Source organism: Centroberyx affinis, unplaced genomic scaffold (assembly GCF_046629955.1).
Source record: "Centroberyx affinis isolate AG114_WGS23_722 - 3 ecotype Tasmania unplaced genomic scaffold, CSIRO-AGI_Caff_v1 ptg002133l_1, whole genome shotgun sequence".
NCBI classification, from domain to species: domain Eukaryota; kingdom Metazoa; phylum Chordata; class Actinopteri; order Beryciformes; family Berycidae; genus Centroberyx; species Centroberyx affinis.
This window is the reverse complement of record NW_027280454.1, coordinates 1-55000: the sequence shown is the minus strand read 5'-3', so window position 1 is coordinate 55000 and position 55000 is coordinate 1. Positions and strand designations below refer to the sequence as shown.

Here is a 55000-nt window from a genome sequence, read left to right as displayed (position 1 = left end):
CTCTCTCTCTCTCTCTCTCTCTCTCTCTCTCTCTCTCTCTCTCACTCTCTATCTCCCTCTCTCAGGAGAATCATTGCAGACGTATCAAGATCCTGGGGGACTGTTACTACTGTGTGTCAGGCCTGACCCAACCCAAGGCAGACCACGCTCACTGCTGTGTGGAGATGGGCCTGGACATGATTGACACAATAGCGTGAGTCACTGTGCATGCACAGGAGCGCGCACACACACATACACACACACACACACACACACACACATACGTATCACCACACAAGGTTTCATTTTGTGTGCGTGGACATGTTGAGATGAAACCATGACCTTTAAACAAGTACAGCTAGAGTAAAAGGATTTGTTGTTACGAGACTGAGGGACTTTCAATTTGCTGATGCTGTTGTTTTACATTAAATAAGCTTATATTTAATTGTTTCCTATTTTTGTGAGATAATTAAAGTAGTCTAAATTATGAATTCATAACTCTAAGGACCCATTCTCTCTGCACCTCCCAGCTTTCCCACACACTGCCCTTCTACTGCATGCCCACCATTTATTTAAACATGCTAAGTCAAGGTCAAGGTACTTGTAATTCTGTTGGTCAAAGTGCAAGAAATAGACACTTAAAAAGCAATAAAAACGCATGCAACAATAAAAAATGTGCAAGGGCAGGATGTCACATTAAAAAATAACAGAATAGCTATTCTTTCGAGTCAAGTAATGCAATCTACAAAAAGATTGGCCCATGCTGATGCTGAACACACATCCAGTAGTACTACTTGATGTAGGAGGAGCACAGCAATCAGTAATACTGGATGTAATGTGAATAATATGTGGACAGAACCCAGCAATACAGGCGAGACAGAGGCAAGCCATTCCACTGAGCACAGACAGATTCTGAAAACTGTTTGTGAAAATTTTTTGACAAATTTGCCGCCAAATAACCCCCAACCCCACAGGCCCACCCCGCCCCAACACACACATACACACACACACACACACACACTCACAGAGCCTTTAACTCCTTCTCCTATGTGAGCTCTGGCCTGTCATGTTATTTTCCTGCTGTTCTGTCTGAGCGGATGGATGCCACTGTAGGAGTCCTTTATCTCTCAGGACAGGTGCTGCCATACACACTCATCCCTCCGTGTGTGACATCCCTCCTTCAGCCTGATGGGCGGGCCACATTCTCTCTCTCTCACACACACACACACACACACACACACACACACTCACTTTGACAACCTCCACGACTCTCTATTTCTTTCCGTCGCTCCATCCGTGCCTCCCTCTCCCTTTCTCGTCTGAAGTGGCTCACCTCCCACTGTTGACGAGGAGCTTTGTATAGTGATTTACTGGAGAGGAGAGGCTTTGGAAAAGTCCCACTTTATCTCCCCCGAGCCACAACACAGCTAAGAGAGGTGGTATACACACCCACACACGTGTGCACACACACACACGCTCACATGCACACAGACGCATGCATGCACACGCTCTGGGAGCTTGAGCAAGATGTTTTTTGTTTTGAATATACAATGCAGAGCTGCTCTCACTCCATCAAAACAAAGCCGTGAGATGTGAACTGTTTGGTCATGGTGAAACTATAATACAGCAGCGACAAGACAGATCTCAGGCTGAGAGCTATATTTAGCTGTCTATCTTGTCAGCCACAGCACTTCACATCACTGTTTCCTCCTACCACTGAATAGGCAGGTTGGGCCACCATGCCCGGCGGAGCTGCCACCTTGCCTCAAAGAATCTCATTTGTATTGGTCTCAGTGGAGAGCTTCTCTGTCACATAGTCTAAAAGCTATTTCTGAGGCCTTCCCTTCCCCCCCCCCAAAAAACCCCCCAGAGAAGCCACATTCACATGTTGGGTTTGTTTCAATTGTCTGAGCTGAATCCTGTATCACCCCCTGCAGGTCAGTGGTGGAGGCGACAGAGGTGGATCTGAATATGCGTGTTGGCCTGCACACAGGACGGGTGCTGTGCGGTGTGCTGGGCCTGAGGAAATGGCAGTATGACGTCTGGTCCAACGATGTCACACTGGCAAATGTGATGGAGGCTGGAGGGCTGCCTGGGTCAGTACTGCTGCTCACACCCACTGAGACATGAATCTGAGCGGTCAAAGTGGAAAAAGAACACACACACACACACACACACACACAATATCCCACATATAGAAATGGAATAGGGCGTCATCTTGTGTGCTCAGTGTAACACCAGATCACAGCATTAACAGAAGTTGCTTTATCTCATATTCAGTCTTGAAATCTTGCTCTCTTTAGAACAAGTGAAAAATCAGTGGGGTGAAGTAATTTCACTTGTGTCTGATGCAGTTTCATCTGTTTCAAGAATTGTCTTGGAACAACTGACAATCATCACTCCGCTTGTATAAAAACAATGTCACTTAATTAAAAACAAGTCTTGAAACAAGCTGATTTGCATTGTAAATGAGCTCACCTCATTGGCTTTCACTTGTTTAAAGTAAAATTATATTTTAAGACTCATTACAAGATCAAATAACATGTTTAAATAGATTTTGTACAGTAAAATTGCCAGTGTTAATTTAACTTTGAAAGTGCCAGTGCCACTGTTTATGAGTTCATTTTTACACTTTCAGAGTTAAATTAACACTGGCAATTTTACTGTGCAGTGAAGCATTTTAGGCAGATAGAATTGGCACAAGACCAGAAAAGACTAGCCATGGGCTATTAGGCTTTTAAAAACCATGAAGGAGACAATGATTTGAGACCTTTCTGCCTGACTTTTACCACTTGCTGTCTCTGCTATGTGTCCACTGCTCTGCTTGCTCTCCCAGCAAGGTGCACATCACAAGGACCACTCTGGAGTGTCTGAATGGAGACTATGAAGTGGAACCAGGCTTTGGCCACGAGAGACATGCCTTCCTTCAGAAACACCACATAGAGACCTTCTTCATTGTACCCTCTCACAGGCGCAAGGTACGCTGGCACTTTTTCTGACACTCTTTCTCTTCCCTTCGCTTGTTTGTTTGTGTCTTTCCTTCTTTCTTTCTCTCTCCTGCCTCTCGTCAGCATACTACTCCAGAGGTGACACATCTGTCGGTGCTGTAATAGTTAATCCTCTGAAGCGGGGAGGGAGGCAGGCCATGTGTTAAGCTGGCATACACATGTCTTGTATCACTATCTCACACCGACTGCACATGTGCACCAGAGTGTGTGTCACACTGCCGTGGCAAAGTCTACTCATAGCAGCTTAAATCCCCTGTTTCTGGGTTAGGGTTAGATGCATAATGCACTCACACAGGCAAACATGTATGTATGCACGCACACACACGTGTGCACACACACACACACACACACACATGCACATACTTGATACATCCAGGTTTGCTAACATTCCTCACACCATTTACTGTAAATATCCCACAAAAACCTGCTTTATTTCCATGACTGAGATGATTCTCCAAAGCACATAAAAATTCCTGCTCTGATCTTTTTAGTTATGTCATATCTCCTTTCCCTGCCATCCTTCCTGTCCCATCCGTTGCCCCATAATCCAACTTCTCCTCATTTTCTATCCAATATTCAAGAAGCTGATATCACTTTGGCTGATGCCTTTCTCCCTTCTCTTCCTTCTTGTGCCCTCTTCGTCCCTCTCTTCCCTCCCAGATCTTCCCGGGACTGATTCTGTCAGACATCAAGCCAGCCAAGAGGATGAAGTTCAAGACGGTGTGCTACCTGCTGGTGCAGCTCATGCACTGTAGGAAGATGTTCAAGGCCGAGATCCCCTTTTCCAATGTCATGACCTGCGAGGACGACGACAAGGTGTGTGACTTGTGTGTTGGAGTGTCCGTGTCTGTTTGCGTAATGAGGTGTGTGTTTTTTTGTGAACCTACGCCTAGCTGTTTGCATGCCTCTGCGTACCACCGTGTTGTACATAATAAATATTAATATTTCTGGGTTGCGTAGTAAAAATCCTTTTAATGGGTTTGTATGTCCATTGCTGATGGAGTGAAATCCTGCTTGGTTTCCTAATCTGCTGCACACACACACACACACACACACACATACATACACACACACCCACACACACACACACACACACAGAGCAACACTAATCTGGATTTCTAGATCTCTCAGCATAAGTACTACAGTATGCCTCTGTTACAACCACTTGTTTAAAAGTAGGTTAGTGCAATGGATATTAAAGGCAACTTTTGACCTAAACTGACTGCTCTTTAGCTGTGGTTGTGTGTGTGTGTGTGTGTGTGTTCCTCTACACAAATGCCAAATGATGGCTCTGTGTGTGCATATGACCATTAATTTGTGCTTGTGCATGTGTTTCTCATTATCTTTGTGTGTATTTGTTTTAAACCACGGTGACTCAGCGGTGAGTCAGAGTGTCGGTGGTTGGTCGGCTGGTCGGTCGGTTGGTGGTTGGTGATTGGTGGCGGCATCACAGGGTCTGGCCATCAGAAATAGCCTGCTAGCTGTAATCCGCCCAACTGTGTGAGCTTGGCCAGGCATTAGTACTTCATGATTCTGATGAGGTTGCGCTACGGCTGCTGGTAATCACCCACAGCCCGTTATCATCTCCTCTAATAGTATTAGCCACATTGTTACATGATTATCTAAACAGCCAAAATGCTGCCGTTGTGACACAGTGGAATTTTATAATAGAATTATGACAGCGTAAATTGTTTTAGTGCTTGTGATAACAATTTGCGTATTTGACCATAATAGTGTTATGACATAGAAGAGTTGCAATGATGACATTATAATTTTTTGTTGAACGTCTGTGATAGCCACAGAATTTGTATTATGACATCATCTGCTCTAATGAGACTGGCTGAGTCATTGAGCATGGGTTTTTATTTTATTCTTGTAGAAGTAGTAGTATTATCACTGTTTTGCTTTGGCAACAGATACTTAAGTATTTAATGGTAATTTAGTAGGTGTACATTTATAGAATACTTAACATCCTATTCTTATTGTTGCTTTCATAACCATGATAATAAAGAAATGCCTTTTTGCCAGTCACATGAGACTTAGAATTTAGGAGTCATGGGTATATTATGACAGGCCAATTTTAAACTGTCGACAACACACTTTTGTCATAATACCTCTGTTTGAAACCCTAGCTAAATTTTCATTGATATTTATCTATAATTGCTTCATGACATAACAAGAGCATTCCTGCCATGTGTTATATACAATCTCTAATGATCCAATTGTATATCAGGCTATTATTTCATGAAATAATGACTAATCAAATTTTATAATGAGAATTTGAATGCTTATCAGTGCTTCAGGCATGCTGCTCTATATGTTAAATATGTGTATAATTCCAGTTATTTTCAACCTGGGCCTTGCTTTCCTAGTTTTTTGCCAACATGATTGTTGATTGTGTTCAAAATTTCATCGCTTACTTCACTGTAGAGCTTGATGTAGCCCTCAGCTACAGGTAGCACTGCTCTCCAATACACACCCAGAGGGCCAATGCAAACTCTAACAGTTCAACCCAAAAACTGATTAAAACACGTCTTTTCAACACAATCATAGCCACACAGCAATGGAACCTGCCTACATCCGATGTTCCGATTATTCATTGAGAAACTTGAGAAACTTGAGTATATTGTGGCATTAGATTTGTTATGTTAACTAGCATGATATATTTGTTAAATAGACTATTCAAATACTCTGATGCTGTATTCATGTCATAGGATTTACTGGAAATATGAACTCTGACTGGTGAAAAAAAATTCACATCAACCTCCTAGTGGTAATTACAAATAGGATATGTGGTATTTTTTTGCATGCTCCAATACATCACAAATTGTGGAAGTGTGTCAACACAATTAGTCAACAAGAGAGTCCACTGATGTTGATGATCAGTTATATTCACGCTAATACAATCAACCCTCCTTACGAAAGGGACGAATAATATCTGCTGCAGTTTGTTTATGGTTGATTTTAAATTCATAAATACAAATAATTCTGCATGTGGCCATTCCAACGAGTAAAGCACATGAAACTTTCAAACTTTTCAAACTTTCTTTTGGAGAGCAGCTGAGGGGTATGTAAAGTTCTAGTGAAGTAAGTGATGAAATTTTGAACACAATCAATCGTCCATGATGGCAAATCCTTTAAAGAGAAGATGAGTTGAATGCAGTTATTCTGAACCTTTTTGATGCCAAGGCATACTTTGGCAAAAAAAAAAAAAATTCCAAGGCACGCTAAATCATTGATTGCTGTAAAATAGCCTTCAGCGATCGTAGAAAAGCATCATCAAAGGCAATAAGCAAACACAAATTTGGTCCAAGTTCCATTAACTTAATAGCAGTTTTAAAGAAGTTATCCTTGTTCGTTTTTTCCACTGATGTTCTTAACATTCAAGCAAAATCTTAAGGTGCCAGTCACCTTAAAGTGTCAGGCAGGCCTGACTCTGTAGAGACGGACTGTGTTGTGTTGTGGTGGCTGACAGCGGAGAGCGCTGCGGACCGCCTCGGAGAAGCTGAGGAGTCGGACGTCGTTCTCGGCCAGCGCCGTGCAGCACTCACCGGGAACCCGGGTCAACCGCTACATCGGCCGGCTCATTGAAGCACGGCAGACCGAGTCCGAGACCTCAGACCTCAACTACATCACACTGATCTACAAGAACAGAGACAGGGAGCGCAGGGTGAGCACACACACACACACACACACACATACACGTACACATGCACACATACGTGGCACAAATGCACACAGGATATATATGTAACACATGTATGAGGTAAGAATACTTTCCCCATTATACATAAGGTAACATGCTTCGTGACTCCATCCTCTGCATCACCCCCTCTGTCTTATTTCTCTCACATACACACCCTACACAGTCTCTCTGATTCCCTTTCTTTTTTTTCTCCCCTCTCTCCCTCTCTCCCACGCCTGTTGTCTATGATGTGTGTGAGTGTGTGTGTGCGTGTGTGTGTGTGAGGAATCCACCCACCCCCTCTCAGGAGGGGGTGCAGCTAATGATTTGGGAACGTCTGAGCGGCACACGTGATATCTTTCTCCTATGTGTGCGTGGGTAGAGCCATAAAGGAGACACAGAACAGGGAAGGGTTTGTGTGTGTGTGTGTGGCAGAGGAATTCTGTACAAAGTAAAAAATCAGTTAATTGTTACTTATTTAATATCTTTTAGAAGATGGCTGATCCTTTGGGAAAATTCATACCGTCACCAGCCGCAAAGTATAAAGACCCAAACCTTAAAATGTTAAGCAAAATAGCCTCCAGCACAGTACAGCTCAGTACAGACGAGGCGCAATGTTTAGGCCCAAGATAAGGCGAGAAAGTGGAGGATGTAGCAAGCAAGTCAGACATTTGAGTCATTAAAATACCTAATAGCAGCAGGCACATATGATGATCTACTGCCTCTTGGTAGAATGAAACTGCCACTAACAGCACTCCTTAGGCTTTCAACCAACCCATGCGATGGATGACCCTCGTAGCATAATGTGATGTGCAGTTTCCCCCTCATGCGTTCATGTGCAGTGGCCTCAAGGGAATCTGGGATGATACCAGGCAGAAGCAGGCTTCTTGATTAGCTTATTCAGACCGTTCCCATCCTCCTGTCTTTTTTGGTTAACTGCCTCTCATGTAGATGTTTTCTCTCTCTCTCTCTCTTCTCTCTCGCTCTCCCACAGTATCACCAGGTGTACGATGACCATTTCATCAGTGCAGTGGTTCTCTCTCTGATCCTCGCTGCTCTGTTTGGCCTTATCTATCTCCTAATGATTCCACAGTACGTACACACACACACACACACACACACACACATGCACACCCACTCGCTCTTACAGGATCGCAGTTTGTCCCATTTGTGTAATGGAACCGGATTGATTGGGTGTTAGGGGTCTGGTGAGACAATTATAATGGAGACTGTTGCACTGCAATAAATGGAAAATTGGGAAAGCCTTTCTCACTGTGCCACCCCACCCTCCCCCCTCCCTCTCTCCCCCCTCTCTCCCTCCAGGGGAATGCTAGTGCTGCTGCTGCTGGTGCTGTGTGTGTGTTTCCACGTGGCCTGCGTCATGTACCTGCACCTCACCAGAGTCCAGGTAGGACATCCTGACTTCTCCTCCAGGCTGCCGGCCTCTTCCTCTCCTGTATGTGACATTGGATTATCACGTTATCCTTTCAGTGGCATAGTCTCCGGTAATAGGCCAGCGCATAATGAAACACAACAACAAAAGGCACTCATCCTGTTTCCACTCCTGGCTAATGATGCGTCCCAAATACCACTGAGGTAGATAAACAGGTACTTAACTACCGACTCCTTCAGTTCTAACCCCCACCCACTCTTTCCTCTGGCTTAAGTGCCATCCAGGCTGCCTCACCATCCAGATCCGAACAGTGCTGTATGTCTTCCTTGTTCTGCTCACCTACTCTATCACCCAAGCCTGTGTGGTAAGTGTATGTATATGTATGTGTGTGTGTGTGTAAAATACAATAAGGAATGTAGTGGAGGGTAAACCCACCTAGTTTCGGTTTAGCCACTTTTTTATTTGTGGAATAGAGTTTATACACCTTTCACAGTTCATAGTACGCATCATAGTAAGTAGTGAAACTGATGTATGTTATATGAAAGGAAGGAAAAAATAGAATTGATTTTTGTTTATATTGGTGGTTGTTTGCCTTATGGTGATCACTGACTGGAGGTCATGATGTTTTTACCCACTTTTTTTTTATTTATCCCTGCAACATGGATACAGCTCTATAATATAAGGCTTTGGTTAGTGTACTCCACTACATTTTGGCCCGTTACACCCCTTCTTCAAGGTTGGATGTGTTCCTTGGGCGAAAAGTGGGGCAAACTCCAGCAGCTCCATGGAGATGGTCACCACGGATACATCGGGGGGCGGGCCAGCCAACAGGACGGTGGCAGACAGGGCGTGTCCCAATGTGGCGTACGCCCTTTTGTCCTGCGTAGCTGGGACCCTCACTATCATCCCCTACCTCCGCGTCTCCTCACTCCCCAAGATCCTCTTGCTCCTCCTCCTCTCTGCTAGCTACACCGTTGTCATGGAGACCAGTGGCTATCGCCAAGCTGTGGGGTAAGATCAAGCTGCTAGGGGCATGTTGGTTTATTATGGTAAAAATATGTGTGGCCTGTGCATGCTCAAGTTGTGTGTGTGTGTGTGTGTGTGTGTGTGTGTGTGTGTGTGTGTGTGTGTGTGTGTGTGTCTTTCAGCGGAGGGTTTCTCCACACACGGGGATATGATCCTGTGTTGGCTGTTTTGCTGTTTACTGGAGCTCTGGCTCTACACTCGAGACAACTAGATCTGAAACTACGGCTGGACTATATCTGGGCCACTCAGGTATGTGTGTTTGTGTGTATATGTGTGTGTACGTATAGTATACTTATTAGTGTGTGTTGGTATTTTTACATACAGTACTTTTATGTGTGTGTCTGTGTTGTGTGTGTGTGTGTGTGTGTATGCATTCATGCCTGTGTGCGTGCATGCATGGTTGTGTGCAGTCACAGCAGATTATGAGTGTGCATATTTCTATCTTTGCGAATGAGAGCCATTGTCATGTTTGCAAATCATTATCTCCCTCTAGTGATAAGGATAAGCAATTACATCTTTTCTCTCAACTATACATTACATGAAAGGTTTATTGTATTTGCATAGAGAATACAGCATGAATTTCACATTGGATTTACATTCATATCACTTTGTAAGGACCCGCCCCTCCTTCTCCATATTTGTATTGTGTGATTGCTGGTGCTGTCCAGGCAGAGGAGGAGAGAGGCGACATGGAGAAAGTGAAGCTGGACAACAAGAGGATCCTGTTCAACCTTCTGCCTGCCCATGTGGCTCAGCACTTCCTCATGTCTAACCCAAGGAACATGGTGAGGATCCACAAGCATAATGGGCTTGTCCAACAAGCAAGGATCATCCATCTAAAATGAGTTATGCTACTGAAATCAGCAAAGACTCAAAAGTTCCCAATACTTCCTGGTATGATGCACAATAAGCTAATATTTCTATGTAAGAACTACAATTTGGGCCAGTGATCAGATTTTTGACTTATACTGATTGGCAAAACATTTAGTTTTAGGAAATAAAAACAGGGTGTTCCCGGATAGGAAGTCTTTTGAGTCAGGTTACAGGCTACAGGCTTGGCTTGACCAGGCAAACCAGAATCTCCCAGATTTAAAAAGATTTTGAAGAATGTGCTGATCCTGTAGCACTAGTTAGGCCACATGATCATACAAACGACACTTGGAATTAAGAGTCAAACTGCTCCCAGTCAGCATTCTTTATATTTTTAGTTCCTGCAGGGAAAACATCCCACGAGATCTGGGCAATGTTGCTGGTTCCCTGACCATGTGTTGCGGTGTTAAAGTGGAAGTGCGATGTGACAGCCCTTCTGTCTGTTTCCAGTGATTGATGAACATCCCCTCCACTGATCTCTGTTCCTTCCCCAGTCCCCTCCCCCTTCTCAGGAAGTGATGAAATCAAACATCCTCAACCTGCGAATCAGGAAGTGTGTAGCCCCTCACGAGGACAGGCTCGGTTTGTAAACACTAGGGGCAGGAAGTGTGCTTCCGCCACATCGGTGACCCCTCAGAGCAAGAATGTATAATAGAAAGGCCTCCCCTCTTTCCTCTGGGCTAAAGTTCACCAACGCACACTGTATTCATATCACACCCCAGTGCTACTTTGGTGCCTGGGTTTCAAAGCCATCTTTTCTCTGCTCCAACATAAATGCCCTTTCAAAAGTCATTTTCATTGCAACTATATTGGCCACTTGCACCCATACTGATCGAATATGTCTTTTTCACATTGTCACTAAGGGCTATAATACAAGGGCAACATTTTGAGGTGATGTAGATGGGTTATTTCACCAACAACAATAACCAATCTTGTTTTCAGTTTATATTTGTTCCTTAACACTCACTGTGTTGCTCGTATTAACTTTGTTCCATTTGCAAATTCTCATCCCTGTTCAAGGCAACATTGCCCACCACCATTTCCTCAAAATGTTAACCATATCTTAATGCCTTAATATCTGTTCTTTACACAGCGTCATCCCTCTCACTTCGGCAACTATGGTGAATGACCACTACAGTACAGCCAGGTCTAGTCAGTTTTCACTCCGTTTTGACTTAGCTGTCTTAACTGAGCTGCCTCCCTTCTAGGATTTATACTACCAGTCCTATGCTCAGGTCGGAGTGTTGTTTGCCTCCATCGCCAACTTCAATGACTTCTACATTGAGCTGGATGGGAACAACATGGGAGTGGAGTGTCTGAGGCTGCTTAACGAGATCATTGCTGACTTTGATGAGGTGAGTGGATGCTTTGTTCCACAGAGAATAATAAATCTGTGGTGTAATTTTTTGTGTTGTAACCCTGTCATGTCTGCCTTGTTCTGACATTTCTGAAATTGGAGGTACGGGCCAGTTCCCAACAATATGACCTCATTGTCATTGTCAAAGAAGAGATTGTGATCTTCACTGAGGGTTGAGAAAATACTGTATTTGTTGATGTGATATGATAAGCATTGCTTGTGGTTGGGAAAGTTACTTTAAATATGAAATCTGTTGTAAATTACTTTTCGCCTTGCTTAAATCTGTAATCAGCAACATTTGTTTACTCAACCACACTAAAATAGTCTTTTGTTTGACTGATTTGTTTGATTGTTTTGAATAGAATTTGGATTTCTTTGCTTTCATAACCCATATAATATAAAGTTAAACTGACAATTTATTCCATATCAATTTGAAGTTTCTAAATATAGTATCAATTTAGCACTGGTAATGTTATTACTATATTTCTAAATCACTAAGTGAATAAATTACACTTACCAATTTCTGGAATCAGATTTGTTGACATTCCCCTCTCTCTCTCTCTCCAGCTGATGGATAAAGAGTGCTACAGGGACATAGAGAAAATCAAGACTATCGGCAGTACATACATGGCTGCAGTAGGGCTGGTTCCTACGACTGGCTCCAAGGTACACATACAACAGCTATATTTAGATCGTGTGTTATGTATTAGCGTGTGAGCTACCTTCCTAATGTCTTGAATGCACACAGCATTTCTGAGAGGCCTAGTATTTCGAGACATTTTTTTCTGGGTGTTGATATTTAGAACGCTGTCACGTTTCACTCTGCAAATCCTCTGTGAGGGATTAGCGGCCGCTGTGGCGTCAGCATATTCCGCATTCATAACGTTTCATTCTGCAAAGCTGACAAACAAAAGAGCCCTTTCTGCCACTTCTGCCAACTTTATGCAAACTTAACAGTTGGTCAGTGTTAATTTGACTTTGGGCAAACCCTGGTGTGTGCTGCTATGGCAGTCTTAGATAATAATATCCGTAATCACGTGAGAAGCAATACATCATGTCAGTGAAACAGAAATGGAGGCCAATATCTTCTCCTACCTTGTGTGTAAACCATGGTGTAAACGTGTGTGTTTGTTTGTGTGTGCACAAATGTTTTGTGTGTGTTCTTTGTGTGCATGTACTTTTATGATTCCTATAGGCGAAGAAGTCCATCACCTCACACTTATGCACGGTATCAGACTTTGCCATTGAGATGTTTGATGTCCTAGATGCCATCAACTATCAGTCTTACAATGACTTTGTCTTGAGAGTCGGTGAGTGAAAACGCATGCACACACACACACACAAGCGCGCGCGCACACACACACAATGTTTATACACACATGGTCTGGGTGTCTGACCTATGTCACCTATGACACCAACCAGCTGTCCATCAGGGCTCAATGCCGGTAAGTTCGGTAAAGCTGTATGGTAGGAAACGCATCACAGAAAGAGCGTTCCTACAGGAAGCTCGTCACAGCGAGACCTGAAGTTCTGGGTTCCATTGTGTTGGGTATCCTGTGGGGAGCCTGTGACAGGAGCCCTTGTTTAATCACAGCATAGCCTGGTGTACACAGTGCCATCCTGTCTGCAGACTGTGGGTCTGCGTGTGTATAAAGTGTGTGGGCTTGCGTGCTTGGCTGAACACATTCTGCAGAAACGCAACTCTATATTATTGAACATTTTCCAGTAAATACCGAAAAAAGAAAGAGTTCGGCCAGATTTTACTGTGTGTGCTGTATTGTTGTCCACTCTTTAGAACTAAGAAGTGTGGCTGTAAGAATGAAGCAGTGCTTTTGATATCATCACCGCGACAACATGCCTAACATTCAGAAGACTGGCATAGCATGGCATTGAACATTTATTTATTCAGGTAGTCTCATTGAGATCAAGATCTCTTTTTCAAGAGAGACCTGAGAACAGCAGCAAAACATATACAAAAATATTATATTATATTAAACAAGCACAATTCAATCACACGTTATAAACTCACCATTCAGTAAACATACATGGAAACATACATGGACAAATCATCAGAAACAGTCACAAACATCTTTAAATAAGTCAGCAACTAAAAATTTTAAATCATCTACCGGGAAAAGATGTACAAGTTTCAAAGTCGTTTGTAATTCCTCCCATTTATAAGGTGCATTGTACCGGAAAGTAGTCTTTCCGAATTCAGTATATGCACGTGGAATATCTAAGGTTAGCCAGTTCTGAGATCTAGCACAGTAGTAAATGGTTGTAAAAGCAAGGACAGATGAAATGTACTGGGGAAGATTTAGGAGAAGATCTAGTGACATGTTACTGTGACATGTGTTGTGTTACACGGCAATGAGTAGAGATGACTGTCATTGAAAACCGCATTGGTCAAACTCCTGATCCATGGCTCTGAATAAACCAATAAACATCAATTCTCCCATACTCCAGAGTAGCCTATACAGTATGTTAACCTTTGCATTATGGGCTCTCTGGTTATGTTCACACCAGGGATCAATGTGGGACCAGTGGTGGCGGGGGTGATCGGAGCCAGAAGGCCTCAGTATGACATCTGGGGAAACACAGTGAACGTAGCCAGCAGGATGGATAGTACTGGAGTACAAGGCAAGATACAGGTACAGTCCTACTGTGCGTACACACACACCTGCTCTGCATCTGCTCGCATCATGAAGTGATTCCCTTATGATTTCTGTTTTTCATCTCCAGGTGACAGAGGATGTCTATCGCATCATCACAGACTATTACGACTTTGTGTGCCGAGGCCAGGTCAGTGTCAAGGGCAAAGGTCAGATGCTCACTTACTTCCTGGAAGGGCGGAAAAGCACTAGGCCATCTCAAACCCAGCAACCCCGGAACGCCGACCGCCGGTCAAGCGCGTTTGCCCACGGCAACGTGTGCACTAGATTAAGCCCCGCCCCGACGGTGACCACCTATGCCAAGATCAGGACCCCTAGCCCCGGCATGGCTAAGCCGACCACCTCCACCAGCACTACCAGATACTTGCCCTCTGTCCCCACGGCAATGGTGTGATTGACACGCACACTGTCTCCATGGCGACCATGGAACCCTCGACGGCACACGAGAATGAGAGTGGAGGTGGGGAAATAGTATGCGACCCGCGGCGATGGCAAAAGGATAGCAGTGGCGGAGACAGGAGAGAGCAGGATATAAGAACATGAAGCAGGACAAACGAGGAGTTCTCCTCCACTCTTATTGAACTGTCTGTGGAGCTTTGCTTCCCTCCACAGTGTTGGCTCTCCTGGTGTGTGGGAAGCAGAGGCGAGAGAGACTGATGGAAGGCCTGGGCTTCGGCCTGGACTGTGTCTAGGACTGGGCACGGGAGTCTGCGGAGGACCCAGACACCCCCTCCACATTTGAGCCCTGCTTGTTGTTTCACACCACAGGGTGTCATTAACATCAGCAGGACATTTTAGCCACGTTGCTCTGTAACCAATCAAAGGCCAAGGACATCTCCAGGATTTCAGGGTAGACTCCCTAACTGTATCTACAACTATAATAAACTAAATCAACATTGAAAACATTACAACGCACAATTGATAGTGTAGCACGCAAGCCTCTCACACCATATCTTGAATATACCTTAACTTCAGCTGACCCTTTTTCTCAGTCTAAAACCAAATCAGTGCTGTTGCCTTAGCGACCACTCTTCAGAATGAGTTTATTGCCGTGTTATATTGCCTTTGAGATCCATTATTGATTTATTGGAGACCAATTAACTCTTCAAATGAATTAATTAACTACAATGGGATAGGACATTGTTGTCCAAGAGATATATCTTTTTAAAGTGGATGAAGCCAAATGTATAATTGTAAATGGCAATTCTGGTGTAAACTTGCCAACGCAACAGGGCATTGCCTTCAATCATTTTTGGGTTAGTGATACCGTACATTTATCGCACATGCCGCTTCACTATACCTTCTAATGGCACATGAGGTAAAACTCTTGATTCCCTGGGCATAGCCAGCAGGCTGCTCAGTGTCTTTAAGTGCATGATGCCACTGCTGCATTTCAGTCATGTTTGCTGTCTGTTTCCCTATGATGCTTGACTTCCAGATTCTTCCTTGATCCTTGTCAAAGTGTAGCAATAAAGCAGTTTGTTTCCTCAGCCAAACCACCCTTGCATGCTGTAGCCAGCTGAATCATATTTTGACCTGATAGTGTATGTAGCCAATAGAGTGTGTGTAGCTAGCCACACAAGTCTGTATCTCTGTGGAACTGAAGCATGACTTAGAAAACTTATTTTCTGTGCTGTGTGAGTGTCATTCCTTCCTTATGGCATTATAAAAAAAACTTTTTTTCTGCCTGCTTGTTTATTAAGAAATATTTTCTATTGTTGAAATATTCTGTTGAACGGTTTCTATTTTTATGAAAACTTCTGAAAGCTGCTTTGGTAGAAAAAGAGGAGTACTCTGCTGTTTATGAAGAGACACCCAAACCTCTGTGTCTGACTTCCTCATACAAATCCAAATGATTTATTTTATGGCACAGCATGCTACTTATGGCTCACCATAGCCAATACTCTCCTCTACTCTGGTCTAGCATGCACTGCCTGCAAGCCTGTGGCTCTCACGTGCATGCTTTGATGAGGCATGAACACAGCCCAGCCAGTGAACACACAGCGACTCTATTTTAATGTAGTCCTCATGCATGCGCTAAAGGTAGCGGTCCTCTTGAATGTAAGGTGCTTTTCGACCTGTGTCTTCTCTATGAGCTTTGTGTGCTGGTGGGATTCCTTGAGGACATTTCAGGATAGCTTGACATCAGGCCGGGGTTCTTCTCCCCCCTGCTGCAGTCAACAGGTAGCTGGTTTTCAAACGTGCCAACCTATTTTCATAAACATATCAAACTTCAGTGTTGAACTGTAGCACAACTGAATGTGAGGCTACAGTTATTGTGAATTTACTTTGTTGAATGCCTGTATTTTTACTGTTTAAGCTGTTCCTTACAAGTTTTGTAACTCAAATGGTGGAAAATGTTGATTTTGGATAGGTTTATTTGGACACCATAACCTGATTGATATTATGTTTAAGTAATTCTTATCATATTTAAAATAGATTTAAAGTCTATAGTAGCTTGAATGCATACTTTGAGTTTCTAAGAGGTAAAATCGAGGATTTTTATACCCATGCTTTGAACAGTTGGTAATGCTGACGGAAAGGAGTTATGTACAATATTTTTCCTGTGAATTAGATATTTTCATACTGTATGATACGGGTTTGAATTGTTATATGTAGGTATTACTAGCTATTATTGTACATTGTAGAGTCTTTTTCAGAGATATATTATGAATGATTAGATATTTGTCAAGTTCTTTTGTTGAAGATGTATTTATTGAGATGTTTTATGTGAATGTACATTTTGTTAAGACAATATTTTATACTAAGTGTTTGCACTGCTATGATATTGACGTATTATGGTTACGAAATAAAGCCAGTGGAGACGTGTCTCCTTGAGCAAGTGCTGTCTTCCTGTGCTCATGTTCACTAACTGTGTGTTTGTGTATACTCAGTTTGTGTATACTCACACACACAAACACACACGCACACACACACACACACACACACACACATACAAACACACAGCCTAGTGCAGGGAAACCAAAGCAGGTCACATTAGTGCATATAGAGAGGTCGTCAATCTCAGTCATAAAGTTACGTAACAGTAGAAAAACAGAGTAGCTAATGCGATAAGTTTGTAACAACATTGGGGTCAATGTCAACCTGAGTCCCGCGGTGTTGTTCAGAGGGTTACGCGGTGTTGTTCAGCGTTCTCATGTACGCTGATGTTATGTGCACATCAGCTGCCACGGTAACATGACAGCAGAGTTCTATATCTGTACAGAGCAGATACTACAGTATGTGTAGATAACAGACCAAGACTACACTGTGTTGTATAGGATTTGAGATATTGAGTAAGATACAGACAAGAGTCAAGAGTGTGGGAATGGTGCCAGGGACCCGGTGGGTTATACAGGGCTATGTATACAGCATACCCCCCCCCACACACACACACCCAACCCACCCACCTCTTCCCCCAGCGGAATCTACCCACAAATGGGGGTTTGGAGGAAAAACAAAACAAAACAAATGAATGGGGGCCTTATCATGTGTGTGTTTGTGTGTGAGCTGAGCGTGAAAGGATGTTTCAGGTCCTGTCGCAGGAAGACCCTGCTTCCAAACATTCATCAGAGGTTTGAATGGCTGCATTCTCTCTCTCCCTCCCACTGTGATTACACGAGTGTGGGCGTGTGTGCATGTGCGTTTGTTGGTGTGTGTATAGTAAGCGGCTGGAAGTGCGCGTGGTGGAGGGCCGGTGGCATGCGGACCATCCTGAGTGACAGGTTGTCATGGCAACACAACACGGTCATGCCCTGACGCCACACTATCAAGGTTGTGTTTTTCAATGAGTAAATGATAAACGCGAGGCCTCCTTAAAAACACCACCCCCCCCCCTCGCCCCTCGCGCCCTCCATTAGCTCTGTGATTCATGCTGATCACGCGCACCGACACTCTGCTCTCATTACGGAGTACGTCGATGCGCCGCTCTTGTTGATCACTGAGAATTTATGACAGCGTGTGTGTTTACCACCTGCTGGGCCCTCTGAGCGGATATGATCAAACAAGCCCGGCTCCGAATGCGGCAGTAAACACTCCGAGGTAGGAGTGCCAACGTAAACACTCACATGCATGGAGATAAGCAAACGGAAATGGGCCTTTCCAGGCCTCATTTATTGCTATAGCGTAGAGGAGCGGCCTTCTATCAGCAGCCTGAGTCAGAGGCAGCAGAGGGTAGATCAGGGCAGTGATGCAGCGGACCAGGACACTATGTGGGGTTAACAATAGTTTTACTGCCCCCCGGCCTCCCACCCTCCCCCCCAACCGCTTACCCAATGACCCTGTGTGTCATAACATCCCTTACTGTAAGCGCCACAGGAATCTGGACAGTGGAGCGTGGGAGGAAAAACACAGCCCATTGCCCAAGAGTGTGTGTACGTGTGCATGTTTATGACTGTGTGTGCATGAGTTTGTACGTATGTACGTATGTACGTATGCGTACGTGCGTGCGCTCCTGCCTGCACCTTTAAGTGTGTGCGAGTGCATATGTTTGTGTGTAAGTGTGTGAGTTGACGTAAAAGACACAAAACAAGCAGTGAACTTGGAGCTCAACATCAAACATGCGTTACGTCTGCAACACGTACCTGAGAACAAACTGAAGACTTTCTCGCCATGCAAACACCAGACCCGCGGTCTCCTGGATTATCCAGCGCTGGCACAAACCAAAGTGCAGGAGTACAGACCACCTGCCCCACTTTTAGTTTCCTAAGGGAAACACACATTACACAAGAGCCTCATACTGTCAGGCATGGAGTACAATTCAGGCTTAAACCACATGATTCCACTTGGGGGTTTGTTTTAGATTTGATCAAACCCATATGCAAGGATTTAGCGCTTCCACTCATACTTAAATGCTTCCAGTTTACTAAACAGAATGTGTCCTTCCAAGAAACTTCATTTCACAACAAAGCTTCTGCAAGGAGCCAATAACACAAACTGTCCATTTCGGATTAGTACAAAAACAACCTCTCCCAAGACTTTCTCAGTTATGGATTTCCCCAATGGAAGTGTGTTATTCTCTCTCCTGTACATTATGTTTTCCCCTACAAGCACAGATACCAATGAGGCCAATGAACTCCATATTGTGTAAGAGCACAGCTGACCCTTACTAACCCTCTCCCACTGCTCCTCCATCTTTGGTCTTTCCGTATGTCCACGCAGATGGAATGTGACTGGCTGAGGGAAAACACCATAACAAAGGCAGACAATGTCATAATAACCTGCACAATAGACCAGATCACGGCGACCTAAGGGGGAACTGATAAATGACCATAATAAAAACATAACTTGACAGAGATACTTGTCATCTCTAGATACACTCGGGCCATCCAGTTACTGTGGTGTAAAGCTGGCTAGCTTCACTCCCAGTCTCCCAATTTTGTTGTGTGTGTTGACAGTGGATATAGCCAAATATATAGAAGTCAACATGGTAAACATCATCTACAAAGGGAGGATGATTGTGTACCCCACTACTGTGTTCTTCCCACTTAGCTCCACCTCTCTGTGTATGACCTTTCAGTCTTCATTTTTGCCAATAACAGTTTTGTCTTTTTTTTTTTTTTATCAAGGTGTTCTGGTCAGAGTGTTCCAGCGTACCCGAAGAGGACCTTCAGGCATAGATTTGCTGGGGGGGGGGGGGGGGGGGGGTCTAAAGTAACAATGCAGTTGAATGGAAAACTCCACTTTGTTGCATGGGGACATTTTAATGCATTTTGGCAAATCCAACCAACACAGCTCTCTTGATCCATTCATGAGATTGTTTCCAGTCAACTTTGCCAAGTGCAATCCTCTGGCTCGGACTTCCTCCTACTTCTCATTAGAGCTACGACGAGAGAGGGAAGCACTGCAGCTAGATACACACACACACACACACACACACACACTCAGAGAGAGAGGAGGAAACTAAACACAATGGATGCTGGCGCATGGGAGCCTGGATTTCCTGGGTTTCCCACACACAAGTGTACAATCACACACTCACAAACATATACACTCATTCTGACACACACTGTCACACACACACATAGGCACACACACGTGAACTATCATACTACATGCCAAGACATTAGGGTCTAACAAATAAACCCATTTCCCCATTCACAACATTTAAGTACTGAGAGTGGCCCAAGACTCCTTCACCGTGAATGACCCCAGCTCTGTTTCAATGTTTTTCTCCCAGACCTCAATCTATGATCTGTACTGCCTGTTTAATAAGACATGGATTATCCGATTAAGGAAATCTTGTGAGAAGGAGAGGAGAAGAAAAAGAACAACTTTGCTGGGGATTAGAGTCATTGTGCCCACTCACATCACATTCCTCGCTGCTGATTCTCAGCCCTGGGAGAGGATGCTGGTTAACCATAGCACACCGTTTATACTCAGGCCCGGCACAATAGCGGCACCTCAGTGAGGCCGGAGGCTCCGTCCACACCGCTACATCATGGGAACAGGTTGAAGGTTCAGGCACTTCTCACAAGAAAGAAAGAAACACAGGCACATGCACATTGGTGTGCCAGTAAATTCTAAAAGATGACCTGGTGTCCGTGTATTTCGTCCTGAGCCGAAGTCAAAGCACCTAAGTGTCCAATCCCTATTCCCAATCCTTGGCCCTTGCCCCAGCTTTTATTAAATCATAAAGAATCCAAACCCATAGCAATATAAACCCTACAAAATCATCTTATTTAATTACTTCATTAGAACTACACCTGACCCCATTCAACCTCTCCTAATGGGACCTAAACGAGGTGACGAGGTGTATGCTAACCTCAGAGAGCCTCTGGCTGTATGCCTGTGTAGTATTGATGCAGGTGTGCATTCTTGCTGTGGGTGTGATTTCAAACAAACCCTGTTTTTTGTTGATCTGTTCTAGATACCCCCTTAATGTCCTCCAAAAGGGCAAGGTTTAAATCACCATAAATGGTAAATGAAAGTCAGAGGGAGCGTATGTGTCTGTGTGTGTGTGTGTGTGTGTGTGTGTTTTCTGTGTGCGCGTGTGTGTGTTTTCAGTGCGCGCGTGTCAGTGCGGGCAGCTTCTGAGACAACAAGACTGTTTTTGCCGGTGCGCTTGTCAAAGGTAAACATTCCAGTCTTGGGACGCTCAATGCCAACTGCCGTTTGATCTCAATCATGTGACATTCTGAAAGAGGTGGAAAACCCCTTATCATTGCGCTCCCAAACACAAACTGTGGAGGAACGATAGGGGGGTTTTGTGGGCTGGTTGGGGTCTTGGGCCACAGTGGGTCCCGCTGTGTGCGTGTGTTTTTGAAAAACTAGGTCTGTCCCTGACCTGAGATAACTCTATTTTGTTTGACTGTTCTCCTTCTCTGATCTGACAGGAGAAAAGCTTACAGAACCAGTCAGCTAGATCATGTTGCTCTTCTATAAGGACATGCAATAGTTCACATATGTTAATCCCCCATGCCCCTAATTTGTGCACGTCTCTCCCACTTTACATCAACCTGCCAATTAGATGGGTTAGATGGTCCCATGCTCCGATCCTCCCCAGTCAGCTAGCCATATCAGGCCATATCTTACTACTGGGGATACCAGGGGGTGGGAGAGACACACAGTACATGGATGTAGGAGCCTTTAGAAAATCTTTTTTAAGAGTTTTTCATACCACAGTAAGTGAACTTGAACATTTGGGTGAATTAAGAACAACTGCCCTGCCGTACTCCCACAAGGCTTAGCACAGCACCCAGCATCCAACTCACATTCCAGCTCCCTGTGGCCCTGAGGTCCATATCTGGTCACAAGGACACACAGAGAATGCAGGCGTCATTCTCAGGACGCCTCACAGTTCAACTGAGGACAGCCGGAGATTAGGATCACCAGATATATACATTCAGAATCAAGTTACAGTTATCATAAATTTGAAAGTTGAAACACTCACTATACCTTACAAAGGCTATACCATTTTAGCAGATGTTGTATTCATGATGAGGATATAGGTGTATACCATTAGTGTTACGCTACAGTGATAACGTGAAAGGTCTTCCTGTTAAGTGAGAGCAGGAAAAAAAAATCAACTCGATTTGGGAATCCTGCAGGACATACCATGCAGCTATCCATGTGCCTTCTAATAACTACAAACACATTGTTGAAGAGAGGCAAACATAACCAAGTGCAGCCTCCTTGCCTTTAAGCAACTACTGAATGGTATTAGCAACTGGATCAATAGCCCTAAGTAGGTAATTGGACTAAATTCACCCTAAAATCTCAGCATGTTGGGCACTAGGCCTGAATAACGCACTCTAGTCACGTCTGATTACACTAATAGCTTTATTTAGCCTAGCTTTGAGAAATACAAATCTGGGCATCACGTGAGAGTGACTGATGACACCAGTTGACAAATGATGCAATCCTATCAAGCAATTGCATGGAGCCGATCACACAATGGAGTTCATTGCATCAGTCAGCATATTCTTACATGGTGTGACTAAATTGAAATCTGCTAATAGATAATGTCAGTCACATTTCTGAGGGGGGAAATGAAATCTGAAATACAAGACAGCAGCAAACGATTTAGATCACTCAGAACAAACAGTCTAAAATTATCCACATTCTCTCTGTGGCCCCTGCATAGCGGACCTGAGGGTGGCCATGGCACCAACACCAGACTTGTTAAATCATTTTGCAAATGGAGGAAACATTATCACATGCCGGTCTCGGGTCGGGGCATGCTCAGCAGTGACCCCCACACCAAATTCCTTGCGACAACCCGTGAAAACGTGCATGTTGGTCCGCCGTTGGACCATCAAAGGACGCACTGATCGACGAGGCGAGGGACGTGTCTGTGGCCATGTCAGCTCAGCCCCCATTCAGGCTTAGGTCTATTATTACCTCAGGAAACGGGTAATTACAACGGGGCTTCTCCGGGACTGAGCCCAAAGCCGGCTTCAGTACGCGGGCGAGATCACATACCACAGCCGGCAGAGCCGTGACTCACTGGCGTAAACGGTGACCCTCATTTGCGCAGCTATTTCTGAAAGTTGCACTTATTATCTCCACAATGCACGGATGCCTTTTCGCGTCAAATTAGAGCTGGTTCACTCTCAGGAGGCCTACATTTCTATGCAGCGTGGGCGTGCGTAATTTGCGCTCATTATTAGTTTTCCAAAAGTTGTGTAAGAAGTTTGGAGAGGACAATAAAACAACAACAACAACTCATGAATAGCAAGCGTTGTTCTCATAGATAGACGCTCGCTTGTTTTGCGGAGAAAACATGCCATAATTTAGCTTCTGAATTCGAATAAACTCGGTTCCCGGTTGAATTGTCGAACTTATTCTTCTATCAAGTTTTCAAACCGAACATGCCATGATTTGCAGCCTTTGTGCAATTGCCAGAATGTGGTAAAGTAGTTTATTGTAACACTGGGACGAGAACGGGGGGTTCTTGCACCATCAAACGCTGGTGTCGTCACTCGTCGGGGATACGTGCAGGCACTGCTTGTTCCAAAATAAATATTGACGTGATTGTTGTATTCAAATGAGCTGCCTGACTGGACATAGGCGGGCCAATCAGAGACCATCGGATCATTACACCTTCTTTTCAGAAATCATTCATAACGCCGATGCGTCAAACACTCACAGAGACCCGAGTATAAATACGGCTGCGCGCAAGGCACAGTTAGACATTTTTCCCAAAATCAAACGAAAGACACTACTGAGCAAGAACCGTGGGAATCCCGCTTACCTTGATTATTCTCTCTACCTTGTTCTACATTTTATATTCTATATTTAGTGTCCAGTTCATTTTGTTGGCCATGGATGGATTATATTTGAAACACGTCGTGGTAGCAGCGGTGTGCTCCGTGCTGGCCACAGGGACGCTGGGGTCCCCGGTGATGGGGCCAGAGCCGATCCGATGCGCCCCTTGTACTCCCGAGAAGCTGAGCCAGTGTCCAGCGGTTGCGCCCGGATGCGCCGAGGTGCTGCGGGAGCCGGGCTGTGGATGCTGTCTCGCCTGCGCCCTGAAGGCTGGAGAGCTGTGCGGGATCTACACGGCACCGTGCGGCTCCGGTCTGAGGTGCACCCCGAGACCCGGCGACCTCCGGCCACTGCACTCCCTAACCCAGGGACAAGCTGTGTGCACGGAAAGCACCGAGCCCGAGCAGAGCCCCGAACCCCAAACCCAAGGTAGGCCTGTAACCCCATCATTCATGCATCTGTGAATATATAATGAGATATCATTCAGCATATAGAATCAGAATTCCAGCAACACTTGAGTAACCTATATATCCTACCACAGCCTTATTCATTTAACCCCATTTAGATATAACGTTAAGATATACCGACATTAATTTAGTAAAGCCTGCTCCAGTCATTCACTCTACTTTGCTTCTCCAGATCAGGGAGAGCCAGAGGCTGAGATGGAGAACACCGCCACCGTCTCGGACCCCGGCTCCAGCCACTACCTCCCCGGCCACAACAAGCCCTACGACCCGAGGGCCGCCGCCGACGCTCAGGAGAGCATGAAAGCCAAACACGTCACCATCCGCAGGAAGCTGGCCGAGCAGGTAAAGCCAACGGAATATCGGAGACATTATATCGAATGCTCTGCAATGTTGTTAAAAGTTTTGGGGGCGCTTGGAGAGAGGACTAGCGTACCACAAGGTGGAGCTCGAGTGCCTTTTGAAATGATTGCGTGTGTGTGTGTGTGTGTGTGTGTGTAACAGAGAGAGAGAGACAGAGAGAGAGAGAAGGGGAGTGCTTGCTATTACAAGCCTTACAGTTTGATGGCAGCCCACGTGGTTGGTGATAAATCCATATTCCATATTGCTTACTCCTGTGTGTTGGCATGGGTGAAGGCGGTGCTCAGGTCACAAAGTTAACCCCCTCTTACCCCTCTCTCTCTCTGCCCAGGGACCCTGTCACGTTGAGCTGCAGAGAGCCTTGGAGAAGATTGCTAAATCCCAGCAGAAACTGGGAGACAAGCTAACCCGATTCTACCTCCCCAACTGTGACAAAAACGGGCTTTACCATGCCAAGCAGGTTGGTACCTTGAGCAAAATGTATGAGGCGCTGTTCTCTGTGTGTGTGTTGTATGAGAGTGTGTGCTTTGGCTTTTTGGGATGGATTCATGACTCCAGTCAGCGTGAAAGAATCTCACCAAGTTGTGTGTGTGTGCGTGTAGCCAAGATTATGTCAACCGCAGCTCCAGAATGATAGTGTATTTGTGTGTGTGTGTGTGTGTGTGTTCAGGCAGGGATTTGTTCAGCTTGCAGCGGTGTTTACACCTTGGAGTGTGTTCAGTTTGTTTGAGCGTGATGTCACCCCCCTCGGTGCGGCATGACTGTGCATGTGTGTATGCCTGTCTGGCCTGCGGGGTGCAACTGCATGCCAAACACACGCCAGGGTCACATATGAACAGGTGCTGGGATGTGAGAGCATGTCAAACCAAACTAAGGGATCTAAACCCTCTCTCTCTCTCTCTCTCTCTCTCTGTCTCTCAGTGTGAGTCCTCTCTGGATGGACAGAGGGGTCGATGCTGGTGTGTGACTTCCTGGAATGGCAAGAAGATCTTGGGTTCGACCGAGCAGCCTGGGGATACCGAGTGTCCTTAAGAGATCAACCACTGGAGCAGATCTCAGAAAAAAAAGCAAGCCACTGATTTTCCTTTTGATAGCTGTTTATTTATTAATTTTGTCCATGGTGGTGTTTAAATTCAGGTACACTGTCATCATGGGACTGTGGGTCCCACCCCCTCTGATCCCCCTGCCCCCCCAAACACCCGTCCCCCCCCCCCCCCCCCACCAAAGAGAAAAATCTATTTTTGTTTTTCTGAAAAGGAGATTTTAATATTGATGCATTTACTTCTACTCTTCAGCCTTATTTATTTCAATTGTATTGCATTCTATTTGTTATTTGTAATTATTTTATGAGTATTTATATCATTTTTCCTTATTGTTATTATTATTGTTATTATTATTATTATTTTTATGGGTGTATAAAGTGTATATATGTATCTTGACCCTGAGTAACTCCATTGCTGAGTTGAGCTCGCTCTACCCTTAAGGAGTTGTCTGATGGTTTGGTTTGTGACGAACCAAGCAAGAACAAAAGCACTGAGTGACCAAATGTCATTTAGAAGTATTTCTAAATGTTGTTTTTATGATTCATTTTCACATTGCCATTGTTTTGTCTTCTTTTTGTTATTGTTTTTTTTCTGGTGTGATACAAGATAAAACTCAGTTATTGTCAGTTAATGCAAAACTCTCAGTTGAGAATTCTTAACAGTCTCAGAACACAATATCCCATGGTCCTATGGGTTTGCAGATTGCATGATGGGTAGTGCGCCTGCATTGCCTCTCAGACGGGTATATCTACATTTACCTACCTCCAATGTTTATGTGTCTCTTGTCAGTTGTGTTGATATATCTGTCAAAGACTTGTTATTTTACTTTATGTTGCTGTTCTCTCTGACCAGGAACACATGACCACAAAGAGCAAGTTGTAGTTCCACAGTGAACCATTAAGTGTGGTGTTGAAAGTGTGTTGATTTGTGATGGGTCTGCTCTATCTACATGCTGCTGTTGGAGAGAGAATTGTTTATGTGAGTCTATTCCAAAGTGACTAACTGCTCACTTGTGTGTATGTACACTTTTGTAATTGAGATGTAATGTAAAAAAAAAAGTGATATATTTAATAAAAACTTTAACCTCAACTATGTGCCCCTGGCCTCTCTCTTGCCTCAGGCAGCGTATATAAATGTGTGGCTTTTGTGCTGGAGAGGCTGTGCGCAAACAGCCATAGGTGGCAAAACATAACAAAACATTACAGCTTCATCAAGATATGATTGTGAAATCAGAACACACACACACACTTGAAGCTGTCTTATCCTGTCTCTGTGTAGATATGCTTGAGGACCACATTTCTATATTCGGTGCGTTTGTGTGTGTTTGCGTGTGCATGCATGCAGTGTTATCATGGTGATCTAAAGTGGAGGTCCTGTCTAACTTTAGACAGTTAGGCAGGACATGGCTCTGGCTGGCCTGTGCTGCGCTGCCTTTTGACCCGCTCTCTGTTTGCCTTGGTCGGGCACAGGAATTCGCCTCAACCTCTCGTGCCCACTGCCAGCCTGCCTGGCACCACCAGATTTATTTTTATTCTTTACAAATTGAACCTTTGCTTTATCCTCATTGACACATTCCAAGACTGAGGGGAGCCTGATTGCAGTCAAGGACTTAAACAAGAGAGATTTGTGTCCTGATTACATACAGTTAAACCTCTTCACTATCAAAAAGCAAAGCAGGGAAGATGATCCATCTATTGGTTACTGGTGACAATTTGTAATGTATTAATTAGGCTACCTCCCAAATCATTAGTCACTAAAGAGAGTACAACAAACACCAAAGACAGGAACTTAAAATGTGTTCATTTTTTTATTTAAAAAAAGACATTAAATACAAATTATATTTGAATCAAAATCATTTCCTTTCTCAAAGAAAATAATAGCTGTGTAATTTCTAGTTTAGTATCATGAAAAGCTTGAATCAAAAACTCTTTAAAGGATAAACTTGAAATGAAAAACAAAGTACATTTACCCGTGAACAGAGAGATTCTTACGTGACCAGCAGGAAAAAAAAAAGTGACATACAGAAGTGACCCTGGCTCTGCACTACAGACTGAGGCGGGATGGCTGGGTGTGCATGGAGAGAAGTGACTTACTGAGAGGTGAGAGGTTCAATGGCCTACAAAGCCAGTGAACTAAGATGACCAGAGACCTGAGTGCCTGACTGACAGAGATTTGCCCTGGGCTAAACTCACCCACAGGGCAAGGAGCTTACAAATGACACTGCTGAGAAACAGAAGGAAAAGGTTCATAAAAAACATTCATTAGTGATTATATTCCCCAAAATACACTGAATCATATAGACTTTGTTGTGCAATCGGTGAGTCACTGAATTGTTCATAAGAAAACGTAGTTTGGATCAGCTTATAATTCTTTCTTAGATAAATAACTTTATTTTTACTTTTAAGTACTGTACATGATGTCTAGTCAGACACATAGCTGGCCAGGAAATAATAATAATATATATATATAAAAAGACACACTTACAAATATTAGGGAGGGAATAGCTTAAACATACTTTTTATGTTCCTCCCCTTACATCAAGTCTTTGAATAGAATGGGATATAGCACCAACAGGTTGGTTGTAAGTTGTTGCTGTCTATTAAAGTGAGTGTACAGCCGACTCCATGCTACCAAGCTACTGGGCTAGCATTCTTTGTCGGCACTCTCCACTTTTCAAGTCTTTACACAGGATGTGGGAGAGCATCAGGCAGGAAGCTCCTTGGGGAGGACCACCTCCTCCCTCAGACCCCCTACCACTTGTGTGAATGCATATTTGGTGCTGTGTCCACCTTGTGGAGTTTTGTTGGCATAAGATCATACAAGTATTTCAAAGAAACAAAAACAACAACAACAAAAAAGAAAATAGTTGCATTGAATGGAAATTCTGAGGGGTGTTCGCTAAGTTCACTGTCAGAAGTCCTGGTGTAGCTTCGTTTATTTTCCCCCTAGGTTATTATTGTTTTCTTACAGTATCACACCGTTTCATCTAACGTTACCTCTAAGGAAAGGTATGCAGATGCAGATAGGTCCAATTGTCTTTAACTGCATGCATTGGCGATTAGCGGTGCAGCTAAAGTGCTTTAAGTGCTTGTGCTTGGGCTTGAAGCATAGGGGCAGCTGGCACCTGTGGCGGGGCAGGCCGGTCACACCGGGCAAACCCAGTTGAAACAAGCCTACACCAGGTTGCACCACTGACAGGAAGAGGACCGAAGATGAGTGGGATGCTGGGACAGGGGGACGGGATTTGGGGTTAGGCACGGAGATAGAGGCAGGACAAGGACAAAGTAGTTTGGGGCGGGGGGTAAAGACGTAGGATTAGAGAGCTGCATGGTGGACGAGGACAGGGACGAGGGAAGGGAAAGTGGGGAAGGGAAAGGGGCGCAGGTAAAGCGATAGTGTGCTTGGATAGAGGCAGGGGAACAGGGGCATGGATGCGGGCTGGTGCAGGGGGTTTGGAAAAGAGACAGGGGACAGGTTCATCTAACCAGACCAATCCCTACGACTGCAGGGTTGGATGCAAGCACCTTAATCAAGGACTACAGATGGTGAAGGACTACGGGGAGGGGAGGGGGGGCATTGGGGAAAGGATAGTTTTAAGGCACTGTAACTGCACGGAATGCCTCCGTTCCCTTCCCCCTGCAGAGCACCGTCAGGGAGAGGGACGAGCTAGTACTACGGAGACAGCAAGGAAGGCCCTCGGCGGCCCTCGTGGTAGGTAAGAGGTCAAAGCCCTGCCTTCCCATAAGCCTTCACTTCAAAATGGACCCTGAGCCAGAGAGCGGTTTCTGCATTGTTTAATGGAATAAGGGTCGGGGGGATGGGCTGTTCAGAGGCGTTCTGACATCTCTAAACTGAGCTTAGTGAAGTACAGTATTTACACAAATAAACACTTTGGGAAGCACACTCACTCGATCCTGCACAGACATGCAGTTGTATGCATTCGCTATGCAGGTGTTCACACGCTTGCACATATAGACACACACATACACACGCACACACACACACACACACACACACACACACACACACACAGATGCACACTCACATACACAGACACACACACAAACGTGTTGCGGTGGGGGTCACAGTCACAAACAAGTCCTCTTTAAAGTGAGTGGAAAAGTCCCTCCTTCCTCTCTCTCTAAAAGAATAGTGCAGATGATAAGATTCTCTCTCTCCTCCCTCTCTCTTTCTGTCTTTCTGTTGTTTTTTTTGTTTTTTTTCGATAGAAAGGATAGAGATTCCCTAAGCACAGAGCAGATAGCTGTGATGGACAGGAGGCTTGGCCAGTCGCCAGGGCTGTGCTCCTGAGTCTTCTCCAGCCCACCCCTTCCCCTTCCCCCTCCCCCTCCCCTCGTTCTCCCCCAAGTCCCTCCTCCAACAGAAATGTGACCTGAAACCAAAGGTCCAGAGCTCCTTCAAATGTTTACATAAAACTACATGCAGGAGCAAAGTAGGCTCTCTCTCTTTCTCTCTCTTCTCTCCCTCCTCCGCCCCTCCCCCCCCATCTCTCTCTTTCTCTCGCCACACTCGCACTCCATCCACTCTCGTTCCCCTTCTCTCATTTGTTCTCCAGGTTGTAGCACTGCGTCTCGCCCCTCTCCTTGCCGTCGTAGCCGGGCAGAGGCTGCCCGTATTTGTCCACACACCAGCAGTAGCCCCGCTTCCTCCCTTTGGACGGACGGCACTGCAAAATAGATGCGGAGAGAGATTTAGTACATTAGCAAGCCTTGGCGCAAAACTGCTTGTTTGCCTTTGCCGATTACATGTTTGCTATGCCAGGATTAGTCTTTCTTTACCCCTCAAACATATGCAGTCTTCAACAAGTAGTACTACACACACAGGTAGCACCAGCATGGCAAGGACAAACACACTAACATCATTCAACTGGCTCTGGCTCCCATCCATAGTTCAGAAACAGACAGTAAGAAAGAGAAGGAGAGAAAGAAACAGATTGGAGAGAGATTGAGGGCTTATCACTTTGTGCAAACAGATTAGTGTTTCCAAGGTGAGGAATTAAACTGACACTGATTTATCAACACCATCTTCGATGTGCATGTGTGCATGTGTGTGTATTGTCATAGCACTCTCTCAGTCTCTCTCTGTCTATCTCACTGTTGGCTTTTTCATTTTGGATGCTTGTCAGGAACGAGGGCAAGTCATGCCTCAGCAGAACTCTAACAAGACAAACATCACATCAATGGGGAGGAATGCCCTGCTGCCAGGGACTCTCTCTGTGTTTGTGTGTGTGTGTGTGTCTGTGTGTGTGTGAAACTATCATAGATCAACACCAGAGATGATGCAGCTGCTCAGCCTGCGAAAGAAGATCATAAATGTATCAAGCTCAGAATGGGAGAGTCTCGCTCAGGCATCCACGTGCAACCGGCTCACACAAGCCTCTAAACTCAGTGGTCTGAGTAAGATGCATGCAATGCTGTTTAGTTTTTCCTATCTTGGGGCTATGGAGGAGTTTATTTATCAGGCGTATGTGCTCCTGGCCGGTGGGGGTGAACGAGAAAAAGTCGATTATTTTTGATAGAGAGGGAACGGAATGAGGAACGCACTGAGTGAGTGAGAGTGAAGGAGTGTGAAGGTAAACATGGAGTTGCTAAAATATTTGCCAAGGCCAGTTGGAGGGCCGCAGGGAAACCAGCGCTGCTATTCTGGGCAGCTGGCAGACACTCAAAATCATCTGGAGCTGATTATGGCCTGCACACGCACGCGCTCACGCACACTCACACACACACAAACACACACACACACATCAGCAAACATGTAAGCACACACAAACAGAGACGCATATACATAGATGTACCCCCACCTGCTTACACTCGCATATGTGTGTATGTGCACTCGTACACAGGCACACATGTAGGCTACACAGTAATATCAAATGTCACACACGCGGCCAGGTTCTCTGGAGTGGCAGGTTTATGAGCTCCATTTGGGGTAAATATGAAATGGCACAATCAGTTGATTGACCTCCATGCTAAACTGTGGACCAGAATAATCCCCCTAACCCTCATCTGCCCCTGGGAGAGCAGCGTGACACAGACTGAAAGACAGACACATAGGCAGACAGGCAGACAGACAGGCTTTAGAGTGTGACCAGGTGTCTGTTTCCGGTGTAGTCGACGTCCACGTGCAGCCTGAGTGCATGATCAAAGGCAGCTTTATAGAGACAGAGCCTTATTAAAATACCTCACCAACAACTACTGCAGCAGTCTGGGGGCAAGTACGCAGCCCAACACGCCCCGTTCTCACACACTAACATACATTTTTTTTTTCTTACTCATTTTTCCTTACCGTACCTCTCTTCCTCCTCCTCTGTCTCTCTCTGTTTCTCTCTCTCTCTCTCTCTCTCTCTCTCTCCTTTCCTCCCTCCATTCCCTCACGGTGCCATCGTCTGAGTCTGCGGCCAGCTTCTATTTTAGCCCTGGCCCAGCGGACGAGACTGTGGAGAGGAGCTTAACATTGTGTTCCTCTGCTCTGGTTAATGATGATAGAGTCCTGTATGTGCTCTGTGTGTCAGTGTGTGTGTGTGTGTGTGTGTGTGTGTATGGGAGGGTGAAAAGCAAGAAGAGAGGCGGAAGGGAGAGGAAGAGCAAAATGTGCATGTGTGCATTCCCCCTGTTGCTTGGCTACCTTTGAATTTCCGCTCAGTCTCTCTTTCATCTGTGAACTATTATCAGTCATCTCAAGCAATCCTTTCTTTACTGCCTTCATCACACACACACTGACACACATTTGTACACACAATCAAACAAACACACACTGGCACAAGGAGAAAGCCAAAGACGGGCGAACTACAGCTGTGGACTGGATGTCACTTCGCAGACTAGAAGGACTTGAGGTAAAAAGAGGTAAAATCAATAAAAATTTTAAAAAGCATAATTTTTTCCACTGTTTGTACTATTTGTTGTAGAAATTATGTGGGCACTGCTTCACTTTGGTAGGCTATTTAAGGAAGTCCACTCACTTGACCTCTCATAATCTATACATAGAGCTGTACATTGTGAGACCAGGAACCTGAAAAATACATACTAATCCTAATAGCTTGAAGAATGTTACAGACTGATCACAGCACCCTGAACCATAAACCCTACACCAGGGTCACCCTACACCTTGTGCCCTATATCCTGGGCCCTAGAGCCTGCAGCCATAGTCCCAGTGTTAGCCATGCGGTGTCCACATGGCTGTCACTAAAAGAGCACATTTCATTCACCCTGCACGTTCATAATGCTACCTTTATGGGGTGTGTATGCATGTGTGTGTGTGTTGTGTGTATGAATGTGTGCTCTTATAATGCCTGTCTTTATAGCTAATAGCAGCACTGCTGGGCTTCACGGACATTAAAAAGAGCCTGGCCTGACCACAGGATAAACACAAGCTCATAAAATGCAATGTGTGTGTATAGGGAAGCATGTATATGTATTTGTGTATGCGTGTGTAAAAGAGGGTGCATCTGTGTATGTGTTTGCAAGTGCATTGGGAGTAGCTGCATGGCCCGCATATTGCTGCAGGATATTGCTTTTTCTAAAAAAAAAAAAAAAAAAAGCTAGTTTAATGAGAGTCCCAGTGAATCCAACTCTGAAATGAGTCTCCACACAAACTCAACCAAGAGGCGCCGAAACATTGCTTTACTAATAGAAGCCCCTCAGCCTAAAACAACAGGTACTAGACTGGACCAGGTGAGATGACTATAAACAGTAAACGGATGTGGAGAAAGATAGAGGGCATGAGATCGGGGGAAGAGGAAGACACTTTCATGGGACAGATTATGCAACAGGCATGATTAAAAAAAACAATTCCATAACCCCCAGTGAGAAGGAAGGAGAGATGGATTAGAAAGCCAGGGAGGGAACAGAAGGAGGGAGAGAGAGACAGAGTGAAAATAGCTGTCTGGGTCCCCGAAGGTTGGCCAGTTATTATAAAGCCATTGTGGTCGGTGTGTACATTTCCACAGATCCTTCTGAGCCACGCTCAATAAGTCAGCCCTTATGGGCCTGGCACTGGCAGGACAGAGGGAGGGAGGGAGGGAGGGAGGGATAAGCGTACGCAGGCACCTGGCTCACATCCTTAACCCACTGCCTCCCCCCTCTTCCTCTCAACACATACACACACACCTATGAAAGAGTGCACAGTGGAACACACACAAACCCACTGTCATCCCCATTCACAACCCGGTGCAGGGTGATTCCTGGCCAAACAAGGAAGGAAAAGCCAGGTGGGTGGAAGGGCAGAATGGACAAGAATGATAGAGCGGGCGGACAGAACAAAAGATGGGTAGATGACTGTAAGCGGGGTACAATGGGGGTAATGATGGGTGGGTGAAATGATGGATAAGAGAGAGAATGAGAGCGAGAGAGCGAGAGAGAGAGTCTGAGAGCTAGAGGGGTGTAATGAGTGAGACAGTGTTGGGCATGCTTGGCTTGCACTGGGACACTGAGCCAATTCATATAACTGCAGCTAAAATTAAGTTTCACTGTAGCCTTCTCAAGGTAGGACTAACGCTGCTCAGGCTTCTCCTATGTGCTAGCCACTCATATTACCGACACACAACACATACACAGATGTCCATGTACACACATAGCACACACACACACACGCGCGCGCGCGAACACACATGCTCCATTCTTTATCCAGATGATAGGTGACCCTTTACAAACTAAGACCGCTTGGATATCATGTGTGTGGTTATGCCCCTTTTCCTCTGCTCAGACCTTCAACCCCCTCCTCCCTCATCTCTCACTCTCTCTCTCCCTCCCACCTCCCCCTCCTCCCTTCTTTTCACAGTATTGTCACCCTAGACGGTTCACACGGTCTCCTCTTCACTGTGTTTCCGGTCATAAATCTCTGGAACACACCGTGAAGGCACATCCCCCTGGATGGATTTAACACAACACCCCACACCCCGCCAGCCCTCTGAGAGAGGGACAAGGGCTGGCACACTGCTGCGCATACGCACACCCACACACACACACACACTTCCAGCAGTGCACAAACTGACACACTCCTGGCCCAATTTGTTGACCGAATCCAGGAAAAGAAAGAGGAAGAGTATGATTTTAATAACAGCAACAATCAAACCACACTTGGGGAAAGAGTGAGGTAAGAATCTGAGAGGAAGATTTCACGTGTGTGTGTGTCTCTGTGTGTGTGTGTGTGTGTGTGTGTGTGTGTGTGTGTGTGTGTGTGTGTTATGGCCTGGGTTGGTCTCTGACTCATGGTGCTCATGGGGCTTTTTTTTGGTGACTCATGCGTTTCTCAGAACGGGCTCTCACTCCTCGGAATCCCTCCGATAACGCTCCCAACCACAGGAAGCGGGATAGGGGTATTTATTTGACATGTTGTGTGTCTCAGCCATGCCCCCCCTCCCCCCTCCCCCCTCCCCCCTCCGGCTTGCCACCCACCACCCTGTCTGCCCCTCCTCCTCCTTCTCTGTCAGGTTAGCGCAGCGTTTTCACGTCGGTGGCCCGCCAAACTTTGAGCTTCATGGTTTTCCTCCTCAATCCCTCCATCCGCCTGACAAATGAGCAGGCCATGGGTGGCCCGGACGAGTCTGTGCCACGGACGAGAAAAACTAAACCAGCGACAGCCTGTTTGTTTTCTTTACCTCACCAACGGCACCCCACACCTACACCCTCACCAAAACTCCACCGCTGCCGCCATCAAATGAGCGCCATACATACACTCCCCTGCCGCCACATCTACCGTGCCACACACACTCCCCAGACCACATTCTTACATCCCTACCCCCCACACTCTTGCCATGCCACACACCCACAAACACACCTGACCGACTTCATTTCCTGTGAGGCATGACTCAGACGGCTGCAGTGCATTTACCAGGGTAATACATGGTTATTAGTGATTCTGATAATATAGTGTTGACATCGCTGTCAAGGCAACCCGAGCTGCAGCGCCGGGAATGAGGGAGGGGTGGGGGGGTGGGGGATGGGGGGGGGGTTGTTGGTGGGGGGGGTAGAGTTGGGTTGGGTGTGTGCATGTATGGGTGGGTGGGTGGGTGCAGGGGTTGAGTTAGGTGAGGATTCTTTGGAAGTGTTCAGGCATGTGGGTCTATTTGCATGTTTGTATGTTCACAGGTGTGTGTGTGTGTGTGTGCGTGTGTGTGTGTGTGTGTGTGTGTGCATGAACGAGAGACGGAACAACAGGGAGAGACATTCACCTGTTTTTTCTTGTAGAAGCCCTTTTTGTCACAGTTGGGTATGCGGAAGCCTCTCGGATTGAGCACGTTGGTGATTTTAAGACTGTTCAGGATGCTCTCCATCTCCCTCCGGCAAGGCCCCTACCAACACGGCAAACACACCCCAACAACGCCGAAATTACGCACTCATCCTTACACAATCACAGAACATGAAGAACACGGAGATGTTTATGGTGGACATCAGAGTCTATAAGAGCTTAGTTCCAAAATGAAAGATCCACCATTTGAAAAAAGTGACACCGTCTCTTACAAAATGATTGATAGGACAAAATGAAATCATATTCTGATATTTTTTTTAAAGGATGGTAGGTAACTTAACTCTTTGGTTGAACAAAATGCTAACACTATTAAGTGATTTACTTTATGTAATGTGTTTTTAGACACAATTGTGAGCAGAGTTCTCAGTGGGGGTGACTTACATACTCGGTCTCCCTCTTGCTCTCCAGGGAGAAGTTATGCATGTCTGTGTTGGCTCCTCCTGACACTGACTCCACCTTGTAGCTCTGACTCTTCTTGCTCTTATCCTTCTCGATCAGTTTGGTGTGCAGTGGGGGCCTGGTGTCCATCGATCCCCGGCTGTGGCCGCCCTCTACGCCCGCCACCCCGGGCAACACCGTCATCGTCGTGGTTACGTTGGCACGGCCTTCTTCTCCCTGATCCCCGCCGTTCTCTGTTCGGGGGCAATGGAAAACGGTTGTCATATTTCCAAACATTTCATACACAGCGATAAAGTTTGTGTCTTTTTAAAGTTAGGGCATGTTTTACTTTACAATGGTGAAAAGTGCTGTAAATCAGGATGATGATCTGTAGCTAATCCAATGGAGAATTCTTGGTCTGTCTAAGAGATGCCTGTTTGAAAAAAAAAAAAAAAAGTGAGCTCGGTGCTTTGCGGGCTGTTTGGAGCCTAAGATGAAGCCAAGTAATAAACAGAGACATGACAATTTCATATCCACAAATTTCCACAGGATGCAGACCGAGGGATAGAGTCAGAAAGAGGAACTGAGTGTCAACAAGAATGTCTGAGGATGCTGAGAGAAAAGACAGAGAAATGGTGTGTATGTGGTGCATGTTTGTGTGTGTGTATGTGTGTGAGCAGGGGGTGGGGGAGTTGGGGCTAGAAGAGAGGAGGAGGTTGGGTGGTAAGAGGTAAAGTGGGAGGGGGGGGGGGTGCGGATGATATTAATAGGCCATGGCGCTGGCAAAGATTCCTGTCAAATCGTTAAAGACGGAGTACAGCGCAGACCATCTGACTGAGCTGAAGCGAGGAAAGGGGGGGCGATGGGGTGTGGGGTGTGTGTGTGTGTGTGTGGGGTGGGGGGGCTCTAAACACCGCTCCCTAATATAGGAGAGGACCTAACTATCCGCCATATGCCAACGGTCAGCCACACCACCACAAGGCCACAGTCAGACAGACGCTACCGCTTTACTTGATGGAGCTAACTAAGCTCGAACCCCTGGGAGACACACTGGGGAGACGGAGGGAGGCTGGGAACACACTCGCACACACACACACACAAACACACAGAGTTTTAAACCATTAACTCAAAGCAGATTTTGTGTTGGAGAGCTGTGGCGAGGGTGGTGGACGGGCATGCAGGGGTGTAGCTCATGTGGGCAGGCAGGCTGGCAGCCCACCCTTTCTCCGTGACCACCTGATCAATTAGTGACGTGGTGGGGCTCCACGGTCTCCCAGGCTCACCAGAACTTGAAATAACAACACAGCGACAACAACACTGACGTCAACAACGTCTCAACGGCATAAACAAGAACACGGGCAACGAAGACAGCGAGTCAGACTGTACAGACTGCAGACGCTCTTCATCCTGATACAGCAGCCACACGATCTTTCTCAAATCTACAAAGACGAACAAGGCAGGAGGGAGAAAAAATATTGAGGCCTATTTAGATACCTGCGAGCATCAATATTTATGTTCAATATAAACTTTAATATATCCTCTTTAGGAATTCAGGGCTTTTTAGATAAACATATTATGCAATTTGTTTGTATAACAGCAGTGGGGTAAACAGCACAAACTGCGGTGAGGAGAGCTTGTTAATGTCTGGGAGGAGAGAGTTGTGGAGCTGGGGACTGGTGGCAGTGGAAACCACTGGGCTGCATTTACACAATCTGACCAACAGGGGCGCTAAGGATCATTTCCCACCTTTTATGCATCTCAAAATAGTGGAGATACTGTATATAAGCATGTACTGCTATGTGTCTCACTTCACTTAGTATGTGCTGCCTCAGAGGCTGAGGAAGAATATGGCTTTTTCCTTGTTCCTGCATTGACAATAATGCTAGTTCAGATGCTGATAACAGTGAAAAGGAGAAATAAAAGGACAGAGAGAGAGAGAGAGAGAGTGAGAGAGAGAGAGAGAGAGAGAGAGAGAGAGAGAGAGAGAGATCTATACAGAGTAAGTGACAGGCAATGAAGAAGTAAGGAAGAGTAAAACAGTTGACGATGGCCTGTGAGAGTGTGTGTGTGTGTGTGTGTGTATGTGTGTGTGTTATGTGTTTGTGTATGACAATGTGACTGCTGAGTGCTTGCACACCACACACTACTGTGGCCAAGCCAAATAACGAGGGGGAGAAAACACACAGAGGCTCCTGGAGGCCTGACGTCAGCAATGCCTAAACACACAACAGTGTGTATTCACATAGAAGTGGCATGTGTGCCATTTCACCAGTGTGAGCATGCATCCTTTGACTCAAAGCATCATGCATATTGTAAGGGCCAATAACTAATATTAACACCAATAGTTACAGGCAACAAAGAAGTAAGCAAGAGCAAAACAGGAGCATGTGTGTGTGTGTGTGTGTGTGTGTGTGTGTGTGTGTGTGTGTGTGTGTGTGTGTGTGTGTGTGTGTGTGTGTGCTGGTAGCCTACAGCCCTCAAGAGAACTCAGAGAAATATGCTCTCAAACAAGAGCACCAGATCCCCCCACTGCCACACCCCAAGATGTTTTGGCCCACATCCTGGACCAGGAAAGCAGCGCATATTTTCATGCTGTGTACAAAAATCCATGAGCTTTACTTGAAGGAAAATATGGACATTACAGAACACAGAGACATGGTGCTCGTTCAGCTAAATACTGTATACTTACAGTATGTATGTGGCATTCCTTAACTATTGGTTTGAGGGAGCCAGATTGTGTGTGTCTGTATGTGTGTGTGTGTGTGTGTGACAGAGAGAGAGAGAGAGAGACAGAGGGAGAGAGAGAGAGAGAGAGAGAGAGAGAGAGAGAGAGAGAGAGAGTATGTGTTTGTGTGCAGAGAAAGAGATGGAGAGAAGGCAGTGTTGAGAGATATCTGTTGTCCCTTTTTAGAACCAACCCAAGCAACAACTGAGCACGCATTTTATTTTCTTCATCTCTTAAATTTCTGATTCAAGATTTCAGATTAAATGTAACGCATGATATAGTCCAATGCCGTGCGCCCTCGGAGAAAAGTGGCCGCACGGCGGGAACGCCACGACTAATTGCTGCGTAAAACTCCAAGTCATAGTGTCATCCACGCCAACTTCCAGGAGCCCATACCGTTTGTTACACTGGCGACCACAACATTGTGCAATGTCAAACCTGCCTTTTCAAAACATATGGCCGGGAATGGTGTTTTGCATCGCGTTACGCGTGCGCAAAGACCATGGCATTAGGCTGTAGTGAAACAGCCCAGATAAGAAAATTTGTGCATATGGTTCTCGTATCCAGAATCCCCAGCCAATCAGTCTAAGCATCTCTTTTCACCCACCATCAATAAATCAATCTAAGCACTAATTCCGTGTTTCTGTGAGCTGGGTGTCCTGGTCAGAACAGGGCAACACCTCAAGGGGAGAGCGCCTGTCACCACCACTAGGCTACTGTACCAAGTAAGAGACAAGGTATTTGCAAGCAGACAGACATTAAATAAGTGACCCATGATGAGAGATGGAAACCTCATGTAAAAACAATCCCTAATGGAGAGGGGTGCACCGCTGCCTACCTTGTTTTTGTGCCGGTATGAGAATGCTGCTGAGTTTTTTGGATGCGGCGGTGGAGCACACTCCCCGTCCCTCCAGCAGAGCTTGCAGGGGTCGGCTCTCCCCCGGCTGGTGCTGGCAGGTCAAGCCGGAGCCGCATCGCCCCGTGTACACTCCACACGCCTGTCCCTCGGCGAGGGCGCACGTCATGCAGCAGCCGCAGCCGGGCTCCCGCACCCTCTCCGCGCAGTCCTTTGGCAGCGGCTTGCACTGCAGGAGCGCCCCGGCGTCACACGGCTCGCATCGGACCACCGGCCCCACGGTCCCGGCGAGCCGGGTGAATGCAGCCAGCACGGCGGCGAGACAAAGCACGCAGAGACCGGGCATTCTGCCGATTAAGCTGGTCACAAAGGGACAGTATGCGAGTTGTCACGTAGGCTTAAGGGGACTCTCTGTGACACAGCGAGCCGGCTAGCCTTCTCCATCTGTATTTTCTTTTACGCGAACTTCTCGTTTTATACAGGCGGAAAAAAAAGAGCCAACAAGTCACACCCTCCTCCGTATGAATAATGTAAACGGAGAGCCCCGATATGAGGGACCGCTACATCCAGTCTAACGAGAGAGCTGCTCAAATGATTTAACACTTTTAAGCCCTAATATTATTTTACCGAAGAATCACTATTCATCTGCGTCTTTCAACGCAACGCTTTCATACTCACCCACATTCTGGAAACAGCAAAGGTGTTATGGGAATTTTGGCCACTTGTCACAAAACAGGCAAGTATAGCCTGCAGAGGCATGCGCATTGACTATAATGTGTAGGTTACATTCTTCTAATTGTTAGGTAAAATAAATAATTTCCACTTTAGGGTTAAGATGCACATTGCCCCCTGCATTCCTATCATAACTGCTGAGAGAATAGCTCAGAGAGAGTGAAAAAAGTTGCACCATGGGTAGCTTTCTTCTCTCCTCCAACCAGTGTATCATTGACTATTCCCCAACCTCTGTAGGTTTCCACACCACTGGCCACATCCCCTGGCATCAATGGTATGTGAGTGAATGCCATTGGTGGTACCCCCCACATGCAATACTGATAAAAGCCTACACCAACATTCCTCTGGGCAGGTGTGTAGGTGGCCTCCATAACCCACTAAAACAGTCATATCATTGCATAGCCTGTGTGTGTGTGTATGTGTGTGTGTGTGTATAACCACATGCTCAGCGGTGGGTGCAGCCAAAGAGGTATTGCTTTACTGTTCTGGGTTGTGGAACCTGCTGTGTTCGAGGATGCAGTGTGCACCTCCGCCTCTGGACACATGTCAATCACACAAGCAGCACACCAGAGATACCACAGCTACTGAGCACGTGCGGAGCCGACTGCATACCTCACCCCCTTTGCCCCAGTAGTTTGAGGAACTGCTGCTCACCTTTCACATACCCTGAGCAGACCCTGGTGATCTGGCACTGTGCATTCCCTGTGCCCCCCCAACCCCCCACCCCCCCATGAACCCCCAACCCCGACCACCCCACCCCCACTTGCGCCTTCCCTCCTGTACCTCCAACCCCACTGGATTTCAAATTATTAGAGAAGAAAATGGTCAGATTCTGCAGGCTCAGCATTGCCCCCCTGTCCGGCATACCCTCCTGTTCTGTAATAACAAACGCAAGAGGGGGTACACACTGAGAAAATAAAGCAATCAGTATCAGCCATTGTGTGATTTCCACCACAGAGGCAGAAAAAGTGTTGAGACTGCATTATGAAAAACAAGCAGAGGGTAAGGAAACACCCCCAGAATAGCAAGAACACGTCTGCAGCTAAGATTAGTTTTCTTATTACTTGACTTTTTTTTTTCTTTTTCTGCATTTTTTCATGTCTGAAATATTCAGCGGTTGACCTTTCCCTCGTTTACTGTCTGCCTGTCCATCCAGGGTGCGATTTCCCAAAAGCATCCTAAATCTTTCTTCCAGTTGAAACTAATAAAGAAAAAAAAAACTTTTGGGAAACTCTGCCCCGCGTGCAAGGCACTGTGTGACTACAGTTGGCTCCCCAGGAGTCCCTAGCCTGTGGAGTAACTGTGTGGTGACATAACACAAGTTCCTTTTCAAACAGATGACAAGGTTGAGTTTGATGTCTAGTTATTGTTTCTCCAGATGAAGATAGCTGCAACTGGGCAGAGAGACTTCGTAGTGCATACAATAACCTGAACAGACGTGACATTTCTAGATTTTTATGGCATTTTTGCTTGATTAGATATCAGTGGAGAGGGAGAGAGGATGGCATGTGGTAAAAGGTCATGAGCTGAATTCAAACACATAAGGACACAAACGCACAGTATTCACCTTAGCCTGCTGATCCACTGAGATGCCCCAGATTTAATGATTCAACAGTCAACTTTATTTCCATATGAGTATATTGAAATTTGCCTCAGGGCAGTTCAGGTTTAAAAAATGACCAAATGAAATCAGATAACTACTGGCATAAAGGAGGCACATCCAGTCACTGTCTAATCTCCCAACCCATGTCCAACCTCTCACTGCCTCAGTCTCAGCACACCTCAATTTAAGGTACTATTTGTCTTACTCAGTGATCTGGACTTCATCTTCCTCCATCTTTTGTCTTTCACCCTCTCTGTCTTCTCTGCCACAAGGCAATTGTTGTCTCTTCATCCCAGCATTTCTCTCTCCCTCCACCTAGGAATCTGATATTCTCCCTTTATTAATCTCTCCTCCTTTAGTGTCTCTGTCTCAGTCAACATTCCACTGTGCTACATTCTCACGATGCAGCACATTTCCATTGCGGCTCAGACCGTAAATCATTAATTGGAAACACAAAGTCTGTGACGGTCCTCAATAACACTGGCACAATGCACTTTATAATTTGAGGTTTGTGGGAATGCAGGATCTGGACAGATTTATTTGTTTCCTTCCTCCGTGAGTGATTCAAACAGCAAATCTCGCTGCTGTCAACACGCGCTCTCTTCACACGTAAGCTATAGCATCAACACACGCCGCACTCTATGCCCGCTTGTTACAACCTGCATATGATCACTTTATACAAAAAATACATTCATTTCACATGCTACACACCATGGATCATGTTGACAGCACTGTTATTTAGCGCTTTGTCAGTTGGCTGACTCTCAAGTCCACAGCAATATGCTACAGTTACTTTTAAAATAGAAACCTGACAAGTGGATCTTTATTTGCCTGTTTTGGTGTTTTTGACCTTCAGAGACAGAGTTAGTAAGTCAGCGCACACTCCCCTTTACGCTTTAATGTGGCCATGCTGAAAGGAATTGTTAAAAAATTGCTGAAATGTATCTTTTTTGTCCCTTTTGCACTCTACTCTTCATCTCTGTTTGAAATTTGTTGATTGTTTCCTCACATTTTGTTCTGCTCTTTTCCTCCTAAGATCCAGCACATTCCAAAGCGCAAACAGACTAACAGAGTTGAGATGAACTAAGCAAACCCCTGTAGCAGCCAAACGAAGGCCTTCATACTGACAGAATCCCATCAAACTCGGTAAACATCCTTATAACACAGCCCAAATGTTTTTTAAGATAGTCTGCTTTGTGTTGCACTGCTTTTATTGTGCTCCGCCAACACAGGCACTTTAAATCTTAATGACTACGTTTTTTTCACACTTGTTGGGTTGCATTCCCACCAGGGGAATGATTAAGATGTAATTTTGGCGAGTGATGTTGACCGTGGTTTATGGGGAAATGCATAAATAATCAGCCCACGCAAATCGTTCTTATGTACTGCCAGCTTCGTATTGAGGAAAATCATTTGGAGCTCCCTAACTCAGCCAGGGTGCTGACAGCAGAGACGGGCCTCATCAGTCATGGGGAAACCTGCGCTCTCTCACTGAAGATCAACCCATCTAACTAAGGAGCCTGGGTTTATCTCTCCTAGTTGACAAAGGCATCTGGGCCGTTAAACTAAACAGTTGTATGTAGTAAAATCTGGTAGACTCGCAGTGCAAAACTATAAGGACGATGTGAGTTGATGGTGCAGCAACTGCATCAAATGAAATTAGAATTCACATGCCACTGAAATATTTGAACTAAGATCCAATACTATTAAGTCTCTTTTGGCTTTAGTAGGGAAAAGGACATGGGACATGTAGAATGCCAACTTGGGTGGTAGACATCTGCCTTTGTTAACCGCCATGTTCAGCCCTCATTAATTTTGCAGTTCTGAGGTCAGGACTGACATATGAATCATTTTCCATAAAGTGCCTGGCCTATAGTGGTTGTTTTTAATCTGAATCAGTCAGAATTTCCTTTAGTGTTTTCAATGAGCGGGAAGCAGGTAAAACTTATCTTCTGTAGGATTTTATGTCTTCTCCTGCCTGGATAATGTTGAAATGTTTCACATTTTCCACAGGAGGCCATCTGAGTTGGGTATCATTGTAACATTTACATGTGGGTTTATAGCATGAGTTGTGCTGCTGTAACACAATGCCAACCTTTTTCTACAGATAATGGTGCAGCTTTTTATTGAAGTTTATTAAACGCCATGCATGCTTTTAAAACCACCCATTCTTTATTGATTGGGGTAATGGGGCTGCTCTTTAGGAATGAACCCCTCCTGTAATATCTGTTTTCAATAAATTGATGGAATGAGTTTGCCCCGGCCTGGCTGCTCTCTGTCACTGTCTGCCTGACATGGTTAGAGAAACATCTGGAGGCAAGAGAAGAGATGCAAGAGGAATGGATAGAGCTGGAAAGAGAAAGAGTAGAGTAGCATTCCACAAAACATTTAAGCAAAATGTTAACTAACTATAGGCTTCTAATCAAGGCAGTTTATTGCATTGCATGCAGAACCATAGAGAAGCAAAGCGACTGAAGAAAAGAAGAGGCATCTTGGGGTTAGAGCATGTGTTGTGGAAATATGTGTTGTTATGATGTGTTTGCGGTGGAGCCTGTGCCCTTTGTTTGGGCCACAGTTGGCACCAGATACGCCTGGCAGCTCTCAGCAGGAGGTCCGAGTCCTGCCCAGCAGAGGCTCACTCTAATTGGTCAAACATGCACTGTGGTACCTTGGATCGGACTCATGCCTGGAGGCCAGGTACAGCATGCTGAGGAAAGATCAGGCTGTGCTCACAGCCCCCAACTGTCTTTAGGCCAGCAGTGCTCCCACTGCCAAGCCAGACTAGGGAGACTGGTATGGGGAGGAGATAGATGGCTAGACAATCTAGCCTGGCGCTCTCAGGTTGACCAACTCGGGTGACACTTTCCTGAGAGTGGGCCAATTCCAGCCTGCTAAGAGGATCAGTTTCCCCTTCCTGTCCTGACACACATACCCAGCTAGCGGCACTCAGTAGCAGCTCTTCAGGCTCACTGAGGTATGGCTCACCAGGCACCTTATCCACAGCCGCTAGAACCACTCTCCCAAAGTGTCTGAAAGCCACGCGGCCCCGCATCATGGATGGGATCAGAGAGCGTCTCACTGCAAAGACAAAGTCCTCACTAAGAGGATTGAGATCTTAAACCCGCCTCTCACAAAGTCTACCTGTAACCACAGCTAGGCAGCAGGCAAAGGGCAGCACTACATACAGCTCTGTGTTCAAACAAACAAAGGGCTCTGGAGAAACAGTAATAGAATAGAATAGAATAGAATAGAATAGAATAGAATAGAATAGAATAGAATAGAATAGAATAGAATAGAATAGAATAGAATAGAGATTCTGTAGAGATAATGTATTTATGGAATCAAAAAAAAGACAGAAAGCAGGACAGAAGAAAAGCATGACACAGTGGGTAGTATTTGGGGACAGAAGACAGAGAGAGTGTGAGAGAGAGAGAGAGAGAGAGAGAGAGAAACAGAGAGAGAGAGAGACAGAGAGAGAGAGAGAGAGAGAGAGAGAGCGACAGACAGAACGACAGACAAAGAGAGACAGAGAGAGAGAAAGACCTGCTCTCTAATCTTGGTGTGAACTAGAGTGGCAAGGTTTGCACAGAGTGGGTCACGTGTAGTGATGTCACCTCCGGAGAGCAGGACTTGTGTGCCAAGCCAATGATCCTTTGGAAGAACCTGTGAATGGATGGCTCATAAAAGAAACTCTGTATCAGTGGGAGTAAAAGTGTGGGAGAGAGGGGAGTTAGATGGAGTAAGAGAGGGGAAGGGAGAGACGGTGATAGAGAGGGAGAGAGGGAGAGAGAGAGAGAGAGAGGAGGAGAAAGGAGGGGGAAGAGAGACAGAGAGAGAAAGGGGAAAGAGAGAGACATTGCAACAGAGAGAGAGAGAGAGAGAGAGAGAGAGAGAGAGAGAGAGAGAGAGTGAGAGAATATGGTGAGCAAAGGTTGGGGAGATGCAAATTGCTTTCCATGTCATTAATGGGAGATGCTGAAAACAAAGGCTACTCATGAATGTGAAATCAAAGGTGAAAAACAATTTAAAAAATGACTTCAGGGGCAGGTGTTACCACGAGCGCCAGCCACTGGAGCGACACCACCAAGGCCGGAGTCAAGCCCATCATGTATGAATGTAACACTCCCAGCCCCTGTATATTTTGACACATGTTGGAGCCTGACCTGACACTGAGCAGGTGTGTGCCAGAATGGGCTAAAAGGCAGCATGTCCTATACACCAGCTGTAGAGTGGATTTGGCCAAACCCTGCCGCCTGTTAAACCTGTGTGGCTGACGTTCTGTTTAGATTGGGGGTGACTGATTAGCCCGTGATGTGGAGCCCTTCCACCAGGTCCTGTCTTAGCTGTAGCACTCAGGCGGCTAACAGCTGCTCAGGCCCGCGCCTAGCTGTGGCCTAATGGACGGCCGTCAAGTTGTACATGTGGAGGGGGGTGACAGGCTGTATAGGAAAGTTTAGGTGTGGCTGTGATGTTGGACATATATGATGGTGTGGCCCCCTCTCCTATAGCCCAGCTTCATCCCATGCTGTGCTGTCAAGGGGCCCCATATATGCGCAGATACATAGCCTACTGTATATGCGCATACTCACACACACACACACAAACACGCACACACACACACACACACACACACAGTAAATGTCCTCTTGTCACCAGTGATTCTATAGAAGGCATGGCGAGCTCCACAGATTGTTTAAGCGAAGGGAGAGTGAGGGCGTGTGGGGGGAGAAATTAATGGCTCCACCACCTTATCGCTCGGCAGAGAGGCTGAGTGGCGGCAGGGTGGGGGGTGTGGGGGGGTAAAAGGTTGGTAAAGTAAATACAATGGGCTCTTCTGTCAGCAGTGGAAAAAGAGAGAAGAATGAAAATGTAATCTCACTCCAGCTCTTAAATCTGTCTCCCCTGCGAGACCTTGAGAACGACACGTTTCCCATCAAACGGCAGATTAATCTCATGTGACTCGTGGTCACATCCCGGTCCTCTCACGGCCTTGGGAAGACTGCCTGGAAGAACCGTTGGGGGAGGGATGAAAGGGAGCCGGGGAGGACGGGAGGATGGGGTGTATGGGGTGAGCATCAAATTATTATCTGATTTGCAAGAAGTGTGTGTGTGGGGGGGGGGAGCGATGATGAAGATTCCCGGAGTGAGCGCATGCAATATCGCAGTCTGGCGTGGGCAACATCTCAGAGAGCGGACTCCTATAGTGTTTCCATGCCACCTGCTCCGCATTACGAGGCTGCAGAGCTGCAGAGGAGATGACAGGAGATTTCTGCTTCACACAGCATTATAAACAAACCTGGGGAAGGTCTACAGGTCTTAGAGATCAATTGGCTAACTGCTTGAGATTGGATACAGATCAATAAATTGCCAAATAAACTGGTATTTGGTTCTACTGACACCAGGGATCAAGAGAAACAGTCAAAACAGACGAACCCAAAAAGCAATTAAAACGCGCCCTTTCAACACAGTAACACTCACACTGCAGTTACACGTCTTTAAATAGCTGTTATTGGCAATTATCACATAGCATGTCAGTTAATAGTCTATTTGATACTTTTTGGCATTGCTCACACACTTCCTTGTTTACTCTGCTGGCTACTGGTTTTCTGCTGCCTTCACATATTGGAAGAAGTGGACAAGATTTTGTTGCTTCAACTGGAAAAAATTTTTTATTTGTATATATGAATAATGAATCGTAATTAGGGTTGATAGTATTAGTGTGAATATAAGTAATTTAGACTTTTAATATCTTGGACTATTGACATCGATGGATTCCCTTGTTTATTGCTTGTGTTGACACGTGGGAGATATTGGAGCCCACAAAAATTCCCACATATCCTACTTGTAATTATTACCACAAGGCTGATGTGGACGTTTTTTCCCAGTCATCAGTTCGCATTTATTGAAAATCTGATATGACATGAACACGGCATCAGAGTAGTTGAACTTTCTGCTTGCTAACTAGCTTATAACATAATGACTTATCTGATACCACAATATACTCAAGTTTCAGGCCATGGAAAATCTGAAAATCAGATGTTGGCAGGTCTCAGTGCAGTGCGAGTGTTATTGTGGTGAAAGGGACATGTTTTTGGAGTTTCCCTTGGCCCCGTTGGATTGTATTAGAGAGCAGCGCTCCCTGCAAACTGAGAGGTAAAAAGCTCTACAGTGAAGTGAGCGACTAAATTTTGATCAGAATCGATCGGCATGATGGCAAAAACTAGGCTCAGGTTGAAGATAATCGGAATTATCCTTTAAGACTTCAGCCTGGCAGATTGGCGTGAGACTTTTGCATTAAAGAGTGGAGTGATGCAAGAGGTGCTACCACGCAGTTAGAAATTCAAGGTGCTCCTGTGTGCTCTGAACAACTTGTACATGCCAGATTCATATTTCCTGGCTATATAGTCTAATGTATTTTGGCCACGACCACTTGTGAAATTCCTCATGTGAACTTTATTTCTGACACAAAATATTTGGAAGCTACTTGACATAATGAAGAAGAGAAGAGAGAGAGAAAAAACACACATGCACACACGTGGGCTCATGAACACACACACACAAACACGCTGTGCATACATCACACACACACACACACACAACACACACACACACACACACACACATATATCTTTTCTTGGAAAGCCACAACAGTTTCTAATTATATCCTGGATTTCAAATAAAAAGCGTTTACAGCCAATTCGTTTGCGTAAATGCCATTCCTGTCTGTGCGGGGGGTGGAGATATAACCATTTCTACCCATGAGACAATAAATAGTTTATTGCTTTTATTTGTCATGGCTTTATATTGTATTGCCAAGCCCTCGAAAGAACAGAAAAAAGCATATTTTCCCACTAATGACTGTGTGTGATTTATGGAGTCTGTCTTTGACACGGGGGTGTCTGTGCTTTCAAACCGAGCATAATTAGACCTCTTGAGCTGTGTGCAGCGCAAAACACATTCCCCCTCAGCAGAAACACTGAGCTTCCCAGGGAGACTCTGCTATGTGGTTTGGATATGATACTGAACAGTCAGTGAATTAAAAGTGCCTGGAGGTTTCCCCTCCAAACACACACACACACACACACAACACACACACACACACACACACACATACAAACACAGGTCATGATATCTGAAACGAACATAATGATTGGCTTTGACACACTTTCAAAATCAGATACAAGGGAAGAAGAAAGAGCATATAGATTAGCCCAGCGGGGGACCAAAGAGGTTAGTCAAGCATGGGCTGTTCCCCACTGAGCGCAGAAGAGCGGATCCCCTCCCTCCTCCGTACTCAGTGACCCTGAATGCTCACAGTGATTTCAACAGGTCACAAAGGAGCAGGAGTTCACACTTTTTTAACACCCCTCACCCCCTCTCTCTCTCACTCCTCATCTCTCCCTCTTTCTGTCTGTCTCTCTCTCTCTCTCTCTCTCTCTCTCTCTCACACACACACACAGACACACACACACACACACACACACACACACATCACTACTCGCTCTGTCCTGTGCTGTGGCTGAGAAGAAACAAGAGGACAGAGAGATATTCTGTTTTGGTCCCCTCAAGTGATTTCTAATGACACACTGTTCTATCCGCACAACATGTATTTTAGAGTAAATGAATCAGGCAGTACATGGCCTCATTAAGTTAAAAGTGCCGCTTTCTGCCACAAAAGTACATGGTGCGCCAGAGGCAGGCCGTTCACACCGAGAGGCAGGGAATGCCATGCAATACCAACATCACACAATGCAAATAGGAATTGTCTGTGTGGTGAAGCATTTGAAAGACTGACGAATCTGTGTGTGTGTGTGTGTGTGTGTGTGTGTTGAGAGAGAGTAGTACACAACAATCAACCGAGCAATAATTTCAGATTTTCTTTATATTTCTCCATCTGTTTATGGATTGCATTCAAGAGCTCAAACACGAGACGTTTCAGACTTAACTACCCATTCTAAACCAAAGCAACTGACTGCTGTGGAGGTTGAAATCTTGAATGCATCCCAGAATGACTGCTGTTGAGAGTTCTGTAACCCACTGTGTCACTGTGCCTACAGTATTGTTTACAGGGATTAAACCGTTGCCAAATTAACTTGTTGCATTTTATACAGTATCTGTAGACATAGTCAATGTTGCCAAATTGATGAATGACATAGTTTATTGTTTATATATTCAGACAAACCCTTGACAGTACAAACTAATTTGGAAACCTTACCTTTCCTTTTTTTTTTTTTTTTTTTTTTTTTTTACAGTGAATACACAGCTACTGAATTGACAATTTTGACCATGTTACTGGAGAACTGGTTGCTCTGCTTGTGTGCCATGATTGTGTGTGTGTGAGAGTTTGTGTGTGTGTGTGTGAGTGAGTGTGTGTCACAGCAGAGGGGATGGGGATAAGCAATACACTAGAGTCTGACTAATACAGATGTCTGAATGTGATAAACATTCTCTATGTTGTGAGAGAAACCACAAGGGCTGAGGAGCCAGGATGTGATAGAGGTATGTTTCACACCACCCACCACACACAGACATAAATACATACCATATGTATATACATATACCCCTCAAACAGGTGGAGGAGCCATGATGTTATTCATCTCGTTAGACAGCGAAATAACATTATTTTCGAGGCATTTTTGCTTCATTAGACTGAACATGGCTGAGACTGGCAGAAAAGACAAGAGAGAGAGAGGGGGAATGACATATGAACAAGTTTGTGAGCCAGAATGAGAGCAGTGACGTCAAAAACCCGCAGGATGCGTCCCAGCCATGGCTTTTTAATGATCATGTCTTTCCAATAATGATCACAAAGACTCAGTATTTATGATTCTAACAGTAAAAAGGGAATATAAACAGTTTGTAACAGCTCATAACCCATGTGGCCCCAAACCATCTTGTGACCAATCTAATCTGTCATAGACCACAAGTGAACTAAATAATATGAAATTAAACTTTATTTTGCTTTTGGTAGTGGGGGAGAAAGAAGAACAATTTATTGTATTGGTAAATATCAACTCGACATTTGTGGTGGCCCTGCTTATTGTGGGGGCAGATTGATAACATTGATTTTTCAGCTTGTCACAGACGGTCACCTGACTGGCGAGGAGTGGTGGAGATGGATCAGGAGGTTTTTATCAGCCAATCACACATCAGCTATGCAATCTGCCAATCATCTCAGCACAGCCAATGGCCTACCGCACAGCTGGGATGAAGCCCTGCCTCCTGAGCTATATGTGATCAAAGGGTTAAACAAATTTACCAAGGTGAATCCTCTTGTAGCTTGATTGGAAGCCATAAAGAACAGCCGGGCCTCTCTCTTACTAATCTGTGTTCTCTCACCAAAATGTGATGCAGGGGAAAGACTAAAGACTCTTGACACAAGTGTTTGGAGCTTTCCAGTGTCTTCCTAGAACAACACTGTCTTTGTTTAAGATGATATAATATTAAGTATTACTTGTAGTGGAGGTAGCTCAGTGTTGTGCACCAGTTCTGCACAGATAGAACGGGCTGTCTGTGCCTTTTCCCAATTTAAGGCTCCAGTTTTCCCAGTGTGAGGACAGGCATCCCATGGCTCTATAGGGCTGATAAGGGATGATGCAACTCCCCAGCGTTCTTACAGCAGCCACAGCGCCTCCCTGGGCTCTGGCCGTCAAAGGGTTAATTCCCCAGCCAGAACATATACATACAGTATTACACAGAACATTAAACACAGATGCATGTTAGCCAGGCACGCATGCACTGCAGGTTCCCCCTTAACCTCCTGTCTCCGTGGTCTTTACATGTTCCTTTTTTTTTTTTTTTAATTCCCCCCGACCCCTCTGATCTGCTCCACCACCCCCACCTCTAACCTAAGTGGCAGGTGGGACATAAAATGTTGGGAGGTCCCGAGTACGGGACATCAAACGGATGTATCACGGGTGACTCACCCCCACAGGCCCCGGATCCCTGCCCCGCATCATGAAAACAGATAGGCAGTACATAAAACACTCCTTGGCAGGGAGGAGAATGGAAAGTGCAATACGACTGGTCACAAAGGAATGTAATCAAAGTGCTTTTTATTATGGCTCTCAGCGGGGCTACAGGACACTGCAGCCCTTACCTCACACATCACTCTTCTCATTCATTGTATGTAAGTGTGATGCATGGCTGCTTTGATTGTGTGTGTGTGTGCCAGGATGAGTGTGTGTGCATTCCTCTCATTCATTATATGTGTGTGTGTGCTGCATGCCGGCATGCTTTTGAATGTCTTTGCATACCTGTATGTGTTGACTATCTTTTGTGTGCATTGTTTAGGAAAGACATTAGAGTGTGATGTATTTCAAATTAGTACAGTTGAAATGAATCAGGATAAGTTTTGACCTGTCAAGTCCGGTTGTATTCAGTTCAGTCTGGTTGAAATCAAAGGTGTTCATCATCAGCAAAGCTCAGCCGCTCCTTCCATCATTCCCCATGACGCTGGTGGTGTTGATGAGTGAAGCCTTGGAGATAACAGGGGAAGATAGGGATGACCAGCATGATGACACTAACGCTTCTGGTATCTATGATGTAGAAGTGCAGTTAAGCTTTTGTCTTTCACCCTCATTCTCAAAGATATTAGTCACCACTCACTCACCACACAAAAACGCAGGGACAAGAAAGAGAGAGGGGGGGGGGGGTCAGAAAGAGAGAAGGCCATGTGAGAGAAAGAGAGTAAAGGGAGCGGGTGAAAGCGGTTTGATGGCTGGCTAGGAAGTGAGGGGACGACCCGGAGTAAGACGAGACGAGGGACGTCGGGAGATTTACCATCGCCTTCGCGGAATATTCCTCATATTCAGAGAAGGTGAGGGGAGACTGGGGAGCGGTTCAGGAATAGAGGGGGAGGGGGAGAAGTTGCCAGTCAGTTTTAATTGCATGCTGAGGGGTCGGGGTGGTGGGTGGTGGTGGGGTGGGTGGGTGTATGTATGGAGGAAGGTGTGACAGCTCTACTAAATGAAGAAAGGAGGGAGAGGAGGAGCTGGAGGCCGATAGGGTGGGCATCCAAAAAAGCCAAAGAATCTAAAAAGGTCTGCCAAGGGCAAAGTCCGCTAGTCCGAATCCCTGTGCCACCCTGACACTACACCTCAGCATATCCACTCACCCGTCACACACACTCACACGCACACACAAACACACACACACACACACACACACACATACAGACAAGACACATACACAGACAGATTCAGGCATGCACATACATTACCTTCCACAAATGTCATCAGCAAACTGCCTTGGAGAGTGTGAAGAGAGAATGGAGGAGGGTAAGAGAGTGGGAGTTAGCGAGAAGAGAGAGAGAGAGAGAGAGAGCATAGGGGTTTAGGCAGTGCCATTTATAAAGCATGGCCCTCTGCCTGCCTCATAAACTGTGCATTATTCTGGGAAAGCAGGAAACCGGCTGGACTTCAGGAGAGAGAGGGAGGGAGAGTGAAAGAAAACGAAAGAGAAAACCTCTCTCGCTCTTTCTTGTCCTGCACTTTCCAGGACTCCCTTTCTCACCCACCTTCTCGCCAATGTCTTCCTTCCACCCTCATTCCTCTATCTAACCCAGGAGCTTCACAGGAGACATGTGACATCAGAATATAGCCACGGCCCGTGATTACAGTCATTACCAGCAAACACACAGACCCTTGGCTGATAGTGAGCGGCATAGGAAGACTCCAGGTGAGCCAGCAGCTTGTGAAAATAATAAAGGCCAAAATACAATGCCAACAGGAGCTGACTAAAGCTGCAAAATGCACTGTCACGGCCCGGTGACTGCGAAGGCAAGCTGATTAACGACAGCATGGCACAGCATGGAAAGAGATAGACATCTGATCTCTTGTCTTTCTCTTTATTCTTTCTTTCCCTTTCTATGCCAGTCTTTTTCTTCCCCTAGTGCACCATGAGGTCTATGTTTAGACAGGATAGAGTTCTCCAGGGCCAACATGGATAAAGAAGCTCTCTCTCTCCCTGTCCTCTCTCTATCTCTCTCTCTCTCTCCTGTCTCTGCATGGTGAATGTGTCAGTGGAGAGAGTTATAAGCCCTGCCCCCCCACTCCCACCCCTCCACCCCTCCACCCCCTCCTTGGCAAGTGACAGTCAGTCAGCTGATTTGTGCTGCTGAGGGGATTTGGTGTTCCACGTAGGCTATTTAAAAAGCACCAACACCTCTCTCTCTCTCTCTCTCTTTCTCTCTCTCCCCCTCTCTCACTCACTTTTTCACTATCTCGCTCATTGCCCCCCCCCCCCTCTCTCTCTTACACACACATAACATGCCCCTCACCCATTCCCCTATATTGCTCTCTGCACTCCCTTCCCCCATCCCCCACTTTTCAATCTCTTTTCTTTCCTGCTCCATCCTGCCTCACCATCCATTGCTTAATTTATTCCCTCTTTCTCTCTGTCAGTCCAGTTTTTCTCTCTCACGAAATCTTCTGGCGGAGGTTACGGAGGGCTCATGCAAGATTTGAAGCGCCAGGTTGCCCACAAGTGTCATGAGGCTTTAGTGCAAGGTGAAGAGATGCACATATATACATATGATACATATGACTATGGTTCTGTGATCAGTGTTACTTTAGGCGTGCGTGTGTATGTGCATGTTTACACAGTTAACATGCATGACACAGATACATACAGGCACACTGACAGACAGACAGACAGACACACACACACACACACACACACACACACACACACACACACACACACACACACACACACACACACACACACACACACTGTAACATATAGCCTTTCCAACCAAAGAGCCATAGCCATGCACACTGCAGGCTTTACATTCTAGGAGTGTCTCCAGAGCCTAGAATCCCCTGTCAGCAGTGACTGCATTTACCCTGTTACATTTACAACGGAAACAAAAA

The 55000-nt window shown here is 45.6% G+C and overlaps 3 protein-coding genes across 3 annotated transcripts in view; 2 read left to right on the top strand and 1 right to left on the bottom strand.

Moving 5' to 3' along the window:
* The window catches only part of LOC139654677 (adenylate cyclase type 1-like), a 25814-nt gene extending 11430 nt beyond the window's left edge, over positions 1 to 14384 (top strand). The window contains exons 5-20 of the mRNA XM_071531816.1: positions 66 to 193; positions 1917 to 2075; positions 2816 to 2957; positions 3648 to 3803; positions 6463 to 6657; positions 7667 to 7764; positions 7996 to 8080; positions 8340 to 8429; positions 8802 to 9076; positions 9214 to 9340; positions 9760 to 9876; positions 11170 to 11316; positions 11886 to 11984; positions 12514 to 12628; positions 13845 to 13969; positions 14061 to 14384. Of these exons, the coding sequence (XP_071387917.1) occupies positions 66 to 193; positions 1917 to 2075; positions 2816 to 2957; positions 3648 to 3803; positions 6463 to 6657; positions 7667 to 7764; positions 7996 to 8080; positions 8340 to 8429; positions 8802 to 9076; positions 9214 to 9340; positions 9760 to 9876; positions 11170 to 11316; positions 11886 to 11984; positions 12514 to 12628; positions 13845 to 13969; positions 14061 to 14384 (2382 nt within the window). The remainder of the gene's footprint in view (positions 1 to 65; positions 194 to 1916; positions 2076 to 2815; positions 2958 to 3647; positions 3804 to 6462; positions 6658 to 7666; positions 7765 to 7995; positions 8081 to 8339; positions 8430 to 8801; positions 9077 to 9213; positions 9341 to 9759; positions 9877 to 11169; positions 11317 to 11885; positions 11985 to 12513; positions 12629 to 13844; positions 13970 to 14060) is intronic.
* A 9216-nt stretch (positions 14385 to 23600) lies between these two features.
* On the top strand, positions 23601 to 26644 carry LOC139654673 (insulin-like growth factor-binding protein 1). The gene is made up of 4 exons (XM_071531811.1): positions 23601 to 24127; positions 24338 to 24507; positions 24854 to 24982; positions 25444 to 26644. The coding sequence occupies exons 1-4, from the start codon at positions 23755 to 23757 to the stop codon at positions 25552 to 25554; spliced, it is 783 nt and encodes a 260-aa protein (XP_071387912.1). The 5' UTR covers positions 23601 to 23754; the 3' UTR covers positions 25555 to 26644.
* Positions 26645 to 30083: 3439 nt separating this feature from the next.
* Positions 30084 to 40225, bottom strand: LOC139654672 (insulin-like growth factor-binding protein 3). The gene is made up of 4 exons (XM_071531810.1): positions 39773 to 40225; positions 36213 to 36463; positions 35755 to 35874; positions 30084 to 30252 (listed from the first exon to the last, which is right to left on the bottom strand). Exons 1-4 carry the CDS (start codon positions 40134 to 40136, stop codon positions 30127 to 30129), a joined length of 861 nt encoding a protein of 286 aa, XP_071387911.1. The 5' UTR covers positions 40137 to 40225; the 3' UTR covers positions 30084 to 30126.
* Positions 40226 to 55000: the final 14775 nt, after the last annotated feature.

What these genes read in the sequence shown, in the direction of transcription:
- LOC139654673 (XM_071531811.1), top strand. Translation starts at nt 23,755, where the DNA reads ATGGATGGATTATATTTGAAACACGTCGTGGTAGCAGCGGTGTGCTCC. An exon ending in CCCCGAACCCCAAACCCAAG is followed by an intron (nt 24,128 to 24,337) that starts GTAGGCCTGTAA and finishes TTGCTTCTCCAG; the next exon opens with ATCAGGGAGAGCCAGAGGCT. An exon ending in GCAGGAAGCTGGCCGAGCAG is followed by an intron (nt 24,508 to 24,853) that starts GTAAAGCCAACG and finishes CTCTCTGCCCAG; the next exon opens with GGACCCTGTCACGTTGAGCT.
- LOC139654672 (XM_071531810.1), bottom strand. Translation starts at nt 40,136, where the DNA reads ATGCCCGGTCTCTGCGTGCTTTGTCTCGCCGCCGTGCTGGCTGCATTC. An exon ending in CATACCGGCACAAAAACAAG is followed by an intron (nt 36,464 to 39,772) that starts GTAGGCAGCGGT and finishes GCCCCCGAACAG; the next exon opens with AGAACGGCGGGGATCAGGGA. An exon ending in GCTTCTACAAGAAAAAACAG is followed by an intron (nt 30,253 to 35,754) that starts GTGAATGTCTCT and finishes TCTATTTTGCAG; the next exon opens with TGCCGTCCGTCCAAAGGGAG.